We start from the raw sequence: 71,926 nt of genomic DNA, 5'->3' as shown, positions 1-71,926 counted from the left end.
GGCTAGGATGCAACAACTCATGTTGGGCCTACACATGGATGCCAGAGCAGCAACTACATTAAACAGACAGGACAGCATTCTGGCATTTTTCCCAGTGTTAGACAGAAAGCATCAAATTCTCCATCATTAAATATGGTGCTATTTTTAGGGTTTACAGATGCCCTTTATGAAGCTGGGGAAATTGTCTTCTATTTCTGGTTTACTGGGAGTTTGTGTTTGGGTTTGTGTTTGACTATTCCCAGATGTTCTTTCCACACCTGTTGACATGATTAATTTTCTCCTTTGTCCTCTAAATATGAGGAATTGATTGAAAATTGAATGCTGAAAGACAATTTCACATTGTTTGGGTTTGAGCGTGAAAATTTCTCACAGGCTCCCTTTTCCCCCAGAGGATGACACTGTTCTAGAAGGTTATGGAACCTTTAGGAGATCTTTCGGATTAGGATGTAGGGGTGGGGTCAGTCCTTGAGGTCTGACAGCCAAATATCATTTCTATTCATTCTCTGATTCCTGACTCAGGAATGCTGGCAAGCTCCTCTGTGGCTGCCATGCAGCCTCTGCCTCCATGCCTTCCCACCATGAGGTGCTGTAACCCCAAACTGTTAAGCCAAAGTACTCTTCCTTTCTTAAGTTGATTCTTGTTGAGTATTTGGTCACAACAATGAGATATTCCTTCCTTACTCAAATTGCACTATGTTTTTTGTTTTTTTTTTCATATATTGCTAGAATTTAATTACTAACTTGGGGGGATTTATATCTATGTCCATAAGGATAATTGCATAGTTATATTGCACCTTTTGAATTTCTCAAATACTGGTTTTAGGATTTGTTTAGCCTCATAAATCAGTATAAGAATAATCCCTCATCTACTTTATTGAATAAGCTATGGTAAGATTGTTATTTCTTTTTTAAATATTTGACAGAATTTTTAATCAATTCATTTGACCCTAGCATTCTATTTCAAGTTAAGATTTACTATTACGAATTACTATCAAAATTTTGATTTTTTTTTAAAAGAAACTATTCTGGTATTCTGTTTTGTCCTGTGTTTCTTTTGGCAAGTTATGGTTTTCAATTTTTTGTTCTGTTTAAATTTTTGGGTATACTTATACAGTTGTCCATAATTTTCTGCTACTTTTCATTTAATGTCTGTAAGATCATTGACTGCAAATTTGTCATTTTTACTCTGCCAGTCTTGCTAGAGTTTGGCAGTTTTATTAATTTTCTTAGAAGCCTAACGCTGGGACAAGAGCTTGCTGTGTGACAGTGGCAGCAAGACAGAACCTGTCAACCTTTCTGAGTCCCTAGACAAGTGTGACTTTTCCTTTTCCTCATATCTGTCTCTTCTCTTTTAGATTCTGGCTAAAAGCTTAAGCAAGCTTTCTCCTTGTTCTCTGAGGCTCCCCACTCCCACGTCCCCGGACATGCCACTGCTTTGCCAGCATTCTTTGCCCACCTCTATTGTTGAACATGTTGGATCCCCCAACTCAAAGTGCATGGCTGCTTGTTTTTACTTTTCTCCATCTCCCACCACTGGGCAGCTGCTGAGACTTGCAGTTGAGCTTAAACGAGAGAGAGAGAGAGAGAGAGAGAGAGAGAGAGAGAGAGAGAGAGAGAGAGAGGAGTCACCTCAAAGTCAGTTCCTACCCTTGGAATTTTTCTGGTTTCTAGGGTTACATTTTCTTGCTTCTCTATATGTCTCATAATTTTTATTACTGTAGATACCACAATTATTGAGAGACAAGACTTTGTTACTGCTCGAGTTCTTCTGTTAAGTATCCCCAAAGGCATATATACTGAGAACCTGGTCACTGACTAGAGGCAGTGGGGGAGGGGGCATAAATCTTGAAGAGATGGAGCCTGGTAGAAAAAAAAAATAAAAGCTAGTCATAGCAGGTGGGTTTGTCCTTGAAAGGATTATAGGAACTCCTGGGAACTTGGGGCCCCTCCTTTCCCTTTGCTTCCAGGATGCCACAAGGTGAGCAGCTTCCTCTCCTAGCCGCTCCCTGTCTGATATACTACAGGCCACAGGACAGGATCAAAAACAACAGGCCAGCCAGCCCTGGACCGTAGTCAAAACCAGCCTTTCTTCAGTTGAGTTGATTGTCTTGGATGAATTGATTGCAGCTGCCTGAGCATGTCAAGGTTTGCTTCACTCTGAAGTTAGAGTAATTTAGTCCTAGAGGGTTGTCCTCTGGAGCATGTTGAATGCCTAGAGAATGCCAGGGTTCCTTCTCCTCGCACCATGGTCCAGAAAACTCCCCAAAGAATATTCAACTCCCTTTGAGAGGCTACACAACATCCAAAAGCAGCTGATTCTTATACTGCATTCTGTTTTCTACCTGTTTATATGGGGGTGGGAGGCATGAACATAGTTACTTCCATGACCTGCAGTGGAATCACGTGACAGGCTTTATAAATGCCCTGTGGATCTATACTCCACTATGCCATACCAGGGAACTACCGCATTGACTTTCCTCTTGTGGATCAGTAGGTTTCCTTACGCCACGTCCCTTCCAGAAGACCCTTCTTGATTGTGCAGAGGGAAGGGGCCTTGTGCCAGTTTCCTTTTTGGATGCTTATAGGATCTGAGGCTAGCTTTAGCCCTTGAAGCATAGCTGTAACATCAGGTCAGAGTAGAAGTTGGCAGTTAAATTGGAACTGGAGGGGCACAGTGCTGACTTACCCAGGATGCAATGTTTTTATTTTACCAAACTCAAATTGAATATATATGATCCTTTTTATACCCAAATAAAAGTTTGCTGAATATAATATATAGTGGATGGATATAATATATAATTATATATAATATGTAATGAAGTTATTTGGGAAGTAAGTATGTCATGAGGTAGAGCCCCATCATGAATAGGATTAGTAACATAACGAGAAATATGAGAAAGTATAGTTTATAACCATATCTATGTCTATATTCCTCTATGAGCTCCCATCCATGCAAGATGCAATGAGAAGATGACTGCTTGAAAACCAGGAAGAGAGCCCTTCCAGGAACCAAATAGTTTGGTTCCTTGGTCCTGGGCATCTAGGTTCCAGAGCTGTGAGGAAAAAATGTTCCTTGGGCCACTTGGTTTATGATATGTCATGACAGCAGCTTGGATTGACTAAGAGAATTATTTCCTCAAATCTCTTCCCATTGCCTTGCAGAATATTTAGTGAGGAGAAAAAAACACTGCTAAACAATGCCAAAGGCTGTTGAGGAAGTGAAGCAGAGATGCTCCTGCATATTGCCTCCTTCTAGAATACTCTGTATAGGAAGACATGTCCAAGGCTACTTGGACCATGTTTCCAATAGTAAAAAAAAAAAAAAAAATCAAATCTACAAACAGTCTGCATGTCCATTTGTAGGAGACTATATCTAAAGAAAATGATGACTTGTTTACATAGTGGAACAGTGTATGAGTGAAACAAAATAATTTTTAACGTAAGAATTTTTCAATAACATTCAATGAAATGAGGGATTTTTCTGGAGGTTATATTTTATGATGTTTTATATTAATCATAACAGGATATATTATTTATGATTAAATGCACACATGCTGAAATCTGAAAAAAATTCAAGGGATGCTAAATATAAAAGTCTGGATATTTGCTATTTCTGCAAGTCTGGAGGAGAGGAAGTTGAAAAAGAGGATTAGAAATTTAAATCGAATGTAATGTTTTGCTTTTTAAAATACATAGTGGGTAGAGGAGAGATCATTATATTTTTATTATATTATTATCTAAGGTTTAAATCCCAGCAATGTTTCTTAATTTAAAAAAAAAGATTCTGCCTTTACTTTTATACCCCAATGTGTTTTGAAATGAGTAAAAATGTTTTCAAACATTGTTATCTCAGACAAAAAATTTCACCCTCTGCAAACCACCAAATGTAAGGGAAATTCCCTTTTGACACTTCCTGTCTTGAAACCAGTGAAGTCCTTTTAGGCCTTGTTCTGTATGACTAGAGGAGGCCTGTGCTCACACTGAGACTTATAACAGTTGGTTTGTTATAAACAGAGTGAACCATAGGGTTTGAGAAAATACAGAGAGGCTATACTGTGAGCCTTCTGAGATGCCCCACCCTGCCCATGGGCAAGGCCATCACCACATGCTGTACCCTGCCCTGGGCAAGGCCACCACCAAAAGAAAACCTTTACCTTCTTCCTTGACCTCCGTCAGCATCCATCCACTAAATATGTATGATCCTCCTGGCAAAAAGGGAAAGTGGGTAATAGAATCCCACTTTTTAGTTGTTGTATCTTAAGAGTGACAAAGATCCAAGTATCTTATTGACACAGATGTTCAGAAATTTGGGGGCAAAGCTTTTAAAAAATATATCTCTTTATGCTGTAATAGAAGAGCATAGAAGAGGGGAGGATGGAAGTAAAGGAATCAAAAGAAGCCTGAGAGTCAAAAAGGAGAGTTTGAACCTTCTGAGCACTGAGCTCCAACGTATGGCAGGCTGGTATTGGTGGACTTCACCCATCTCCATAGAGTCTGAGCATACATTGTAGACTATGGGAGCACAAATGGGTGAGATCCAGTCTCTGACACTGTATAGGGACCAAAACACACCTTAGGGTTCTTGTATAGGCATAATCCACTAATGGGCACAGTGATGGTACCCACAGTAGGGCAGAGAATCACAGGGGAAGGAATGGCCACCAGTGGGCAAGTTCCCAGAGGAAGATGGCATTTGGCCCAGACCTTCACTGAACCTCTATTTATCAAGCAAGAAAGTTCTACTCCTGAGGATGATAGACATCTAGAATGATACTGTTTAAACATTTGGTGGGGGGGGGGGATGACTTAAATGACCATGAATGAAGATTCACATTAAACAAAGGTATCTGTTATGGGATAGATTTTTTGCTCAGCAATATAAATTCATATATTGGAATTCTGCCCTCAGGACTCAGCATGTGACTGTATTTGGATATAAACCTCTAAGGATAGTGGACCCTAATTCATCATCTCAGACATACACAGAGAGAAGCCCATATGGAGACATGGAAGAAGACAGCCAACTGCAAACCAAAGAGATGCCTTTGAAAAATTAAGCCTCTTGACACTTTGACTTCTAGCCTCTAGATCTGTGAGCAGACAAATACTTCTAAAAGTCACCCAGCCAGTGAAACTTGTTTCTGTTAAGGTAGCCCCAGCACATGAATACAATGTGGTACCCTAAGTGATGCTACAAATGACGCATTGATCTCTAAGTGTATTCATTATGGCTTGACTATGAAATGCCCCCTCAAAATGGCAGGAGTGATGAAAACCGGTGGATCTGGTCATTGAAAGATAGCTGGATCATAAATGCTCCTTCAAAATCAATAGACTACTCTGTAGATTAGTAGCCTTGATTGTAACCCCTTAGGGAGGCCATAGGAATGTTGAGAAGTAATTCCTGAGGCCGCATCCCTGTCCCAGGCCCCTCTCCACTTCCCCACTGCCATGAGGTGAGGCAGCTCCATTCCACCACAGGTTCCTGAAAGGGTGCTTCAGCCTCTGTCAGGCCACAGCAATGGAGCCAGCCTGGCACGGGCTGAAGCCATGAGTCCAAATGAATCCTTCCTCCTGATGAGCTGTTACGCCAGGGATTTTGTCACCGCAATGAAAGGAAAATGTAAGCAATATTCAAACTACACTACTGGATTTTTTTAAAAGCAGGCTGCAGCCAGGTGTGGTGGCACATGCCTTTAATCTCAGCACTCAGGAGGCACAGGCAAGTTGATATTTCTGAGTTTGAGGCTAACCTGGTGTACCTAGGGAGCTCTAGGCCAGCAAAGGCTACATGGTGAGAACCCATCTCAAAAGAAAGAAAGAAAAAGGAAGAAAGAAAGAAAGAAAGAAAGAAAGAAAGAAAGAAAGGAGGAAGGAAGGAAGGAAGGAAGGAAGGAAGGAAGGAAGGAAGGAGGAAGGAAGGAAGGAAGAGGCTGCTACATGTGCACAGAATGATATAATCTTTATGAAATTACAAAGTTGTTCGTGTATAGATAGATGACTGACATTTAGGTTTAGAATTGTGTGTCTGCGTGTTTTACCCTTTTAAAATACAGATTTCCCGTGGTAGGCCCAATATTTTTGTTGTTGTTTTTACTTCATTTTGAAAGAACAGGCTTGCCCTGAATTTACAGAGCGCCATCTGCCTTTGAGGAATGCATCACCTCAAATGCTTGGCCTATGACTTTAACATACATGTCAATGCATGGACGCAGTAGGAGTAAATATGAAGAGCAATGTTAGAATGAGCTCATGGCAGAACCTTGGAGAATGATGATAATGAAGGGAAGGAGTCCAGCAATCCCAACAAAGGCACATTAGTCAGAGAGAAAAAGTCAGAGCAGAGTTCCAAGGAAGCAGCGGAAGGGCAAAGCTTTAAAGGGAACAGGGTGTTAAAACCTGCTCAATACTGCAGAGAAGAGCCATGTGGAAACTGACAGGAGAGTGTTGCCTGTGGCCACCAGAAAGTCACACCATCCTCTGTGAACATTGGGAGGACAGGGGTAGGTGAGGGGCAGGCAGTTGGAAAGGAAGTGTAGCAGGGAGGGCAGGCAGGAAAGCTACAGATAGTGAGCAGAATTGGAGACCTTCAGGTGCAGAAGCCAATTGTCATCACTGGGCTAGGAATAGCCTTATAGGATGTAGAGATGATGGTTGCCCTAGAAACCCTAGGAGGAGCTCCTTAGCAACGTGTGCTGATACGCAGTGCTGATGTGCTGTGCTGAAGATGTTCTTGCCCCATCCTAGTTCTATCTGTCAATTAGCCTGTGGTCTCTGCTTAATGGGAAAGATGTTTCCATAACCCATGGCCTTGACAGTGAAATCACTGAGCAGCTTCTTCGCAATAACAAAGGTGATGGCAGCTACTGATACAATTTGCTGTTGGGAGGCTGCTCTAATGAGACAAGAAAGAAACTCATTTGACCATTGCAGAACCTGCTTCCTTGTCTAGCTCTCTAACCTCTAGCTGGGCAACCTTAGGATAAGGACACAGTGAAAACTAATCAGAACAGGTGTGTGGGGGAGGAGGCTTGGAAAGTGGGCCAGACATGCTTCTTTTTTCCTTCTGTTCCTGGCTAGTTCTGAAAAAGCACGCCATACTTTCCCAAATACACCCTCATTTGTTTGTTCGTTTGTTTTTGTTTTTGTTTTGTTTTGTTTTTTTCTGAGACAGGGTTTCTCTGTGTAGCTTTGTAGACCAGGCTGCCCTCAGAGATCCTCCTGCCTCTGCCTCCCGGGTGCTGGGATTAAAGGCATAGCCACCATTGCCCAGCTGACTTGTTTTTTTTGTTGTTGTTGTTAAATCTTTACATAATTCAAAGTAGACATTATCATTCTCTTCTTTTTACACTTTTTAAAATATTTATCATGTGTATGTGTGTGTTAATGAGTGAGGTGCCTGAGGACCCCAAGGACATCAGATCACCTAAAGCTGGAGTGACAGGCCACTGTGAGCTGCCTGACATGGGTTCTGGGAATCAAATTTGGGTCCTTTGCAAGAGCTGTGCCTGCTTCCAACTGCCGAGCTGTGTCTTCCACCCCTCTCTTCTTACTCTTGATCTTACTCAAATAACTGAGAGTCAGAATCTTTTCATCCATATGGAAGCTGAGGCTGAGGCAGCCCTGCCATTCACTTGTCATCACACACACCACGTAAGGGCAATATTGGGGTGCTGAAGAGGCCGGGCCAGTGTTTACGATGGTCTCAGGCAAAGGAAAAGTTTCTCAAAGGAGGCAGATTCAAAGTTCCACGTTAATTTGTGGGAGGATGCCTTTTCCCATAAGATCAAAACATCTATAGATTTCATCCCATCTTGGTTACTCATTCCCAGCTGTTTTCAAACCTTCCCTGAAGAGCAAAGCATCACTGGTACCCCATTCTTTTATTCCTATATTCTTCTCTTTTATTTCCCTTGGGACACTGAAATTCCTTAATAATACCCAGCACTGGATATCCTCAGATGATAGAACAACCCTAAGTGCTAGCGGCTCTGGCAAGGATAACCTGGCTCTGGGAGTCACTCTCCCTTGTGAATATATTTTGCACCTGAGATAGACAAGCTGCTGGAGGGGAAGTCTCTGTCCCCCAAGCACATGCAGAGGGGCCATCTCATCTCCATTTGGTCACAAGAGAAGGGACACCACAAAAGACACTATGAATAGCTGAATAGCCAAACATTTCCTCTGCTATTTTAAATTATTTTGAAATCTGGATGACACCAAAGTGTCATTCCTTCCAGCTTAAAAATAATGCTATTTTTATTATTGTTTCCTATGGAAACCATTTCCTTAAACACAGCAACAGCCAGATCTCAAGAAGGGGTTATTTATGTGAGTTCTCTCTTTTGTTGGGCTTTCAGTGAAATGAACCTATGTTTTATCCCAGTGGGTTTGTCAAAGCTAACCTCTGACCTCTCTACAGAGCCCTCTGTGCTGCCACAGCCACACTCCCAGATGTTCAACAGCCAAGAGCAACGGTTTCCTTCCCCCTGGAGACCTTTGCTAGGAATGCATTCAGAGCCTGATGGGAAGTTACAGAATGTGTTGTCAAAAGTCTCCATGTCACATAGAGCAGAGGCGCTGAGAAGACAAGCCTTGCAGGGAACCCTTCTTACAGGAAGCAGAGAGAGAATGTCCCCTTGCCATGATGCAGCCTTCTGACAAAGTGTTATTTTTCTTTCAGGATGATGAATGGGGAGCTTCTGCTTCCACCTGTGCACAAGGAACTTGTATCACAAGGATTAGTCACTCACTTCCTGCTAGCAACAATGTACCTGACAAAAGCAACATAAGGAAGGCAGAGGTTATTTTGAATCACAGTCCATCATGATGGGGGAGCTGTGGAAGCAGGAGCTTAAAGCAGTTGGTCAACGTAACTCCACAGTCAGGAAGCAGACAGTAAAGACTGTTGGTGCTTAGCTTGCTTTCTCCTTGTTATTCGCTCCATGACACCGTCCCATGGAATGACACCAACTACTGGAGTGTGGGTCTTTCCATTCCAATTAAGCTAATGTAGATAGTCCCTCTCAGTCATGCTCAGCGACTTGTCTCCTAGATGACTGTGGGTCCCATTCATTTGACAATATTTACCACACAAATATTTTTATCACACATATTACCTCTCATCAAAACACAATGTAGGGGATTTTCTATTTTCTATTTCTATTTTTATTTGCCCCAGATTAAAAGGAGCAGCAAAAGAGATTATTCTTCCCAGGTCTGGCTGGTGTTATATCAGGCTTGCTTAAGGAGAAAGCGGTTTACCTACTGGATCCAGGACAGTTTACCTGAAGCCTCACCAAAGAAGTGTTTCCCACTCCTAAGCAATTTTTAACCCCTTATAAAACCCTAGGGAATGGCATTGTCCATGAACACCATTGCCCTCCCCATTTCCATAGTAGATCAATCTTGGTAGGGACTCATGTGGAAATCGCAGGTATTCTCATTTCAAGATGGCAACTGCCATGCCATACACGAAAGACAGAGTCCCACAACAAATACAACCATAAAGGCAGAAGGCAGAATAAACACACACACACACACACACACACACACACACACACACACACACAAACACACCACTGAGTGAAGCAATAAAATTAGTAACCAAAGAGCCATCAGTGAGGCCAAAATCCTGGAGAGAAAGAAAAAGCATTGACGTGAACCAGATAGATACCACTGCAATGTCCTCCGAGGGACATTGTGGAGCTTGAAAGCCAAGTGAGTAAGAAGATGGTACAGCATTCAGGATTCTCAGGAGGATGGGTAGGTAAACCACAGAGCTCATGGCTAACTGGTGGAAAGGATCTGAGGAATCAACAGGCAAGAAAACCGTGCACCACATTCACTGTGTAATTTCCCTCCAAGCCATTCCCTGTTCCTAAATTAGGCATGCATGGTCCACAAGGCAAGAAAACAAACAACCATCAACTCATTAGTCAGAGAATTAGTGCCTGGGATGACGGTAAATAAAAGATAAGTAGCCCTTGCTTAACCTGAAGCCCTTAGCAAGGTTAGTGAGGTCTTTCCATTCCAATTAAGCTAATGTAGATAGTCCCTCTCAGTCATGCTCAGCGACTTGTCTCCTAGATGACTGTGGGTCCCATTCATTTGACAATATTTACCACACAAATATTTTTATCACACATATTTCCTAACTAGAAAAGGGGGAATCTACACCCTGTGTAGTTTTTTTATACAAAATGTCTAGCTTTTAATCAAATTATTACAAAACATATTAAAAAAATATGACCAGTGACCAAAAAGTAAGATGAAAAGGTCAAGACAATGGAGGGAGAACACATTTGATCCCGACCTTAAGTTTACGACAGGACTTAGAATTTTAGATAAAAATATGATTGAAGTGGTCGTGAAACTATAGAGGTTTTCACCAGGAACTGGAATCTACTTAAAAACTACATGTGGCAACTTTTATAATTGAATTGAACATTGAAAACTTGGATTTAGTAATTTACAGATGAGATAATTAGTTAGGAAGTAAGTTTTAAAAAGTCCAAAGTGAGGGTTGCAGAGATAGCTCGATGGTTAAAAGCACTGTCTGCTCCTCCAGAAGACCCAGGTTCAATTCCCAGCACCCACATAGCAGTTCACGGTCATTTGTACTCCAGTCTCAGAGGGTCCAATGCCCTAATCTGGGCCCTGCAGGCATCAGACACATACAGTGCATATACTTACTTACAAGGCATATGCATAAAATTTAAAAAATAAAATGTTTAAATCTTAATTGAAACATGAAGAGAAAAAAGTTTTAAAAGTTAAAGAGTGGAAGAGATATATGAGAATTTCTAGAAAGTTCCAATATACCTGCAATTTAAATTCCATGAGAGGGCCAGAAACTATTTCCCAAAATGAACAAATGACATCAAGCCACAGATTCGAGAAGCTTGAGGTTTCTGGGCAAGACAAATACAAACCTAAGCACATGTTGGCACGGCATACCTTTGAAAGACTGCTGTAAGCCAAAGCTAAGTAGGTGAAAAGCCATAGCAAATAAGGAAAAGACACCACCCTTAAAGGGCAACCGGAAAACAACACTGATACTAGCACCGTGGGTCTCTATGTCAGGAAAAACTATCAGAAAATGAACTTTGAAGACAAAATCATGCACAATAAAAGACAAAAGTCAGCAAACCGATAGCAATAAGTAGTGTAGAATATGTAGTCTTTACATTAAACATGACAAAACATCCTGAGAGAGTTTGTGTGTGTGTGTACGTATGATGTTTGTGTATGTTAGTGTATGTAGTATGGAAACATGACACTGCACACTTGTAGAAGGTGGAAGGCAGTCTAAGGCTTCAATCCTTACCTTACCTTTGTTTGGGAAGGGTTTTTATTGTTTAACACTGCATATGCTACACTAGCTGCCCCTGTGAGCTTTTGGGGATTCTCTTATCTGTCTTTTGTCTCTCCTTGGGAGCACTTGGATTACAGATGACCACTACTGTGCCTGGCTTGTGTGGAGGCTGGTGATTTGGTCCCCATGTTTATAGAGCACTTTGATCCCCTGAACTATTTCCCTGGACTTGCACTTTATTTTTGAGGCAGTGTCTCTCACTGAACCTGGAGCTTACCAATTTGTCTGGACTGGTGAGTCAGCAAATCCTTGAGCTCTTCCTGGTTTGAATTCCTTATTGCTTGGATTAAAGGCTCATGCCACCATTCCTGACTTTTGCATGGGCCCTGGAGATCTAATCTCAGATACAAATGCTTGCACAATAGGCACCTTACCAAGGGGGTCACCTCCCACACCCCCCTGAATTTTTTAGGGACGTAAATAGATGAAACACCACGTTCTTATTCAATGACACATGAGTCATTAATTGAAGGTAGGAATATTTATGTCAATGAGTATTCAGTGTATGGTTGCATGGTGAGAGTCTCTCTCTCTCTCTCTCTCTCTCTCTCTCTCTCTCTCTCTCTCTCTGTGTGTGTGTGTGTGTGTGGTGTGTGTGTGTGTGTGTGTGTGTGTGTGTGTGTGTGTGTGTGTGTAGGCCTGAGGTTAACAACAGGAATCTTATCTTCCTCAGTTGCTCTCCCCCTTACTTACTCATTGAGACAGAGTCTTCCAATTGAAGCTAGAGTTCACCAGCATGACTTGTCTGGAAGCAGCTTGATCCAGGCATTCCCTGTGTTTACCTTCTAAGCACTGGGATTACAGGTGGGCTATAACACCCACTCAGCATTTATGTGGGTTCTTATACTCCAGTCCTTATACTTGCTTGTCAATGTGTTTAATCCCTGAGCCAGCTTCTCAGCCCTCACATTCAGCATCTCAAGGATAATTCTACTCAAATCAATCAACATTTTGAGAACTCCCCATAAAAGTGTGTATAGATCATTGGCAAACTGGACTAGACCTCTTAAAGCAAGCCTGAAATCAATGCTTTCTCTTATAATAATTGCCTGGATCATGGAGTCTCTTCAGAGCAATAGGATGGTGACTAAGACAGCTGCAAAAACATTAGGCATGAGCACTGGCCATGCAATCATGAGGATGAGAGTTTGGATTCCAGCACCCACCAAACAAGCCAGGCATCCTGCCACACAGCGTCAGCTCCAAGGGAGGTAGACATAGGAGAAGGATCACTGCAGCTTGCTGGCTTCCAGCCTAGCTGAGAAAACAGCAGCCTCATGTTCAATGAGAAATCGTGCCTCAAAGATAGGTGAAGAGTGGTAGAGGGGGACACTAATGTCCTCTTCCAGCCTCCATATATGCACAGGCAGATACGCGCATGCGCATACACACACACACACACACACACACACACACACACACACACACACACACAAACACATCTAACATAAACAAATTAATCTTACTTTAAAAGATACTTCTGTTTCTCAAAAGAGAGTATTAAAATAATAAAAAGGCATATGACAAGCTATGAAAACACATACCTATGAGAATATCTTTGTGTACACTTCATGGTTCTCTAGAGGAATAGAATCAGTACAATGATATATTAGATCAGTATAATATGTATTAAAAGGGGATTTATCAGATTGGCTTACATGAGATGGTCTGGGTGGCCCAACAATAGCTGACTCACACCAGTGAGACTGGGAGCTCAGCAGTTTATCAGTCCATGTGGCTAGCTGTCTCAGCTGTCCCGATTTGGCAATGAAGGCCGGGGGGGGGGGGGGGCTCCTAAAAAGTCCTTGGTTTTCTATCCAAATTGGAAGCCCAAACCTGGATCTTAATATCAGTGAAGAATGCAACAGTGGCAGCCATGAAGTAAGTAAACCTGTCAGCCAGAGTGAAGGCAAGCAAGCAAAAAGCACAAAACGCCCTTCTTCCATCTCCTTTTTCTGGGCTGCCATGGGAAGGTGCCACCCACATTTGGCCACTTCAGATAATGTGATCAAGAAAATTTGTCCCAGGAGAGCCCAATTATCCATCTTTTATTTGATTCCAGATCCTGTCAAGTTGGCAACCAAGACCAACCATCACATGATGTCTGAGTACCCCACAAATAATTGAGAAGGAAAACATTTCATTGAAAACAGACAAGTGGGGCTTGATTAGGCTCCTGAAGAAAGTACATCCAAAGGGACATGAGCACAAAGGGTGTTTGATAGCATTAGTCATCGGAAAAATTAAAATTAAGATCAGAAGGTGTTATCACCCAATGAATAGCCAAAATGAGAGTTGTGGCAATGGCACATGTTGACGAGGACACCAGACCTCACGCCATGGCTAGTAGGAACACAGGTTGATGCAAAATGTTGTTCCCAGGAACAACAAGGCCACAAAACCAGATCTCCACACAGTCCTTCAGTCAGGCAGGCTGCTCCTGGAAGCAATAACAAGCTGTCCAATAAAGTCTGAAACTTCACCAAGGCACTTAAAGCTCAACAAAGCTGAACATTATGGAGAAAACCCAGTCTCTCTGTGACTTTGCTTGCCAACAATAATGCCTAAGAGGGGGAAGGTGACTTTCATGTCATTTCAAACTTACAAATCTCAGGGAATCACAGAACACTGGCTGCAAGGGAGTCTAGAAACATGGCTTTTCACTTCCTAGTTTCTGTATGGGATGGGAAGAAAGTTCTTCAAGGACTGAGATAGTGGCAGAAGTAGATTCCATATCCACAGGGGACTGCTTTCATCCAACACCAGCCCATGACATCCTCACCTGGACAATTCCCTGAGCATCCAATGGTAACCATACATGCTATCTTTCTTGGGTGGCATCAGGCCTGGGGCTGGGGGTCACACAGAAAGGCACCATTCCTGCCTTCTGTGTGCACTGTGACAACAGGGATCAAGGCTCTTCCTTCTCTGTCACTTGAGAAGCAGGAGGCCTAACCAGAAGAAGCTCCAACACACTTCTGAATCTTCAATGCTATTATTTCCTTTATCTAAGACACCTTCCAATTCCCTCATAACAAAAGTCTTGTGAGAGAACTCATTGATGAGGGAAAGCAGTTGGAGGTCAATTAGAGTTGAAAAGAATGGTCTTGTTGATAGTTTTTAACTTTCAAGTACATCTTTAAAAAATTAAGTGGATGACTAGAGATCCTTAGATTGCCTTTGAAACTTAATTGGGTCTTTGCCTGTCTCGTGTCAATCATAGCAGTGTAGTCCTTATGAAAGATATGGGTGCTATGTGTGTCAAAACTCTTCATGCACATATGTCTTAGGTATTACCTCTTTCTTGTTTATACAACTGGAGTAGACTACATTGAGTCAACCTTAAGGAGAAGTACCTTATACTCAGCCACAGCCCTGTTTATTTGGAATCTATGCACCTTGATTTTTGTCAGATGAATTGAAATCACTACCCTAGACCAGAGGGCACTGGAGAGTTGAAAATTTGGGGTCCTAGACCTTGCTTTGTCACCAGTTGGCATGGAAATAGTAGGACTATCCCATGTGCATTCTTAATGCCTGCAGGTTCTCGCTGGGGGTGATTAATGGTTTGAATGTAATTGGCCCCCATAAGCTCATAGGGAGTGGCACTATTAGGATGTGTGGCCTTGTTGGAGGAAGTGTGTCACTGTGGAGGTGGGCTTTGAGGTCTCATATATGCTCAAGCCACACCCAGAGTGGCAGAACACTTCCTGTTGCCTGCAAAGTGTAGGGCTCTCAGCTACCTCTCTAGCACCACATCTGCCTGCATGCCACCATGTCTCACCATAAAGATAGTGGACTGAACCTCTGAACTGTAAGTGGACCACCCCAATTAAATGTTTTCATTTATGAGAGTTGCCATGGTCATGATGTCTCTTCCCAGAAATAGAAACCCTAACTAAGGCAATCTGTCACAGGTGGATCACTGTCACAGGTGGGCATTGCTTGTCTCCTATGTCTGGTGGATCCTTCAGACATGCTGTGTGAAATTCTTGTGTTCAGGATATGTGTAGCTGAGGAGTCCTGTGGACGACTGAGTGATATCCAGTATACCACTGTTACCATCCCTTCTTCTCTTCAGGGGATGTTGACCTCCTTGGCTTAAATATGTCTTGCCATTTCTAATTACTCCAGTTAGATAACCGTGTCTGCTCTGACATCCCATCAGGCTCTTAACTGGTACAATATTAAAAGCTGAATGATACTCAGCCCTTTAAATGACAGCCATAGCTTTTCCAGGCTTTTGTATAATGTTGACAAGAAATGGTAATGGTGTCTGTGCAGCACGGGGCAAACAGCAATGGCTATTCTCCTCTAGGACCAGGACCAAGCGTTGAAGTGAACAAAAACGTGGAGTAGAAGATGTTGAAGATGTACTTCAGGCTCTGTCAATTGTGGTCTGCTTCCCATCTACCCCTGTTGTTGAGGGCATTACCCCCACACCAGCGTGTGAGAGTGTGTGTGTGTGTGTGTGTGTGTGTGTGTGTTTCTTGTGGCAAACAGCACCCAGATGCAAAAACAACATTCCTTTTGACCTTGTAAGTGGCAGCATGCCTTCTAGGATGAGGCAGTGACTTCCCACAGCTTGTCTTCAGCCTTTCTGAGCAGAATGGCTCCCCACAGCTAATCTCAGAAAGAAAGAACAGTGCCCTCTTGGGGACAGGTTGAAGGAAAGTGTGGAGGAGGAAATGCAAGGTGATTTTGATTGACAGGGACTGGTGTACACTAGACTGGCCTTGAATTCCCCTGACTTCTTGGAGAAGACAACCCAGGTTGTTGGAGGGTGATGAAGTTGTTCCCTCCAGGGATGAATTAGAGGTGGGGCTGAGGAAGTTCTAAATGTTCATACTTTTACATAAAGCCTAGGATGACCCTGAACTTCTGATCTTCCTGTCTTAACCTCCCCAGAACTGGGATTACAGATGTGTTCCATAGTACCCTGTCTGTGCACAAATTTTTTTATTGATACTTCTGCAGTGTTGGGGACCAAACAGAAAATTTTATACATGCTAGACAAGCATTCTACCACCAACCCACAACCGAGGCCCAGAGCATGGTGTATTTAAAACCTGAAGTGACTCCTTTAGTAAGTTTGAATCATAACTCTTAGCTTAAAGGTATAGTAAAGCAAGAAAAACTAATTTCAGGTTTCTTTCATCAATGACTGGTGATATCAAGATGAACAGACTAAACGCCCTTGAACGGTCATTCCCATTTATGTTGTAGTTAATTAAAACCCCCTTGTCAATGTTAAGCTACAGTTACAAATTTAATACATTCCATCTTCCTTTGAAGTACTGCAAATGCCTATCCTAAAGGAGCAAAATCATTCCAAGCTCTTAAGCAACAGTAATAAATCCAATAAACTGAATCTATAAATATACTGACTCTCAGTTCACTTAAACATTCCAATACTGATTATAATTCCCATCAAATCTTAAACTTAATTTAAAATCATATTTAAAATCAATTACTTAACTATGCCTTTTAAGTGGAATTGAAAGGTGGGATGTCTTTGTTCTGTGTGTATGTGTATGTGTGTGTTTGTGTGTGTGTGTGTGTGTGTGTGTGTGTGTATGTGTGCGCACGCATGTGCAGTGTCTGTGGTGTGTGTTGTATATTCTCTCTCTCTCTCTCTCTCTCTCTCTCTGTGTGTGTGTGTGTGTGTGTGAGTGTGTGTGGTGGTGTGTGTGGTGTGTGGATTATATTCTCTCTCTCTCTCTCTCTCTCTCTCTCTCTCTCTCTCTCTGTGTGTGTGTGTGTGTGTGTGTGTGTGTGTGTGTGTGTTATGGTGTGTATACATGAGTGTGGATGCCAGAGGTCAATATTGAGTGCCTTCCTCATTCTCTCCACCTATTTATTGATTGATTGATTGATTGATTGATTGATTGATTGATTGATTTTTTGCTAGGGTGGCTGGTCAATGAGCCCTCGCACATGTCTTTGTATTGCCACCACCATCATATTGTCCAGTCCATGCCCTCCCAGCACTGGGATGACAGGTGCATGGCCCAGAGTCCATCTTTTTATGCAGATGCTAAGGATGTGACTCAGGTACCCACACTTGCACCGCAAACACTTTATCGGCTGAGCCATCTCCTCGACCCTGTCCTTGTTCTGTGTCCAGTTCTTCCATTACAAACACACAGAATCCAGGCACACTCCGATTGTCTCAGTGTAGTGAGACAACCACCACCACCACCACCACCACCCTCAGCACCTGCAGAATTGACCATGCCCACGTGGTCACAGGTGCGGACGTGACCGGTTAAAAGGAATAGGATTGGGGCTCAGAAGCCCCTTTAGGTTGTGGAAAGCAGCAGGGTGACAGGGTCTGTATCCTTGGAGCTAGAGTGATACAACAGTTACTTGTTTCCTGTGTAAGTCCCTTTTCTTCAAATAAACTCCAATTCATGCCTGCATCTCAGTAATTTCAAGTGTCTCCTTTTTTAAAAGGAGGTTTGACTTATATTTTTTATATGTGCATTGGTATTTTGCCATGGGTGTCAAATTCCCTGGAGCTGCAGTTATAGATGGTTGTGAGCTGTCACATGGGTGCTGGGAATTGAACCCGGGTCCTCTGGAAGAGCAGTCAGTGCTCTTAACCACTGAGCCATCTCTCCAGCCCCACAAGGGTCTTCTTGAACTTTAAATAAAAGTATGAACATTTAGGACTTCCTCTGCCCCGCCTCTAATTCTAAACTCTGACAGAGCTGGAAATACTGTCCATTCCTGGAGGGAACAACTTCACCACGCTCCAACAACCTGGGTTGTCTTTAAGAAATCAAAACATTGGCCAGACAACTGATTTTGAATGAGACTCTAGTTCTGAGCCTGCATTTGTCCCAGGTTGTCCTAACGCTAACACGGCCACTGGAAAACATCAGGAAGGTTTGTCAGAAAAAATAAAAACAGAACTACCAGATGATCCAGAAAGCCTGCTGCTAAGAATACATGTAAAGAAAATAAATAGATGTTGAAAGACATCTGCACTCTCACATTCCCTATGTGTAGTAGCTAACATACAAAATCAACCTAAGCATCCATCAAAAGATAAATGGTTTTTTAAAGTGGTATATATGCATAATAGGATACTATTTGGCTTTGAAAATGACAGAAATTCAGTTCTTCACAGCACTTGGATATCCTTGGGTGGCATATGAAACAAGTCAGACACAGGAAGATGACAAAGGCTGCCAGGCACACGCCTTAATTCCACTCTACACAGTGAGTTCCAGGCTCAGTCAAGGTTACATGAAGAGACCCTGCCTCAAAAACCCAAAACACAAAAGGGCAAATACTCAATGACCTCCTATGTGGAAGCGGAAATGTTGGAGTCAGATAGTAGAGTGGTTTCCAGTGACTAGGAGCAGGGGCAGAGTCGACTGGTGGGGGGAGGGGGCTGCTGGTCAAAGAAAAGAGAAATTTTATTTGCCCAAGAACAACAAGTGTAAGAGAGCTGGTGCGTGTGATGCCCGTAAGATCAACGTGCTGCACACCTGAAAATGCTTCGGAGAGCAAATGTTAACTGCTCTTGCCACAACAGTGGTTCTCTTCAACTCCTTCCTGCTAGGATTTTGGCCAAAGGAAGAGCAGCAGGACTGTCAGAGGGCTTGAGTAAAGTATTTTCCCCTTGTTCCTTTCATGTTCTTGCCCCTGCTTTGGGACTGATGCCATTCTTGGTGGCTCCAGCTCCAGCAGGGAACACAACGTGCTGTTCCTATTCAGTCTCACCCTTAGCTTGTTTCTTTAGCTCACAATCTCTTACATCCCCTACTGTTGACAGTTTCTGGACAGCCTCACCCCTCTCCTGGGTTCCCTGAGCCCCGTCAAGACACTGTAAAGAGTCCTTTCATGAGAGAGACTTTGCTAACCTAGCTGAGAGATTTTCCACTTTCTGTTGGGCCCCTAGGCCATAGATATAATTATAATAAATTTCACTATTTTCCCCATGCAACCTACTTCCCTGTCAGTCCTTCTCTTAGTTTAATAAAATACTTTCCTTTGTTGTTTTGTTTTTTGTTTTGTTTTTTTTGTTTTTTGTTTTTTGTTTTTTTTTAAAAAGGAGGCCTGGAGAAATTCCAGCTGGCACGTGTGAGCTCTGAAAGGTCACACTGATGATGGCCCTTAAGGGAAACAGTCGTTTTCAGTATTGTGTGGAAGCGAGACAGAGGCATCCAGTAACTGAGATGTAATCCCTGTTCCCGGCTCCATGCATTAGGAAAATCGGTAAGTTTGAAAACAGTGTGTCAGCACAGTGGTTGGCAGAGCCAGCTGTGGGAAACATCCATCTACCTCTTCTTTTCTTACGACAAAGCACTCATTACCTGTCTAGAAGAGCCGAATGCTTGCTCCTCTGCCAATAAGAAGGTATATAGTTTCATGGCCCCTAGCCCAATCTTGGAAGTAAAAGAAATAAAGTTATTCCTCGAGACTTCAATTTTAAATTACTTGCTCTAGATCATGACAGAGAAATGCAGAGTCCTTTGAAAGCAGGGACCATTAGAACAGAAGGTTGGGCCTCAGGCAGACAGCATGCAGCACTGTCCACCATCCAGGATAGAACATACTAAGCAGAAGCTGAAAGGGAAGCAGACTCTATCTGTGTATGAAGTATTAATTATACCTGGGTGGGACCTGCAGGAGCATCTTGGGATATTCTTGTATCCTTATTGTGGGCCAAACATCTCACTGTATCTCAACCAAACCCATTGAAACCATAACTCCCTGTGTTCACCAAGAACTATTTTTGGAGTGATTTTCCTAATTTAAAACTTGCACATGTTTTGTTGTTGTGAATGAGAGTCTCGCTGTGTGTGTGGAACTGGCCTGGATCTTGCTATGTAGACAAGACTGGCCTCAAAATCATATTCCTCCTGCTTTGCCTTTCCAAGTCCTGCTAGGACAGTGGTGTGCTACCTTCCCCGCTTTAAAAACTTACATGTTTTAAAGCTTCTGTCATCACACTCATTGTGTGTGGGTGTGCCACCTGTGGGAGTCGGGAGTTCTCTCCTTCCACCATGTCAAACTGTGGGGTTGAATCAGATTTGACAGGCTCAGCTCTGAGTAGTACCTTTGCCCAATGAGCCATAAGCAACATATGTTTATATACAGGTAAGAAACAGGAAATATGGATCAAGCCCAGGAATAATGTGAAAGATATTAATGTATTTTCTTCCATGCTATTTATGACACATGTAAATATGTAAACTCATTTTATAATGAAAACAAAATTACTTCATTCTTACTGATGTCTGTCAATCTGCTGTTCACTTAATAATGAATAATGAACATAGTTGGGTGTCAACAAATGTATCCTGGCTGCAGACTAATAGCTGCATGTTTGGGGTACCTGGGGAAGTCCTATAATCCATTTAAGCAAAGTTCTCTTTGCCGATAGCCCCCACTATTTTGTAGTTATCCACAGTACTTCTGTGAATATCTTCATAGCAAATTCTTGCACTTCATCAACTATTACTGCACACAGATTCCCAAAGGGTGATCACTTCTCTAAAGGTGGTGGAACCTGAGGGTGTGAGGCCTAAAAATGAGACAGAGTAAAGCCTGGTGCAACAGCCAGCTTTATTCAGAGCATCAGACAGTTTATACCCTGAGGGTTAAGAACGATCACGTGAGTGAAGTTCTCATGAGTTCAAGCCCACGTGGCAAAACATGTTTTTCTGAAGAAACTGAGGTCACAAGACTCTTGTCTTGTTTCTTTGGAGTTTTCTCACAAGTACCCAGAATTCTCCTCACACAACTCCATTCTTGGACCATGTTCCAACAAAAGGGAATGGCCATTACTGACCTTTCAATACATTTGTCCAGATTGCTTTCTGGAAGATAGTCCATTTCTCCCAGGGTTTGCAGAGTTTGTTGGTGGCAAAGCCATTAAAATGTTGCTTTAACTTGTATTTTTCTAATTACTAGTAAAGCTGAGGGTTTTACTGAACTTATTATTTGAGTTACTTATTTTTTTATGTTCCTATTCCTACTCTTTGCTCTTTCAGGGTTAGACCAACTCTATCTTATTATTTATAGAAGTTTTCATATTTACAGGAAATTAATTTTTGTGATGAACATTGCAAGCATTTTTCTGTCATTTGTGTTTTCCCTCAAATTTGGACTCAGAGGGGAATGAATCTGATGCCAAGCAACAGAAAGTCCAACTCTACTGTCTGAAATAAGGAACTTATCATCTCACATAACGAATAGCCGATGCAGAGGCTGCTGCCAGACTGAGTCACAACAGTTGACAACATGAATGCTCACAGCCCTGCCCTCTCTTGGCATCTTCTGATTGTCAGCTTAGAGGCAACACATGGCTGCTATAGCATTAGCCATCATGTCTGTGACGCAGGAAGACAGAAGGAGAGACAACACCATGTGATCCCTGCTATGTCCCATGGCCAGAACTTGCTACTCCAAACACAAAGGGGAGTAACTAAGAAGTGGAATTAAAGGCTCAAATTCTGCCACAGAAATCTTTCCAGATTTGTATATAGCCAAATTAATCTATATTTATTTATTTGTGCTCATGCTTAGAAAGTTCCCCAGTAAAGGGTGTATTCCAGTGTGTGTGTGTGTGTGTGTGTGTGTGTGTGTGTGTGTGTGTGTGTGTGTGTGTGTGTGTGTGTACTCTTTCCTTTATTAAATGGTTTCCTTGTCCCATAAGATACAAATCAAATTTTTTCCCTAGATATTAGACAACTGACCAATACACTTTTAAAATTTCCTCCACTACTTTGAAATACCCTAACTGTGTACCTTGCTATCACATACACTTGAATCCATTTAGTTACCTATTGTTCTGATCCAGGTGCCAGTTGCCTGTCAACATGTTGAAATGGCCATGACTGGGGAGAGAGACTGTGGTATGGCCTCAGGTGTCACCTTCCATGTCATGTAGCTCATCCTTTGAATCTAGGTGCTTTCTAGCTTCAAAGGCAGCCTTATTAATAATGCTAAGAAAGTTGGCCAGGAATGTCTACTACATGAAGAGCAGACTCATGCTGCACTGCACTGCAATGCACATTAGTGTTGCCAGACCCGTCTATCACATGGTCCATCCTGGATGCGATGCCTAGAGTAGAGCAGGGTGAACAGGGCCAAATAAAGACTTAGAAGATCTGACTCTGGGAATGGAATTCCCAAAGGACTGGACAGAGTGTGAAGCAGAGGCATCCAAACTAACTACAAATATGAAAAATGAGAGCCAACCATTCAATGGTCTTGTGAGGAACTTGGCTTCCACAGGATGTGTGATGAGAGAAGAAGTGGCAGTGGCTGGCATATTAGCTGCTCACTTCCCTGGTTCTGCCCTGAGTGTGGGTGTGCAAGGATACAATCACACGAAATGATTCACATGAGGAAGGGTTTGCCTCCCCCATTCTAGCAAAGATTCTAAGAGGGCCAGTGAGATTCCTGGGAAAGACAGATAGCAAGTTTAGAAGCCAAATGTCTTAGTTATGGCTTTATTGCTGTTGAAGAGACACTGTGACCACGACAAATCTTAAAAATGAGAACACTTGATTGGGGCTGGCTTACAGTTTCAGAGGTTTAGTCCATGGAGGGAAGCGTGCAGGCAGACATGGTGCTGGAGAAAGAGTTGCGAGTTCTACATCTTGATCGGTAGGCGACAAAAGGAGACTGTGAGCCACAGTGGGCATAGCTTGAGCACATGAGACCTCAAAGCCCGCCCCTGCAGTGACACACTTTCTCCAACCAGGCCACACCTCCTCATAGTGCCACTCCCTAGGGCAAGTATTGTGAGTCTATGGGGGCCATTCCTATTCAGACCACCCCTGCAGAGAAAGCAGATTTGAACAGAAGCCCACATGGAGCAACTGCCGAAGCACTCAGAGACAGATGAGCAGATAGACCTTCAGGACAGAAGGCACAGCCAAGATGCTAGATTATAGATGCCATGGATCCCCAAAGCACATAGCTGCCATGGGAATGAAGTCGCTGGGCCTGGTGGTGACTCTGATCAGTTTGGTTTGTCCAGGGCAAGTGGGTCCCAATGAGACCTGAGGACCTCTGTAACTCAGGCTGCCTCTGATCGTTTTTTTCCTCTGAAGCTAAGGGTGTGACTGCATTTCCCATGGTGCATTGCTCCCATCACAGCAGAACACCTGATGAATTCAGGAGAGGTACAAGGTAGAAGGTACGCCAAAGCATGGGCCTGAGGCTACACTTGCGATGAAAGGAACTGAAGAACAATCTTTGCCGGATTTGAGATGATCAGCTGCAGGATCCAAGGTCATTCTCATTACCATAGTCATGCAACTCTGGAAGAGGCAGCCAAACAAGGATAAACATGCAGCAGGGCTTGAAATAGGGCGTCTAATTCTACTGTGCGTCAGTCTATTTTGGCTTCTCCATGCCACTATTTAGAATGTACTTTGGGGACTGCATTTTTGTTCCTAATTGATGGGAATGGAGTAGATTTTTTGCCTGCCCATCCCCCTATAAAACTTCATCTTCTCTTAGAACCTGAATGACTCTAAACTAAAAACTCACTGACTTGATATGGGAAAGAGACAGTGTTTTTGTTTTAAGTTAGAAGGATATTTTCTATCCCTGTCATGAGATCTGGCCTTTATTGTTCCTGCTACTGTTCTGGCCCACAAAAAAAAAAATTGCAGAATGGTGACATCTCTGAATATTAGATATGACAGGAGTTACAAGAGGGAGGGGAGTGGGCTCTCTCTCTCTCTTTCTCTCTCTCTCTCTGATAAAAGCTGTCATGCAGCTTAGGGACTTCTTAGAATCCTAGCCACCAACTAGTTTTTGTTTTGTTTTTAATTTCTGGAACTACACATAGGATACATGAGCCCATGAGATGCCCCTGAACAAAGGTTTCTATGGTCTAATGAGAGAATTGTAGCTTCCTATATCCTCTTCCTGAAGGTTCTGAGAAGCCCTGGGTGAGAAATCTGTTAGATTTTGTTTGTCAAACTTATTTCATTATGAAATATTGTGAGGCGTAGAGGGAAGTGGGTGAGTGTGCATGTGTGTTTCCAGGTAATGCATGGCAGCTTCAGGAACTGGCATGACCCCAACATATACTTGGAGAGAGTTGTCAGCTATGTGATTCCCCCCAAATTACAGAGGAAGAAAATAGAGCACATACTGATAGACATGGAGACAGGCTAATCTCTGTCACCAGCAGAGCTGGGGACTTGACCTTGGATTTCCAACAACCAATCCATGTTTGTTTTTGGTGGTTTTTTTTTTGTCACCTTGAAAGGGTCATTGTTCACAGAGCTGGCTCTGTTGTAGCCCCTCACGCATCATTTTCCATGTCTGGAATTTGAGGTTACATTTTATTTATTTATAGTGCACTCGGCAATGAATCCATCAAATGCTTCAAATGTTTTTGAAAAGGGCATTGGGCCCTGCACAAGTTGACCTAAATAAAACACCAGTGTCTAGCTGGCGTGTAATTTACTGTGGACTGAAATATTCTTGGAGGCTGGCTCATCGTATTCTCACAGGGTATCACTCCACGAGCAAGAATAAATCAAAGGAGCCCAAATGCAGCAAAACATTGCCAGACCGGGAGCAGGCAGCCCCAGTGGGAAGTAACTGCAGACACCTCTCTCATGATGTGGAGAGGACTATGGGTAAGCCAGAATTATTTAAAAAAAAAAAACTGTCCAAAGGCTACATTATGTCCCCCACCCAAATAACAAAAATTCAAATAGTTTGAGAGGAGACATTGTGTACAAACCACTATGACCTAATGAGTAGGTTCTTTAACTCAATGTTTGCTTCTAAGACTCTAGCATGAACACTGTAGACTCAGAGAGAAAGTGAGAGAGAGATAAGACACAATGATATACTTCAACAGTTGACTTTATAATTGGCTTCTAGCCCTAGAGTACACATTTAGCACTTGCCCAAAGTCAATACTGGCCCAAGAGTAACTGTCTTATGAACGTGGGGAACATGTCCCTTCCCCACATGCAGCCCAGCTCCAGAACCTGTACAGGGCTTGGTGAACAGAATGCCAGCTGGATTCCAGCCCACATATTCCCCCTCATGCAGATGAGCAAGTGACCAACTGCAGGTAAGGGCCCTGTTGGTCCTCTCTATCTCCTGTACCCTCCACTCTTATCAGGTGGATCCAGCCTTCATCCTGACCTTCCTCAGCATGTGCATCCCATTGGCTTCCCTTTGGGCCTTGGGCCCAGTGTCAGTGTGTTTGACTCTGTCCCCATTCTCTCCAAGCTCTTTGTGGTTGCTTTGCTAGTTTAACTATATTTGTGTCTTGCAATTACCTTAACTTGTACAAATACCTAGAGTTACCATCTCTGGGTCATCAGTTCTGCCTAGGCTTGGAACCTGCTGCCCATGAACAGGTGTGACACTGAAGGGACCAGCTCCCCGTTTGGCAGCCATAACAGCCTAACACATGCTTGCCTGACCTTTCCTTGGTCACTAGGAGGTCAGATGTCCACCTTGTGGCAAGGAACCAATCAGAAGTTAGCTAGTGGGGCTATGCTTTATGACTCTAAGTGTGCTTTATGGACAAGTGCACAGCAGTGACATACAGAGCATAGCAACCACCCTGGGTGGTCCTATAGACCATAACAACCAGTTGACCAATCAACACAGGGCAAGTCCTACAGGCCTGCAGGCATACCAATCCCGAGCCAGTGCATAGCCCTAGATACTCCTCTTACGCTGTCCTATAAGATCTCTGTCCCGTGGTTTCTTGGGGTCTTTCCCCAGCCATGTGCTGTGATCGATGGATGAAAGGTCCAAGCTAATGGGGTTAGCTCCTTAAACAACTGCAATAAAAGACTCATTGCTTTTGCATCAAGATGGGACTCTTGGTGATTTTGGGGTTCAGAATTTGAGCACAACACCATGACAATGGCAACTCTTATAAAGGAAAACATTTAATTGAGTTGGCTGTAAGTTCGGAGGTTCAGTCCATTATTATCATGGAGGAGAGTATAGCGGCAGGCAGGCATACATGGTGCTGGCGACATCTTGAGCAAAAGGCACCAGGAAGTGCACTGTTCTCACTGGGAGTGGCTTGGGCATCTATGAACCCTCAAAGCCTGCCTCCATGGTGACACACTTCCTCCTACAAGACCACACCTACTCCAACAAAGTCACACCTGTTAATAGTGCCACTCCATTTGGGGGCTGTTCTCTTTCAAACCACCATATTACCTATTTAGAAATCCCATTTCATCTCACAACGAGAGCACTTTGATTGACAGCCTCTATTGCCTTGACCCTCTAGCAGCTTCATCCCCCAGGAGAAGCTTACTTGATTCTGGGTGTTTGACACAGATCCCAGTTGGCACACCTACTTATAGAAAGCAGCCTCTCCTCTTGCTGTGCCTTCTACATGCTGAGCACTCACAGCCCAGGTTTGGTACATATGCATACCTATCTCCTGGACTTCCATTGCCTCACATGTGCTAGTTGATAGTCAGAGGTGAAATCCCGCAGATTTTGCAAACCAGGAACAGACCACTTATGGAGGTACAGAGTACAAGACTTTCAGTTGAAACAAATATCAATGACGAAGGCATTTCTAAGGAAGTCCCACTACTTGGAAAGCTAAAGCCTGGCTCTGTAAGATCCAACAAGCAAAGTCCTGCTTCTGCACTTCACCAGAGTAAACTCAGAACCTAAGACCATATAGGATGCTTGGAAAACACATGCCATGAGTGGGAAAAGCAACTTCAATGTCAATAATGTAGTCATTTGTCACAGGTGAGACTGAAGCTTACTTTGTTTTGTTTTGACACAAGGTTTTATGCAGTCCAAGCTGACTTTGAACTCACTATGTAGCCAAAGATGACCCTGAATTCCTGATCTTCCTACCTCTACATCCTAAGTGCTAGGATTCCAGGTATCTTTTTGTTTTGTTTTGTTTTGTTTTGTTTTTGAGACAGGGTTTCTCTGTGTAGCTTTGGAGCCTGTCCTGGCACTTGCTCTGTAGACCAGGCTGGCCTCGAACTCACAGAGATCCGCCTGCCTCTGCCTCCAGAGTGCTGGGATTAAAGGCGTGTGCCATCAACGCCGGGCGGATTCCAAGTATCTTATGCAGTTAATAATCTCTAATATATCATGTTAGGACATAAACATTAATATAAATAAAATATTCCCAATAACCACTTAGTGAACACAGGTGGTCGATATCACAGATTTTAACAGCAAATATGTCTGACTGCACCAGAGTTCACCCTAGAGACCAATGAGTTTACTGGTAGTTTATTACAAAGAGATGGGTAATCAGTTACCTTAAAATAGCCACACTGGATGGTCTACATCCAGCAAGGTTGATGGCTTTCCCAGGGCTGAGTGATGGAACCCCCTCCCCTCATCCTTCCCAATCTTCATCCTCTATCTCCTCCCCCAAGACCACATGTAGCTAGGGCAAACTTACACACAGCTGGTTGAGAGGGGAACCTGGATACTCAGATGAGGGTTCTATGGCCTCCCCTTCCTCCCTCCTTCTATAAGGGGATGAAAACAGTCTACAGGCCCGATGGGCTCGAGTAGAACTCCTGTTGATGGTGGCAGCTGACTTGGAAAGTAGTCCTAAAGAACAGATCCTCACGAGAGAAAGGAACACAGTCGAAGGAAATGGTATGTATCTGATAAATTGCAAAATATAATAGTTGTGAAGAGGATTCTTAGATGACCATTAAGAGTCACAATTCAGCTGATCTCATAGAAAGAGCCAGGAAAGAAAAATGGAAAGGAAAACTCTGCAATGGCAACTTTCATTTACTGTGATGAAGACAGACATATTAGTCAACCTGGGAGAGTTACAGAATGGGATTCGGAAAGATAAGTAAGGAGATACCGGGAAAGAATAATGAGTTCCTCCCCCGCCCCATCCCCTGGCTTCAGCTCATTCCAGGGAAATTATAGCTGTACTTACTCTTGATATTGCACTGTATTGATTGTGGTAGTGCACTTCAAGGTAGATACAGCCCTGGGGAGCTGGTGCAGCTACTGGAAAGAATCCAAGAACCCTGAATGGAGGGAGGCGAGTACCATACAGGCTCACCAGGTGGCCCGGGCTTTCTCCTCATGACATAATGCTTCCAGCTCCTTGCTTTCCAAGAATGTTGTCACCAGGATCCAGTTTGATGAGCTATCCTGGAAACCTGTATTTAAATCAGAAAATTTGTCTTTTATACAAGGTAGTACATTTTAAAAACTACACATCTTCTTTATTTTTTCCACTCTCTAGGTCAATGCGCACCCCTTGATATAATAATTCCCAACATTATACAAATGTATGAACATGTTGCTTTGGTCAGTGTTTTACTTATTTATGGTAGAAAGTGGTAGAAAGCTGAGTATTACACATAGAAAGCTCACTTCCTCTTTTTCTCAAAGGAAACTCTGTGACTCAAATTTAGCAGGCCTTTCTCTATGTGTGCCCTTAATTAGGCAACAACGTTTAGAGACCTCTGCCCTAGAGTTGCGGCAACTATTTCACACCAAGCAGCATTGAAACTGACATGGCCAATACATGACCCTTACTGGATTTTAAAATAATCCTGCCTCAGACTTTAGACACAGAATGACTGAAACTCCAAATTGATGAGAGAAAGAGCAGAAGCCAATCGGAGTGTGAAATAAGAATGTGGTCAGATTCGCTGCTGGTGTGGACTTTTAGCTGACTCAGTCAGACACCAGAACGACAAGAATGTCTCTGTTGGATAAACTCGCTTTCCCAGCACCCTCCTCCCGCAGGACATCTCATTGCATGTGTCTAAAAGGGAACTGGGCATCCATTGAGGTTGACAGTTGTGATGACATTTCAGGGCACAACAAAGCCCTTTGACTCACCTCTACATCCTGCAGCTGGAGAGATGGCTCAGAGGTCAAGGGCACTGGCTGTTCTTCCAGAGGTTGTGAGTTCAATTCCCAGCAACCACATGGTGGCTCACAACAATCTATAGTGAGAGCTGGTGCCCTGCATATATGCAGGCAGAAGACTATATATACAATAAATAAGTCTCTTTTTAAAAAGCTATTAAAAAAAAAACAAAGAAGGCTCTGCCTCACCTCTGCATCCCCCTTGAAGACGTGCTGTCTTGCTATGTAGAGAGAAAGCTTCCTGTCTGACAAGAGACTGCTCTGGAGGCTTGCAAATCACCTATATGGAGCTTGTCTCTTGTTTTCCCACAGAAACAAATCCAAACGGGATGTTGCTTAAAGGGGGTGGGGGCTGGAGTGGTTCAGGGGTTAAGGGCACTTGCCACTTTTCAAAGAACCTGTTTGGTCTTAGCACCCATGCAAGGTGCACACAACCACCTGTGACTCTAGCTCCAAGAGATCCTACACCTTTTTCCAGCCTCCTGGCACACACACACACACACACACACACACACACACACACACACACACACACACACCATATACTCACATAGATACAGACATCAAATGAAAACAAAAATAAATTTTAAAAATTCCTAAAGCCAGCCCATCGACTTACACATGAAGTTCCTGATAGTGTGCACAGAAGACCTTGGACAACACTATCTTCAAGAAATGTTTCTTTTCAGTGTTCTCACTGGGATGCTTGGAATGTGGTCCCAATCACAGAGCCAGGAATTCCTGTCCTTGATCTTCAAGGGCTTCTGAGGCTCTAGAAAGCTGTCATAGAGCCAGGCACGGTGCCAACGCCATTATAAAACCAGACTGGGGTCACACAGGGTTTGAAGGCACTCACACAATGAGGCAGGCTCTTGGGCACAGGACTCTGCAAGTTCCCTAGATTTAAACATGGTCTCCTGTAGCAGGCTCTCTTGGACCGCCAACCAGATCCCAAATCAAGACACTGAGACTTATTATCAATAATTAATTTCAGCCTTATCTTATGCTTGTCCTAAAACTCTTATAACTTATTTAATCTGTTTTCCTTCATCTACATTTTGCCTTGGGGCTTTTTACCTTTCATTCTATATGTCCTATTCTCTGTCTGGCTAGCTAGCAGCTGCCTGGCTGGATAGCCCTAGGCATTTCCCTCTCTGTTATCCTTGTTCTCTCTACCCTTTCCCCCTCTCTCCCCTCAGGATCCTAGATTCCCCCTCTACTTATTCTCTCTGCCCACCAGCCCTGCCTATCCCTCTTCTGCCTAGCTATTGTCCATTAAGCTTTTTATTAGACCAATCAGGTGCCTTAGGCAGGCAAGGCAGCACATCTTTTTTACATTGTTAAACAAATGCAGCATAAACAAATGTAACACACCTTTACATAGTTAAAGTATTCCACAACAGTCTCCCCTTCAAGTCCTTATGGTAAACAGTAATATAATCCTTGAAATTAGTTTGTGTGTTGGTGGGACACACACACACACACAGAGAGAGAGAGAGAGAGAGAGAGAGAGAGAGAGAGAGGAGAGAGAGGAGAGAGAGGCAGAGAGAGAGCAGAGACAGAGAGACAGAGAGACAGACAGAGAGACAGATCTATGGGGCTCTCCATTTATAGACATGCAAGTTGTTAGGTCTTAACCAACTCAGATGCTCTGGGATGGTGCCAGCTGTCTGTGATCACCAAGCCCTTCCAGAGAAGGCCAGGGATTAAGCTCAGGTGAAGAGCACCTGTTCATCAGTAAGAACTTGCTTTGAAAACCCGACTCTGCCCCCTCAACAGCTGTGTGCACTTGAGTGAGTTATTCTTTCTGGGTTTATAGAGAAGATTAAATGAAACAGATCGTTTGAAACACTATGTCCAGTGTGGTACTTGAGGTAATTAACATATAAAGAGAAAGGGTTTATTTTTGCTCAATTTTGGAGGCTCCAGTCATGATTTGTTGGCCCAGATAAGGTGGATGTCCTATGTTCATTTATTTTGCAAGTGAACAAAAAACACAGCTGTGGGCAAGGGTCCTTTCTCATCCACCTCATGATGAGAACAGGTAACACAACAAAAACACTCATATCTTTTTCTGCTCTTTCTGTATAGCCCTGACTATCCTGCAACTTGCTATGTAGACCAGGCTGTTCTGGAACTCACCTGCATGCTGTCTTGAAGGGAGCAAGGACAGGGAGAAGGTGGGGCTATGATCCCACAGTTCCTCTTGGTTAGCCAAAGCTGGATTAATTGGGCACACCAGTAGGCCTCAGAGTTCAAAGGTTCTACCACCTCTGAATAGAGATTCACAAAGATATAAAGAGGGCATATAGGAAGCACCTGGTACACTAGCAGCGATGGTCACTATTATATGACCGGAAAGAAGAAGGGTAAGCCCGCAAATGTTTGAACAAGTTAGCACAGCATTTGCCTGCTCTTAACAAGCCACCCCAGACTCTGAAACTGGACTTCTAAGGAACCCAAAGGCCAAACCACACAGAAACAGAGTAGTGGTCCTCATCCCAACCAACCATCAGAATCTCATGGTACCCCCAGACTTTCAGAGATATAATCTCCAGTGGGAGAAATTGAGCTACTATAACTTTTCATAAGTTAACATTAAAGAAACTACTGGGATCAATGGTGACAGCAATTAGAACATTTATTATCTATGGCAGATGCTATGCTAACTCCACCACACACATCCACACCTCAAAAGAAAACAAACAAATCCATGAAGCTGGATCTTATTTTGTAACTTAGGCTAGATTTGAACTTATGATCCACTTGTACCAGCTTTCCAAGTGGTTGAGAGGAATGTACAACACACACACACACACACACACACACACACACACACACACACACACCCTTCATTTAATTTCCACAGAAACCCTTTGAGGTACTGTTTCCACATTTGACAAAACAGGGAAACGAGGTAACGAGAAACTGTGTAACACCAAGTTCTCACAGATGGGAAGTGCTTTAGGATCTGAATGCAGGTTTGAGCTAATAGATGCATTTAACTCCTGCAAAACCCAATGCACACATTTGCTCACTTTTCTGACGCGCACTTATTATACATGACTAGGTAATACGCTGAGAGCAGGGGAATATGAAATGTATATAGATCCCCACCTCCACCCTCAAGAAACCCAAGCCTGATCAGAAAAAGTGGCAAGTCGGCTGCCATCATTTAAAAAAATGATGTCATGAGTCTCCTGCCTTCCTTTGAGCGGCTGAAAACATTTGCTGCTTCCCACTGGCCTCCTTCCCTCAGTGGTCATGTACTCAATCCATCGCCGCCACTGGCACATCGCCCTCCCATACTGTAACCATCAGGCCTGCCTGCAGGGTGCTAAGGCTCACAGCAACCCCAGCGCAGCCTTGGAGCCAGCGTTAACAAGCCCTGAGAGCACACTCCTGTGCTCCGCTGTCTGGGCTGGTTCGGTTCATTTAGCTTGCTCCGCGCGCCCACTGCTGGCGGGCAAATCAGATCGTCGGGAAGGCGTGTGCTTCGCAGCTGGTAGGCTGGTTCTCTTCCAGGATTGGGCACGTCACTTAAATCTGAAGAAACAACTACTCCGGAATTTCTCAGAAAGAAAAGGGGGAAACGCTGAGGCTTGCCTTCTAGAATCGTGGCATGTGAGCGTAGGCCAAACCTTTGGATATAGTGTACGGCCGAATGGTAAACTGAGCTCCAGGATCCCAGCCAGGCGGAAACCTGGCTCCCGGCTCCATCTGCGACCCCTCACTGCCTCCTAGAGTCGGAGCTGAGTATGCTTTCAAGTACACAAAATACTCAAGTCCGGCGAATCATCACCTCGCAGAAGGCGAGTGATCCTCCCAGGGAGGCCTTCTTGTAGGACGCCGCCCTCGGCTCTGGCCTGGAGACGCAGAGCAGCTCTCTGGTGTCTTCTAGGAGAGTGTTAGAGGACCCATCTTCAGGTTGCACAGGGAACGCTGCTGCGGAACCTTTCTTCTCTCTCCCGTGCACTTTCACTCGGTCCTCTTTGGAAATGGACAAGGTAGAAGGGACTTTAAACATGGACACCGCGGATTCTGGTCCTGGGGAATCTTCCTCACTAGACGCTCCAGGGTCCCAGGACGATCGACTCTTCCTGATTAAAGGTATGGTTGCCCTGCACTGGAATGGGATGTTCTCGAACTCATTCCGCCCTTATCTTGGGCTTTACCCGGAACTCAGCCTGCGGGCCCAAACGTCACTCACCAGGTGAAGTTTCCTTGGGCAGGGGGCGGGCAGTTTCGAGTCCATGCTCTATTTACCCGCCCTCTCTATAGATTTTCTTCGTACCTGCTCTTTTCTGATTGCCACTTTTGCAACTTGACGCTGCTGTCCTAGAAGACAGGGAGAAGGGAAAACACCCATTCTCAGCCCCGGAGAGCCGTGCTTCACAGAGTGTCCCCAGGAACCCGAGGTCGTGAGGTCACTGAGGTTTTCTCAGGAGCCACTTGACCTTGATGTTTCGAATTTTGAATGCAACCATAAAAGTATCTGAGACTTACATGTGAAAATCTTTTTCGTTTAAACTTTATTTTTAATACCTTATCCCAATTCTTGGCAGGTGGAATTTTCCTCGGTTCTGCAGCAGCAGCGGGAATGCTAGCCGGATTTGTTACAACATTATCATTAGCTAAAAAGAAAAGCCCTGAATGGTTCAATAAGGTTTGTGACTCAAAAATCTATTCATAGCATTGCTATTGTTTTTTAACAAAGTACAGATTTCTTGCATAGGAAAAAATAGTGACCTTTCACACTGTTTTCAAAAATACACCCACAAAACCTCATGGATTTAAGAAGTATACGTGTTGTCAGTCTTGACTTTTTTCGTATGCTTTCTTAAAATTAACAGAACAAAACTTTGGAAACTTATCCATTGCCTTTCCCACTCTTAGTAATTTATTATTAATAACAAGAGACCCTGCTTAGAAAGAAAAACAGTGTCACTTAAACTGTTGATGCTGGTTGCAAGAAGTGTGTCTATTTCATAGATGTTAAAATGTTAAAATTCTTTAAGATGAGTGAAAAAATTTGTCTTCTTTTTATGCAAGGAGCAGATGTTGTTCAGCCTCCGTCACTATAAAGCTCCTGGCACATATGTGCTCAGAATAGTTGCTCAGAAAGCATTGGATGAATAGCTATAACCCGCTTGAGACAGAAGATCTGTATTCTGTTAGCCAGAGTGTACATTTGCTGTGTGATGTCATGTACCTACTTTCCCCGGTTGGTGCGAAATGTTCTGATATCTATATGTAGTTGCTTATCGTGTTTTCTTTTTCCCCTCCCATCCATATGACTGATTTATTCATTACTTCATCACTTCAGAAAATGTTTCCTTGGGATCTTTTATGTTTCAGGCACTTTACTACTGAGGTGGAAAGGGTATAAAGATCAATAGTATGGTTGTCCCTCAGGAACTTAAGTGTCTGCTGTGAGAGACAAAATTAGACATTCATATGAATAACTATGTAATTAGTTTGATGTGTGCTATGGAAGAATATTATGTGAAAAAATCCACAAACCAATTCTCTTCCCACTTACCTGTCATAATCATACTTATTAAGCCTTTATGGATACTGTAATGACAAGAGACTGTATCCAAAATGCCTTTCAATTCTCTTTCAATACCCTAAAGACTTATGGAGCTACTAAGATCATTTCTGTGGCTCTTGTGGGTCATTTTCTCCCTATATCATGCAATGTTTTTAGAGAAGACATTTATTTTGTGGCATTAAGACCCAACCAATATTGGTGTTTAACAGTGAGTTGTGTTTGATTTCCAAACCACAGTTATTATGCTAATCAAGAATCTGATGAGAGCTAGGGATTGTCTTGTTCCTACATGCTAACACTTGGTGCTTTGTTTTGTTCTGGGGCTGGATCATCACGAGTGCCATTTATGATCTAACACAGGGTTACACTGTGGTCCACAGAACCCTGATGGTCCTTGAGACAACTGTTTCCCTATTCATGTTTAGAGACAGGCGCTGATTGCACAGAGCAGTGGATAAAGTATTAAAGTGGGTGCTACGGACTTTGGCATGCATGGCAGCAATGGCACAAAACCGTCCTTGTGGTCACTGCGTCCTTCATTGTAATTCACCAGTACTTTAAACAAAATTAAAAGAACCAGCACTAGGTAATTATCATTGTTGAAGTAGTAAAGTTATTAACTTTATTCAATGATGAGACTTGGATATGCCCGACTTTTAAGATTCCTATGAGAGGTGGGAGATATGCTTACAAGCTGAACCAGCAGTCTTCCCATGGAGTAGCTTCTTTGTGAAGGAACAACAGACCGACTTCGGTTACTCGGAAGTGGGGTGGTTCCTTAAACACACAAGTAAGCCTGGCTCTTCAGGAGAGCAGCTGTCAGTCTTGGTTGCCACTGATAAGAAGCTTTCAAGTAAAAACAGTGAGACTTGTGATAGCTACCATCACGAACTTGACAGCTTCTCAATATTAAAAGCTTCGCTGTTGAGACGTTATGATTTCAGTGCTGATTTTAAAATACTCTTTAACATGAGATCAGCAGTTGAGAGATCTGTATGACTTAGTAAGCTAGTACCCTCCGAATAGTCACTCTGCGTAGATTAGTCAGTCTGTGTGAAATAGTCACTCTTCGTGGAATGGTGTCTGTTCAAAATGCAAAGTTGACCAGTGATTTGAACATTACAAACGGCAAATTTTCTTCACTAATAGGGCTTCCTATGACAACCAACCTTCAGAAGACTGTTTTTGTTCAGTACTCGTATATTACAAAGAAAAAAAGCTAATCAAATACTTCTCTTTCTAACCACACACCTGTGTGAGGCCAGAGTTTTATTCATATTTCAACTATCAGTGAAAAATATAAGAAAACATTTTACAAAAGATTGATTATAGCTATGAAAAGCCACTTTTTAGGCTGGACATTTAAAAGATTAACAAAAGCATAAAACATGGATCTTCTGTGCTTTTTGGGGGAGTTGGAAAGATAGTTCTTTTAATGTAAAAATGGATTTCTAGCAATATATAATGGATTTGGCATGAATAAAGTATAAATTTCTGCTTTAATTTCTAACATTAGATACTTATAAGGCCCACATACTTGAACATCTTTGGGGCCCATATATAATTAAACTTTAGAAACACTGCATAGAGTGGCTAAATCGTAATGTAAGCTTGCCCTATACGGGGAAATGTTGAAATTAGCAAATCCCCACTTTCCAGATGATTGCCTGACAGCTTGTGGTTACTAAGTTCATACTGAGCACCCATTCAAGAATGTCATGTAGGCTGTGGCGTCACAACTGGAGGTCTTCTCTCCCATTCCCAGTACTAGTCCCTAACCCTGAATGCTTACTGTGTGTTAGCTGCTCTTCCAAGGGCCTCACTCATTTAATACACAGCCCAGCCCACTGACACGCTGGATGCTATTCCCACTAAACAGCTAGACACTGAGGCACACATGGATTAAGCAATTGGTACAACATGGTACTCCCTCTTTGTCCCCCTAAGGGATAAATGTACCACTTTCAGCAATACTCTTATTTAAGTAAGCTGTGATCTCCTGGAAACAGATTCAAATTGCAACCCAAAAAGACTTTCAAATGATCAACCTTTCATTTGGGGACCGCCTACGCTTTTTCTATTCCAGGGGAATAATCATCCCCTTAGTGCTTTATTTTCTGATTGACTGGTCTTACACTAGGAAGCTGAAAGTTGAAAAAGAATAGTGTTGAGAGAACATATATTTTCCTTTGTAATTTCTTGAATAAAGAGAAAGGGGAAAATGCAAAGTGCAAACTAAAGTAAAAAAATTATTCCCCTTTTATGTGTTAATGCACACACACCACAAAGAGATACAGAGAGAAAGCATGGGGGACAGATGGACAGACAGCTACATGTGTGTCTGTGTGTTTGTAAGTGCTAGGAATGGAACCTAGGGCTGGCATGCTAGGCAGGCATGCTATCAACACACTATGTCCCCATCCCTCCAAGATTTTTTTTTTCTTTTGGTTTTTTGATACAGGGTTTCCCTGTGTAGCTTTGGAGCCTATCCTGGCACTCGCTCTGGAGACCAAGCTGGCCTCGAACTCACAGAGATCCGCCTGCCTCTGCCTCTGCCTCCCAAGTGCTGGAATTAAAGGCATGTGTCACCAACGCCTGGCTTCCAAGATTATTTTTTAAACCTGTACTTTTTACACACTGGTTTTATAGCCTGGTTGTGAGACTAAATGAAGTGCCACATATGAAAAATATTTGCATATTATGTTCCCATTTGGTTAGAATAGTTGAAAATACAGAATTGATGTGTATATCCATGGAGTTTACTTACTTAAAGTAATGACATGGCAGAACTTCATCACATAACTGAGTTATTTCAGAACCCTCTTATGAGTAGATGAGTAGGACAAAAAGCAGACTGCCAGCCATCTTTTTGATATAGCTTTAACTTCTGATAAAAAAAAACTTTAAAATTATATTGCATGCTATAAAATTTACTTTAGTGGTATAACTATATTAAAATATTCATCAGATCAGGACATAAGGAAAATATCTAGATCCAAGTATTCCTCCCTCCCTCCCTCCCTCCCTCCCCCCTCCCCCCTCTCTCTCTGTGTATGTATGTGTATGCCTGAATGCTTATGTACATGGCAGGGCTGTATGTATGGAGACCAGAGGCAGATACTAGATGTCAGTCTCCCTCTACCTTATTTTTGAGACATGTTCTTCCCTGATCCTGGACCTCACTGATTTGGATACTGGTGGCAGACAAGCCCGGGGGATCATCCTGTCCCCACCTTCCCAGTGCTGTGATTCCCACAGGCCCACACTGCTGTGCCTGGCTTTTTATGTGAGTGCCAGAGATCCACACCCAGAGCCTCACACTTATGCTGCAGGACTTTATTTATGGGGCCATCTCTACTCCATATGAATATTCCCTAAAAACCCATTTGATGTTTACATAAAATAAATCCCAGGATTACACCGAAATAAGCTAAAATGTGAGACTTACACAGTTGATCTTCGGCAAATGACAGTTTGTTCATGGTGCTTCCTACCTTTGTGAGTGGTATGTCAATTCTTATTACCCATTTTCTCAGGGAGTTCTGGTAAGTGCCAGGATCCATGGTCTCAGCTATAGAGATATTATAATCACAGATTTTTCATTTTCTATTTTCATTTAGAAAATAAGCTATTCTTTGTATTTTCGAAATACTGAGTACAGTTAACTACATTGTAATTTATTCAATTCAACTTCCAAATATGGAAGCCCTAATTTTAATTTAAAAAACAAGACAATGGAGGGGTATGTAGCTTTTAAAACATATGTATGTACACATGCATGCACTCGTGCCAGAGCATGATGTACATATATACCTGCACACAAGACACACACTGACTGTGTGCATAGCTATAGCTAATGTTCTTATAAAACATCGGTTTTTTTTTTGGTTGAGTTAAATCTTTTCTGTGGAAAGTCAGTCAACATTATCTAGGATATTTTGAACATAGAGTATGAATAGAGTTTGCTATTTTCTCCCAGAAGAAAAAACATGTGATAGACAGATCAATCTTCAACATTAAGCTTCCACTAAAATCCATTTTTGGAAGTATGGAAACAATAATTAATGTTTTCACCTCACAAGCTAGGTGACTGATAGTACACAAAAAAGACATACCTGTTCTTAGAACTCTGAAGCAAAACTGAGATTCTGTTGTGAATATTGTGTGTAATCTTGAGTTATCTTCATATGGTTATCTTTGTATTTGATTTAGTAAAATAAATGTGGATTTATGTAGACCTTGAAGAGAGTGTGTGTGTGTGTGTGTGTGTGTGTGTGTGTGTGTGTGTGTGTAAAATTTCTGTTTTTTTCAGAGAGGAAATGGCTATCTGATGCCAAAGCATAGGACCTGATCCTAACAAAATAGTATTAGCTGATGTTCTTGCCTTTGGATGGGGATTGAGACCAGTTAAAAGTCAGGGTGTCACATGGCAGCTCACAACTGTGTATAACTCTCACACAGATATACATGCAAGCAAAATGCCAGTGTACATAAAGCAAAAATAAATAAATTTTAAAAAAAAGTCAGGGTGCAGGAGGGCCTGCAGAGATGACCACAATGTGGAAATGGGGTAAAATACTAGAGAATATTGTGTTTCTAATAGAAAACAGCTAAAGAAGAATTTCAACAACCTGTTAAGTCTGAGATATCTACCAAAAGTGTCCATCAGTAAGCACGGAGAATCCACCAATCTGGTCTTAATGTTAGGCTCTGTCAAGCAGATTAGCAGACAGGCATTGCTGCTAGGAGTAGCACCTGCCATCACACAGCACACGTGCACAGGAAAGGCCTGCACTAAGAAGTCTCTAAAATTGGTAAGAGCTATAGTAAAGTGAAATAATCTTTCCAGGTGGAAGACAGTGTTGTAGATCCACTATCCCTCATTAAATTAGCTATTTACTCCAATGCAGTTTTCATGCAAAGGCCAGTGACTCTTGATGGGATGTTCCAGACTTTCCTGGAAGGATAAACGACCACAGTGCCCCACATCCAAATATCCATCAGAGAACTCACATGCTTACAGAGGTAGCAAAGCTGCCTGCCATTTGACCTTTGCTCTTGGGCTGGGCTGGCCTCCCAGGTCAGGCTGTCTATACAGGGAGAACTGTAATTTGCTCCAAACAATTCCAGAATATTTACTGAGTATTTTACCCAAGGTTTCTGTGTTCATTCCAGGGCACTATGAGCACATCTGCCTTTCCAGAGAGTGGGTCTTCCCTTGCTCTTCGAGCCCTGGGCTGGGGATCTCTTTATGCCTGGTGTGGGGTCGGCGTGATCAGCTTTGCAGTCTGGAAAGCTTTGGGAGTTCACAGTGTAAGTAACCAGCCTTGTGACTGGCTGTTGACTTTGTGTTGTCCAAACTTCCTGGTTTTCAGATTTGCATATAATTTGATCTCTGTCTTCTGTAGTCATGACACAGAATATGATTAAATTCTTACCAATATGTAGGCAACTTCCTGTTGCTAGTAACTTGAGTTTTATAAATATAATTAATGACCATAAAATGGATGCCCTGAACTAAAAATTATAATCAATGAGAAGCTCTGTGGAGCAGGCTGTACAGGCAGATGGGAGGAGACAGTGGTTTGCAGTAGATGGCATTGGTGACATCGGTGGCATGGATGAAAAGAGCTTTCTCATAATCAAAGTCAGCAGGGGGGTGTTGTGGGTCATGGGGTGTGAGGTCCAGGGATTTCTCCAAGCACTGAACTGAGCAACTGGGAAAGAGAGGGGGACTGTGTGGCTTCGACAGGTGTTAGGTAGAATCGGGCTCAGTGTGGGACTTGTGAGATTGAGCTGTCTGTTAGATAGCATGTTGTCTTAGTCATTGTTCTATTACTGTGAAGAGACACCATGATCAAGGTGACTCTTATAAAGGAAAGCATTTAATTGGGGTGGCTTGCTTACAGAGGCTTAGTCCATTACCATCATGATGGGGAGCATGGCAGCATGCAGGCAGGTTCTAGAGCAGAAGCTGAGAGTATGACTTGAGAGAGAGAGGGAGGGAGGGAGGGAGAGAGCGAGAGCGAGAGCGAGAGCGAGAGAGAGAGAGAGAGAGAGAGAGAGAGAGAGAGAGAGAGAGACTGGGCCTCACAAGGGCTTTTGAAACCTTAAAGTGACACACTTCCTCTAACAAGGCCACACCTCCTAGTCCTTCTAATCCTGTCAAAGAGTTCTACTCCCTGGTGACTAAGCATTCAAATATATGAGCCTATGGGGTCCACTCTTACTCAAACCACCACACGCATAGACAGTCAACAGGGAAGTTTGGAAGTCAAGAAGAGGTTCCAGGTAGAGATGTGAATTTGAGACTCACCATAGGTGGGTAGAATTAAAAGCCACGGTTCCAACTGCACTGGACTGGTGAGAAAGAGAAAGAGGCCTGAGGAGGGAGAGCCTGGGCATGGGGTCTGTGGTGAGACAGGGAGCAGAAAGTGCCAGCATGAACTGGGGAAGCCTGAGGGTGCCTTAGGATGAAAGACATTTCAGAGAGAGATCACTGTGTTCCCTGCTCATGAAGATGCATCTGAGGAGCACTGAATTTTCCCTGAGCTTAGCATGTGGAATGGATTCAGAAGAGAACAGAAGGGAGATCTTGGAAGTAATAACGTCTAGACAAGCCTTGAGTTTTACTATGAGGCAAATGATGAAATCATAGCTAGAAGGACAAGTGGAAGAGCAGGGAAGTTTAGTGTCTCTGTTTTATAACTGGGGGTTGATAGCGTGTATCTGGTGATGGGAACGACAAGATTGGTGGGACTTGCCAGAGCAGCCTTCTACACATGGAGTGCTTTTCACATTATCTAAAGATGAGCGTTGCACTCTGTTCACGGTATCCTGGGAAACATGGCAGGCCGCACTAGCCTCCTGCCTTACCCGTTCAGCATCTTTCAGAACAGACTGGGGACTCCTTAGAAAAGTCAGAAAACTGGGACTGGAGGATTGTCGGTGATTATTGACAGTCTCCCACTTCAGACAGACTATTTAAACATAGCCATCTGGAGATGCTGGTATTGGGAACTAAGTAAGGTTGACTCACTTGCCTAGGATCACATAGTTTTCTGCCAGCAGACTCAAGCTTGGAACTCAGATCTGAAGACTTAGGACCTAGGTTTTCCAATTTTACTTCCACTGCTAAGAGGGGAAATAAAGTAGGCGAAGGGGAAGGGAGTGATGGATTTGACTGATCCGATCCACATGGTTCTTGATAGCTCACCAAGCTTTCCTAGATGGACGTCAGTCTCTTACAGGACTGGCCTTTCTCTCAGAAGAGGAAACATCTTCAGCCATTGGCTGAAGCAGCAGAATGCTTAGGGACAAGTGAACAAAAACATTTACATCTGTATATAAAAGAGGGAAGCTATCTGAAAAACTGAAGAATGGCAAATATGTGAACAAATAATAGACTGAGTAAATAATTTTCTAATATTCTTAGAAATACTACTATAGTGTCAATATTACTTAAAAACCTGCACAGGATGTCTACATTCATACCACCCAAATGCAACCGATCTATATGTAAGATTTTATTTTTATACCAAAATACCAGAGGAGAAACAGAAATACCAACCTAGCCACAAGTTTGATCTACATTGCTGCAAGATACACTAGTGCAATGGCGACACAAAGCTTAAGGGAGTAACCAGCCAATGTCTGATTTGACATAAAGCCCACTCTGTAAGATGAAACTCATATCTGACATTGCTTGGGTGACCAAGATCCTGACACTAGATAGCCCAGGAACCTAGAATAAAACCAAATTTAAAAAATTATATATATATAATTTTTTTGGTGTTTCAAGACAGGGTTTCTCTGGCTTTGGTGCCTGTCCTGGAACTAGCTCTTGTAGACCAGACTGGTCTCGAACTCACAGAGATCCGCCTGCCTCTGCCTGCCGAGTGCTAGGATTAAAGCCGTACACCCCCACAAGGCCAAATACTATATAGTTCTAAAAATAAAACAAAACAAACAAAAACATAGCAATAAAATGACACTCTGCTATACTCACAGATCTGTGCCTTGCTCAGCCATCATTAGAGAAGCTTCCTCCTGCAGCAGATGGGAACAAATACAGAGACCCACAGTCAGATATTACAAAGAGAATAAGAGACCGTGGAACACTGCCCTAAATGGAATGTCTCCATCAAGTCCCTCCCCTCAGGGCTCAGGAAATCCTATGGAAGAGAAGGCAGAAAGAGTGTAGGAGACAGAGGGATGGAGGACACCAAGAAAACAAGGCCCTCGAAATCAACATGATTGGCACAGAAACTGAGGCCGCATGCACAGGGCCTGAATGAGGCCCGAGAACTGAAAGAAGCAGACACACGCCTCCATCCCTAACCCAGAAGCAATCTTCATGATTACCACTTGCAAATGAAAATTTAGTTTCCCCCAAGGGAGTCTCACTGGGGAAACAAACTACTCTTAAGGGCAGTCTGCATGCCCAGCAGTAAATGGCCAACAGAAAATAAACTCCATGGCATCATTGGAGGATTCTTGTCTTCTTGTCTTACAATGTCAGGGTGCGTGTGTGTGATTTTTGACTTTTATTTATGTGTATTTTTATCTCTTTTTACCGTGCTAGTTTAGTGTTTTTATGGGATTCCTGAGTGTGCAAATGAGTGTGCTTCTGATTCTTGTGCCTTCTGGTAGGCTCTATCCTTCTGTGTGTTTTGTCCAACTTCAGTGTGATAGTTTTTGCTTTATCGTTTTATTTTATTGCTATCCTATCACTTAGCCTGTTTGTTTTCTAAAAGGAGACAGGAAGGGAGTGGATCTGAATGGGAGGGGAGGGAGAAAGGATCTAGGAGGAGTAGAGGGAGAGGAAACCATAATCAGGATATATTATGTAAGGAAAAATGTCTGTTTTCAATAAAAGGGAAAAAAGAAGAGTCGTCATAAGAAATCAATCTAAGTTTTCATAGACCACCAAAAGTAGGTTATTATACTCCAGAGGATTTGGCTTTATGGACTAGACTGTGCTATTTTAGTTTCTAGAACATGAGCAACTTTGTTTTATGATACCAATAAGAGGATTATTACCTAAGTAAAACATCTGAGGGGGAAAATGTTTTCTAGTTAGCATTACTTAATGTGCACATATGTGAACTCTTTGACACTGCCTCTTAATGTCCTTATGGAAGGAGAGGGCAATACCCTGCCTCCCACTTCAGAGGTCACTGGGCTTATCTGTCCGTCTGCTCTTCAGAGACACCTCTCAGGACATTAAATCCTCTATCTGTACAAGGACATTTCAAAAGGCCAGGGTGTTTGTTATTCCGTCCAGTTATTCCCCCAGAACTCATGTGTGGGGCTACTCTGAGCTGGCTGTGTAGGACCACCCTAGCAAAGGCCACAACCCTGTGCCAGGCTCCTAGAAACCAGTAAGAAGATCCCTGCATGACAGTGTGGAGTGAAGGCAGGAGACTGGCCCGAGACTGGTAGTTAACTGGTAGTTAAAAATGGGGAAATGCCATTTTCTACAATTTAAGATGACAGTGTCTGTAGATGATGAGCAGAGTCAGCCACACCTCTGCACCAGGATGTAGGTTAGGTGGCCATTCCTAGATAATAGCAGGTAAATCAAAACCAACTGCACTGCCACTTAATTGCCACCGGCTACCTTGAACTGCGCCAAAGTCTGCTGTAGACCCAGTTCCTCTTGCCTGCCATCTAGTGGCCGATTGTGAGCAGCTTGCCCGAAGCGCTTGCATTTTGTTTTAATTCATAGCTACCTCTGCTGGCCTGAGAGGCAACATGTTTAAATTGCTCAAATCAAAACTACTGTCTTAAAAATATTTCTGCTTTCCTTTATTTACACAGTTATGAAATTTCATTGTATGGAGAACTCATACAATACCTCAGTGTAAAAATACATTTATATCTCATTCAGTAGTGTACAATTTAATCAGAGATTCCCAAAACAACAGCTTCTGAAAGCTTTTGCATTAGCTGGCCAAAGCACTGACCTTGCTCAAGGTTAAAGGTGAGGCTGTAGGAACCACCCATCCACCTCAGTGCCCTGACCGGTACTGAGCCAGCCCAGTACAGCTTGATTGTTCTATGTGAATTCATTGATCATTTTGAATTATGCTATTTTATCATTAGAGTATTATTGGGCAATATTTCATCTCAGTAGTTCTACTATGGGGGGAGGAGGAAACACAAAAAAAACTTCATTGTAGGTTCCTGGTCACCTGGCTAAACCAGCTGTGCACATGATTCCAGGAGACTGGCCATCCAGCCTAGTAAGTACACTGGGGACAGTGTGATTAGATTGTCACCAGGGCACAGGTGGCTTAGCAAATAGTTGAGAGAAATGCAATACTTATCGATGATTTCCTGTTTGTGTAAGAAAATACACTTCTGTTTGGTTACTGGCATGTTGCTCATACAGTGACTTGTCAACTTTGTCATTAGTGTCCTTTTTATGATTTACTAGGTATTACTTGGTGGTCAAAGGATTTCTGAAGAGTTTAGCTTCTTTGAGCTAGACTACACTGCCCTTTGTCCCTTCTCTCTTAGAAGGTGAAATGTTAACTATCCCACTATTTCTTGGTTATAACTTTGTAGAAGGGTGTGTGTATGTGTGCTCTGCCTGTGGCCCAGTGCTGTGCACTGTCATCTCAGAGGCCTGGCATCACCACTACTAGGCATTACTGAATGTGAGATTATATGGAAGCTTTTATATTATATCTTATGTCATAATGAAAGATGGATACAGGTGCTCCCCCCGGGCCAGAGGTCTTAGGCTCCATGTTTCTGCTCTTCCAAGAAACTGAGTGCTCTCATGGCTTCTATGGAATGTGTTCATGTTGCCTGGTGGGTAAGAATTTATAGTTTATAGCTGTTGCCTCTTCAGGAGCTAAAACATCCATTGTAATAAAAACCAAGGATGAAAATGTTCTCTGCTGTGGAAAATTAAATTATCTAGAGATTTTTTAAATTAATAAATAAATGGAGATTTGACTTTATTACTTTTTTTTAACTATTGAGTAAGGAGGGATTTGTCTTTACATATTGAATCAGTCAGCTACCTGTTACTGTAACAAAGAACCTGAGGGCATTCATTTCCTTTGGGAAAGATTTATTCAGCCCATGGATTTGGAAGTCCCAGCCTGTGACTGAGTGGCCGCATTGCTCTCTGCTCCTGGTAGAGCTGATGGAGAGCAGGGGCAGGCGTGCAAGGTGGAACAGAACTGCTCACACCACCAGTCAAGGATCAGAGGAAGACTAGACAGTCCATGTCCCAAGTGCCCCTTTCCAGCGTACCTCCTGGGCCTCTCCCACAAGGCCCTCTGGGGAATATTCAGAATCCAAATTATGGATGGATATGTGTGTGTTTAAAATATGTAGAACCTATATTTTAAAGATAATTCATGTTTTTTTTAAAAAAAAACTACTCATTTTTAAAAACATCCATGTGAAAAGTACAACAGACCCCCCACCCCGATTTGTAATCACTGTAGAGTGGGGCTTCCTTTCAGACCTGTTCTCTCTCTCTGAGGGCACATACATAGCATCAGATCAAAGTGCTCCAACTCAAATGTGCTAGTCTGGGATCATTTTTCACTGAGCAGTCATGGGGCCATCTTCATGTAGCAGAGTACATAAATTTTCATCACTTTTAATGACTGCGGGTACTCTATGACATACTGTAGTCTACTTAGTCAGCTCCTGCACAGGGACAAACATCTCACTACTAAGTATTATAATGAACCTGTTAAGCATACATCTTAGTGCACTTTTCCTGATTAAGAAAATTGTTGTAAAGACCGAAGATGTTAATGCTGAAGCAAAGGATGTTTTTTAAATGTTTTTGATGAGTGCTGTTAAGGGGCTGTGTAGAAAGGTTGAGAAGGTGAGGATGCATGTGTTTCCTAGCTCCCTGGCCGTTGGTGGCTTCTCTTTCTCTGTAACATTTGCCAATCTGATAGATGTTAAATTGGGTGTCTCTAGCAGTGAAGGTTCACCTGGAGATAGCTGAGTCTGGAAGCTTGCACAGTTCCTGGGTCCTGTCCTGCTTCTCTCTGATGGTGTTGCTTCTCTCCCAAGGACCCGGCCTCCTCTTTAAAACCAAAAAGTTCTGTGTGGATGAAGCACCTTTGAGTAGTATCTTTCTGCCAGGATGGAGAGCATGCACTCTGATGTGTTTATTTGCTCAGCCTGGCAGCTGGCACATACCTGTAACTGCAGTACCTGAGAAGCAGGGCAGAACGATAGAGAGTTTGAGGTTAGCCTGGGCTAATAAGTTCAGCCAGCATGGGCTAAAGAGAAGACTGTTTAAAAAAAATATTTTCTCCAGGTCTTTATTGTAATTGCACACACACACACACACACACACACACACACACACACACACACACACACATTTGATTTATCTTTATTTACTTATTTTTGAGACATAATTTTTATATTAGCCTGTTAAACTTCTAAACCTTATGCCACTATGATGGCTTTTATTAACTAGAGTGAAGTTCCTTCTTTGTCCTTTTTGCTAATTTTAATTTTTACCAGTATTCATCAGTGTCTCTTATTAGATCACGCATGTGTCTGACCAGTGATTAGAACATGCATGTGTCTCCCCAGTGACAGAAATGCGTGTGTCTCTCTCACAGGTGTGTCTCTCTCACAGGTGTGTCTTATTAGAGCATGTGTGTGTCTCTCTCACAGGTGTGTCTTATTAGAGCATGCGTGTGTCTCTCCAGTGCCTCTTACTAGTATATTTATCCCTATTCTTATTTCATTTACTCATCTCAAATGAAACAGCTGACCCATATTTAAATAAAGCTGATGAAAGACTCACAAGCTTTAGCTTTGAAGGTATCTAAGAAGGGAAATGGACTTTTAAGTGCTGGATATTTTTCACTGGTTCAGTTAAAGGTTAAAAGCAAGTCTGAATTTCCTGGCAAATTGCCTAATGGCAGCCATTTTGAAGTGGCCTGATCTAATGCTCTACCCCGAGGAAGAGCAGCCATGTCTTGTTCTTATTGCCACTCTGCCTCACTTCCGCCTCTTGATGGTATTTGCTGGAACTGCAGAACAGGGTCATCATGACCTGACAGCCATTTCTCCTGTCAGCCTTGCAGATTGAGGAATAATTTCCTGGAATCATTTAAAAAATGAATGGGAAATAGCACTGTGCATGAGTTAGTCAGTTCAAGTCTGAGGTGACAAGAACATCTCTGTCACCCTATTTCCTATTCCACTGCTGCAGCTCTAATGGCCTAGCTCCAACTGGGGAGAGGCATTTGATGTAAATGCGGAAGAGCAATTTGGTGGCAGAGGGTCTGAATCCCATGGTCTTGCTCAGTTTAAAGTGGGAGATAATGACTTGCATTTTTTTTCTTTTGCTTTTTTTCTTTTTTCTTTTCTCTTTTTTTTTTTTTTTTTTTTTTGCGTAGGGAGGAGGGAATCTGCTCTTTGGGCACATTTCCAAAATACTTCTTAAAAAGAAAAGAAAAAAAAGAGCCATTTTCTTTTTGTAAGTAAAATTGGGCCTCAGAGCATTTTACAAAGTAGGAATGTGCACCAATTAATGGGAGAGATAAGTAGTGTTGTGAGAGCCGAGCTGTTCAGAGGCCTGACACACACCAGCCTGGGCACCTCAGTGTTCCCATGTGTGTCACACAGGAAAGGCGGATCCTTGATGTCACTTGGTTTGAGTTCTGTGTTTCCTTTGTTCTGATCCTGATCTCACGAGCAGCCCTCTCTACACACAGCATTGTGAGTGAAGAGGTGGCACTGCTGCCTTGCCTTCTGCTTCGTTTTAAAAGCCACCTCCTATCGGTCTCTTACAGATAGGTGGAATTCTGAAACATTACATATGTTGATAGATTTGCATATAATTATTAACTTGTCAGTTGTATGCAGAAAATGAAGTATTCTCTCAAACTGAATTTTCCTAACCAAAAGATTTCCAGAATACTTAAAAAAGTGTGTGTGTGTGTGTGTGTCCATCCAAAGGTCAATGATAGACATCTTCAATTTCTCTCCATCTTTTTTTTTCAATCAGGGTCTCTCATTCAGCCTAAAGTTTACTAATTTGGCTAGGCTGGCCAGGAAGGCCCAGCTGTCTTCCCCAGTCCTGGGACTTCAGGTGCACCCTGCCACACCACACCAGCTTTTACATGGGAGCTGGGACCAAACTTAGGTCCTCACACTTATCCAGGTCCTCACACACAGCACAGACTTCCCTGACTGGGCCATTTCCTCAGCTCTTTTTTCACTCATTCATTTGTATGCGAAGCTTGGTGACATTACACATGCCTATAATCACAGAACTGGAGAGAATCTCTAGTTTTAAGGCCAGCCTGAGCTATGCAAAGAGACCCTCTTTCAAAAATAATTTTTAATGTGCTACATACTTTTTCATTCTGTGAATTGTGCCGAATATGACCACCTTTTTTCTTGGTGGCTGATGGCAGTTATTGTTTGCACTTGTTAAAAGGTTCTGGCCTGTTTGTTTCTGTATTCTTCTTCTCTTGACTCTAGTTTGGCTCTTTCTGGCAGTTCTGTTCATTGCATTGGTGCAGCTCTACTGAATACACAGTGATGCTTCCAGCCCTGTCCTTGGCCCTCATCTTTTTTTTTTTTTTTTTTTTTTTTTTTCTCCTTCTGGTTCTAGCACTGGGTGACTTCATCCCTGTCTTGTGCTTCAGGTTTAGGGGCCACTGGACTGGGCACTGGTACTTGGGTACACTGTAGGTTTCATGTGTGATTCCTCCCCACTGAATAGTCATTTATTCCCTGAGTGGCAGCAACCACAAAGCTGCCTGGAAGGAAGGCCAGACTGCTGCTCATAATTATCTCAGCACGTTTTATCCCTCCCCAGGTCTTACCTGTCCATCTTACCTGCCCTCCACTCCACAGCCATTCCCTTTGGGAACCACTTCCTCCCACAGGGTCGTCACAGTAGCTTCCTTGTTCTCCTCACCTCACTGCAGCCCTTTATACTACAGGATGCCTGGGCCTTCTGCCTGTGTCTGAACCACACTACTGGGGCTGAATATCCTTCTCGCTGCCAAAGGCCTCATCCAGCCATTTGGGCAATAGGTGTCTGCTTCCTCCCCACCACCACTGCCACCAGGTCATCTGCCCAAAGACTCTGCTGCTGTCGTCATAGTCGGGCCTTTGCTGGTCGTCCTTTCTGCTGCAGCATGTACAGAAATGCTGTGGTTTATTCCAACTCTGAATTCCCTCTTCTGATAGTCCTTCCTCTCCTTGGGTTTGTCTACATCTCCAGCAGAAATGTTTCTCAAGTAAGTTGCCTGTGATTGCTGTCTCCGTGTCTTCCAGCCCTGCCCTCCATCCAGCCTCTTTCCCTAGCCACGCACTGAAGTTGTCCGGGTCACCAGTCGCCCCCCCCCCCATTGCCAGATCTAGGTCTTTGTCCTGTTCCTGCCCCTCCATAGCCTTTGACACAGTTGAGCCTCCTTCCTGAGGAAACAGTTCTCTGCTGACCCTGCTGGTTTGTCTCTAGTGTCAAAGTGACCGATGGCTTTACACCCATCTTCTGATCTGTCTCTCCCTACTCACTTAGCTCCCTCATCTAGACTGTGGCATTTAAAGCAATCTGTCCATGTAGTGATTTCCAAATACATAGCTCCAGCCCTTCAGACTTGCCTCCTAGATACATATAGACCGTCTTTACCAAATTATCTCATGATGTGTCTGGTGACAACACACTCCAGCCAGGATTCTTGATTCTCTTGTGTTCTTCCCTTCATCTTCCCCATTGAGGAGATGCCTTAATCATCTTAGCCCCCATTTCAAGTCAAAAGCCTGGGATTGTCTCATTTCCTGTTGTTTCTTCTAAGCCACGAGCGTGTCCTGCACATGACCAAGTGTGGCCTCTCTACTCCTGGCCTGTGCTCATCTTTTGCTGGCTGGCACATAGACAGTTTCCTGTTTGGTCTCCCAGCCTCACCTTCGTCTCCCCCCTACTTTTTCCCACATGGCAGCCAGAGATATTTTTAAAATGTAAGTCAGATGGATGATGCTTCATTTAAAAGCCTTCTATGGCTTCCTGTTAAAAGGTTTACTTGGTGGAGCCCCACCCACTCACTCCCTGACCACATCCGGTCCACCCTCGGTCTCCCGCCCCCACCCACTGCTCTTCAGTGCCGCCAGTTTCGTTGGTGCCTCAGCACGGGCTTCTTAACTTTTCCCACTCTGCCGTTTTCCCTAAGGGATGTTTTCATGACCCTGGGTACACAGGGATATAAATACAAATCAAACACTTACTAATAATACATCCCTTTCCTTTCAGTGGTTGTTAATCTGAGTTGTTCTTTCACATTGAATGAGCAATTATGATGATCCAAAAATGTGATTTGGTGAATTTATCAGAAGAGTGGCCAGTTCATTTTTTTAGTGTTTAATTCTTAAACAGAGTCCTTCTGAGTGCTTTTTAGGTGGATCCTCTACCTATACCAGTGTTCTACTTGGAACTGGCTCTCCAGGGAAAAATACTTTTGGGCTCTAAGATTTGTAAATACCCTCACACAAGAATCACTTTAATCTGTGAGCAACACACCAATTTTTAATTTAATTTTTTAAAAAACTAGTTTTATGTTACCATTTTCAAATCACAACAGAAACTTCTACTTGTTCTCCACAGGGAGCACCCTTCTTTCTTGTGTTCCACGGGGAGCACCCTCCTTGATTGTGTTCCACAGGGAGCACCCTCCTTGCAGCCACCTCCAAGGACAGCAATAGTGCTGGCTGGCCCTGCCCTCTTAGCATCCCTTTGTTCCTCATCAAGGATTTCCTCTGGTGGTAACTGTCAAAGTTCTCAAATTTTAAATAGTTTTAAAGGTTTAAAATACTCTTTGCCACCACACTTTGTTCTGTTGTGCTTCTAGCACTGCAGGTGTGGCTTTTGCCTCAAGTTTAATGTGGCAAAGGTTTGAGAAAGGTCTGTGGTGATATGTTGTTTATGATCTAATAAAGCTTGCCTGAAAATCAGAACACAAAGCTAGCCACAGCCATAGAAGCTAGGCAGTGGTGGCACACACCTTTAATCCCAGGACTCAGGAGATAGAGGCAAATGGGTCTCTGTGAATTCAAGGCAACCCAGGGCTACTTGAGGGTGAATCACTCTAAAAAAGAAACAGAGCTCACACCTTTAATTCCCACAGTATATAAAGAAGAAGCAAAGCCAGATATCCTGCCTATCAGATATTTACATTACAATTCACAACAGTAACAAAATTACAGTTATGAAGTAGCAATGTTAATTTTATGGTTGGAGGTCACCACAACATGAGGAACTGTATTAAAGGGTCACAGAATTAGGAAGATTGAGGACCACTGCTGTAGATACATGCTGGTAGTTCTGATTTCCAGCTTCCTGTCTCCTAAGAGATGTAACCAAAAGCATTAAGGTAGCATTCTGCCTCAACTGTAATATTACATTATTTTTTTTGTTTTGTTTTTGTTTTTGTAGACCTGGTTTCTGTGTGTAGACCTGGGCTTTCCTGGAACTTGCTCTGTAGACCAGACTGGCCTCAAACTCACAGAGATTTGCCTGCCTCTGCCTCCCGAGTGCTAGAATTAAAAGCGTGCACCATCACTTCCCAGCTTCATTTTTAATAGATATTTTGAATTGGGTCTTTAATTGAAAAAAATAATGAGTCACTTAACATAGAAAGCCATTAGGAGCTATTTGGCTGTATTTGGCTCTGCGCATCTTTAAGTAGTCCTGCATCTTCTCAGGAGGTCACGAGCATTTTGCTTGTCTTCTTGAGACTTACTGTAAATAAAAAGCTGCTTTCTTTGAGGTATTCTTTATTTTGGAATGTTGTCATTTTCCCTCTTAAAATTGATTTAGTTGTGGCTGAGGGAAAGACTGAAGAGCCAGCTGTCATCAAGATGGTATTTCTGAAGAGTCTCAATCTCTGTAAAGAAAATGACTGTGGATAGGAGCTGTCCAGCTAAGAGTCGTCATGTCCTTGAATCTCAAACTCAAGAGCACTCGTCCTGGAAAACAACTTGACTGGTCAAAGGAATCATTACAGAAAGAAGGTGGGAACAGTTGTCAGGCTAAATATTTCAGGTGAAAAGTGGAATAAAAGAAATTACAGGCATCAGTGATAGTTTGTAGACCATTTTAACAGCTTCTTCCAACCATTTAATGAAGATGACCATTTTTTTAATTCCAGTTTTTAATTTGACAGCTTGCTGCCATAAATCTGATTGCCAGTGTGCAGAGATTTCACCTGTCTGTTTAGACTGTTGTATCACAGTGGCTCTGTTTCCTCCAGGAAGCCCTTCTGGCTTGGAAACATGTAAACACCATCAGCCACTAACTCCACACTTCCAGCTCCCCTGCTGGGTCCCTGCTTTCCTGAACTGCATTCCAGCAGAGGGAGGAGAGGCACTCTTGGAGTCTGGCTACAAAATACTAATTTTGCTAGATGATGACAGGGCTACATGTACCTAGGACCCTCATTCTGGGGGAGAAGATCTCTGTGTTTTCAAGAGGACACACTCTGAGCATTCATCACGTGGTCTGAATTGATTGGTGGAGGAGAAAATGCCATTGCATTTCCTGGGCATTTGTAGTTTATTAGGTTTGTCATAAAATGTAATGTTTGCATCTCCTCAGAGATTTGAAATTAGTTTACAAGACTGTCCAGAAAAACACAGGAGAGATGAGATATACCAGTGTCAGGTTTGCAAAGTAATTGTATTTCACCACTTTAGTCAATAATCTCATTTATATATACATTGGCTCAAAGTTAGTCTGTCATTCTAAGGTCATTTCAAAGACACCTTCATTTTAGTAGACGGCTATAGGCCATCTTTCTCAAGAAATTGCAGGGCTTGAGGAAAGATTTCTGGTTTTGTTTTTTATCTGTTATTTATGTGAATGTGTGTGTCTGAGGGAGTTTATATTCGCCACGTGGACCAGGTGCCACACAGAAGCTAGAGCGTGTCAAGTGTTCTTGCAAATGGAGCTAAGGGCAGTTAAGCCGCCTGGTGTGGGTGCAGAGACCCCAACCTAGGTCCTTGTGGGAGCATTATGTGCCCTTAACCTTTGGCAGGAGAAAGAAGGGGTATGATAGTGCAGTCATCTTGTACTGACACTCCTCCCCCCTCTCCTGCTGTCCTTGTCCAGGTGTGTGCCATGGTTAGGATACAGGCAAAAATGAGGAACACGCTCAATATCTAGGTAGTATGTAATATCAGGGCAGATGAAACAGACACCAGCAAAGGAAGAAAAAAGCTCTAGAATTTACACATGAAAGACAAAAAAAAATGTATCTTAGACTTTTCAAAGATTTACCTCCAAAAAGCAAAATATTTCTACATGAACTAAAGAATCCTCATTGTTTTTGAGTATTTTTTATAATGAAGATTTATATATTATACATCTGTCTGCAACTTTGGAATTGGAATTGCTGCACACAGTATTCTTGATTTGTTGTTGTTAAAGCATATTAAATGTAAACTCAATGTGGATGGGGGTTTCTAGGGGGGAAAAAAAGATCCTCCAGCTGGATACACCGAATGAAGAGCCCCGTTTCTCCTGCCATTCTGTCTCTTGGTAGACCACACAGCCACCTTTGTTGCGGTACAAAGTTTTAGCCTTATTTTCATCTGTTGTTGCCAGAACCATTCTTGATATACACATTGAGAACAAGACAATTAATTCCAGGGGTCTCGGTTGGACGTTATATATCAGCATTAAAGAGTATGAGTTTGTAAAACTAATTCCAATATTTCCTTGCTGGGAGTGAAAGACCTTTATAAAGCCTTGGTGCAGGCCTGCAGTTGCTGGAGCAGGCAGACCCAGCCTGCACTGAGCCCTTTGCGCAGCACTAGTGGATGGGGGCTGCGCAGCCGCAGTGGGAGTAGAGGCTGTGCCTGTACTTCAGGGCGACGACCGTTCTGCCGTTCTGGCGTCAACCGTCTTCCTCATCCGGTTCACTTCCTCCACCTGAATGAGTAGCCATGGCCTGGGCTGCAGGCATCCTGCGAGCCAGCAAAAGAGTAGGTGCAGCCCGAGTGAGTATCGGAGACCTGAGCGTAGCTCTGCGGCCCAATCGAGTGCTGCGTGTCCCCCTCAACCGGGCCTGGTGGAGAGTCACTCCCACTTCCACCATGGGGACTGTGAAGGGTGAGCTAATGCAGCACATGAGCGCCGAAAAGCCAGTTCTCCACAACAAGGTCTCCATTATAGGAACCGGATCGGTCGGCATGGCCTGTGCCATCAGCATCATAGCAAAAGGCTTGGCTGATGAGGTTGCCCTTGTTGACTGTAATGAAGATAAAATGAAGGGTGAGACGATGGATCTCCAGCACGGCAGTGTCTTCATGAAAATGCCAAATATTGTTTGCAGCAAAGATTTCCTTGTCACTGCCAACTCACAGATAGTGATTGTCACAGCAGGTGCACGCCAGGCAAAAGACGAAACGCGCCTAAATTTAGTCCAGCGAAACGTAACCATCTTTAAGCTGATGGTTGCCGATATTATCAAGCACAGCCCTCGTTGCAAAATAATTATTGTATCCAATCCAGTGGACATCTTAACTTATGTAACCTGGAAACTGAGTGGGTTTCCCAAAAACCGTATTATTGGAAGTGGCTGTAACCTTGACACTGCTCGTTTCCGTTACATGCTTGGGGAGAGGCTTGGGATCCACTCGGAAAGCTGCCACGGGTGGGTCCTTGGAGAGCACGGAGACTCAAGTGTCCCTGTGTGGAGTGGAGTGAACATCGCCGGGGTGCCTCTGAAAGAGCTGAATTCCGCAATAGGAACTAGCAAAGACCCCGAGCAGTGGGGAAATGTCCACAAGGAAGTGATTGCCAGTGCCTATAACATTATCAAGATGAAGGGCTACACGTCCTGGGCCATTGGCCTGTCTGTGGCTGATATTGCAGAGAGCATTCTGAAGAACCTCAGGAAAACGCATCCGGTTTCAACCAAAATCAAAGGTCTCTATGGAATAAAAGAAGAGGTGTTTCTCAGTGTGCCCTGTGTCCTGGGAGAGAATGGCATCTCAGATATCATAAAGGTAAAGCTGAGCCCTGCAGAGGAAGCCCAGATGGTCAAGAGTGCAGAAACGATTTGGAAAATACAGAAAGACATCAAGTTTTAAGCCTTTCTTCTAAAGATACCGAAGACAACAGACGCAGTGCCTGCCCATGTGGGGTGGACTGGGGGCTCTGAAGGTTGGACATCTGGTTCGTTGTGTGGCATCCAGCTGCCGGGTGATTTACCCTTTCAGTTTCTGAGTGACTGCATTAAAGGGATTTTTGGTGTTTGAATTACCGGTTCTTGCCTGTTGCTGTGGTATTCAAGAAATTGATGACTTTCATTAGAATGTAAGCATGTACTAGTCCATTCTGGTTGGCTTCTATCTATATCCACTCCTAGGCCATTATAAAAAGTAACTCCTGTGGGCTGGAGAGATGCCTTAGTGGTCCTGGGTTCAATTCCCAGCCCTCACATGGTGGCTCAAACCATCTATACTGGGATCTGATGCTTTCTTCTGGCCTAAGGCGTGCATGCAGATAGAACACCCATACACATAAAATAAATAAATCTTAGAAAAAAATAACTCCTATATACAAAAAGATGCCACGTATTTTTTGTTCTGAGACTGCCTTTGTTGTTTTGGAATGAGCTACTTGAGCCATTAAGACATTATGCATGGGGCAGGAAGGGTGTGGCACTTGCTGCTCTTGCAAGGACCTAGGTTCAGTTCCCAGCACCCACATAGTCCTATACATACATGCAAGCATCACACTTGTACATACAAATATTTTTTAGAGACATCATGTAATGGGGACTGCAGCTGCTTCAAGAGTAGAGGGAGAGAGAAGAGAGGAGAAGGGAAGGGAGGGAGAGAATTGATGCATTATGCTTGTGAAGCAGACTTAACATGAAAGCCATAGTAGTCAGGCTGTGGGAAGGGCTGGCTAGCAGAGGCGATAGAGGAACTGCATTGGTTGGTAAAGGGTAAGAAGTGTCACTAAGATTGCAGTTACCAAAAATGAAGGCTGGTTTGGTGAAAGCCTTTTAGAACTGTCTTTGAACCTGTTATCACGTTAAATCAAGATACAGGTTGTAAATTGTTTTCGCTGGGCTGTGTCTTAGCCATACTATGGTCTTGGCCTGCTGCTCAGTTTATCTTACATGAGGAGAAAGTGGAAGCTTTTGAATTGTCCTATTGTCAAATTGCAGCATAAGACCTGGCTGTTTTAATAGGCACTTAGGGATTGCATTTCTCAGAAAGTCATGGGTTCACTTGTTATTTCTAAATAGGCTGGCTTGACTGTACACTATGGACTGTACAGATGGGAGGCAAAATGGTTTGGGAGAAAGCAAAGATACTTTCTTTGCTTTGCTCCACCCTTTACATAAATAATAGTAACAACAGGAATGTGGGCAGCTCCAAGTTAGCCTTCCTAATGCCATAGAGCATTGCAGTAACACTGTTTGGATACCTCAACTCTGGATCCTTGCATCAACAGACTTTCAGTGCCTGCCCACTGAACCAGGCCAATGCTGATCAATCAATATTACCAAGTAGATACCAGGCAGCAATCTTGCCATTTAAAAAAGTATGTATGTATGTATGTATGTATGTATGTATGTATGTATGCATGCATATGGGCCTTATATTTATTCATTGAGAAGATGGAGAAATGTTCTGATTCCCCAGGAATTGGTGACATAAAACTGGACCAAGCAATGGGCTGAGTTCCTTGACCATGGGAAGGCTGTGATTTGGTGGTGGAGACTTCACAGGCTTGGGGAGCTTATTTGCAGGGTATCTGTTTACTCTCATAGAGCCTCAAGCTTTTTATTCAGCCTTCCTTCAGGCCCCAGAGAGGCCTTGCATCAGTCATTCTTCCTGACTCAGTCAGCACCGACTGAGTTGTGCTATAATCCCATGCTGTGGTGATACCAGGAAGTGCTTTGCCATACAAGCGTAAGGACTTGAGTTCAATCCCCGGCGCTGCTAGCTAGCACTGGGAATGCAGAGACAGGCACACCTCTGGGACTCCCTGGCCATTCACCTGTCCTACCCATCAAGCCTTGAGTCCTGGTAAGAGACCCTGCCTCAAAAAGCAAGGTGGCTAGCACTTGAGGAACCACCCCTGAGGTTGGCCCCTGGCCTCCATCCACATGCCTGCATACACCTGTGCACATACATATACAAAAAACATCCTCTAACTCTGCCTTGACAGAAGTTTAGTTTTCACTCAAGGAGGATTCCTTTAGGTTCAAGCTGATGTCTTGGAAAGCTCCCCTAACTAACTGCACTTCAGCTTGCTTTGTCCCTGAGGCACCATCATGGCCACACAGGGTTCCAAGATTTCAATAAAATGAGAGGTCTAGAGAGTTGTGCTTCTGCAACTAAATGCCTAGATGTGATCTGTTCCCTTTTTCCACACTCCCTAGTTACATGGCTGCCTAACTTCAAGGACGTGAAGAAGTATAATCTGCATCTTCAGAAGCGGGTGGTACTGACCATAAGTGAACCCCATCTTCAGAAGTGGGTGGTACTGACCACTGGTGAACCCCATCTTCAGAAGCAGGTGGTACTAACCACTGGTGAACCCCATTTTCAGGAGCAGGTGGTACTTACCAATGGTGACCACTAGTAATGTGCCCCTCAAACCATCCAAGCTAAAATGTTCAGGAGTGTGTTCATGGTTTTAAATCATTTTCAGTGAAAGCCAGCATGGGGTAAAAGGCTTAGGGGCACTTTTTTTTTTTTTCTAGTTCACAGAACCAGAGTGGCCACAGGGTCATACCTTCAAGCCATGTCACTTAGAAGCAAAGCAAATTAACCTCTGACCTCTGCTTTCTTGTATGTTGGGCTGGAGTCATCATTTCTCTGTACTACAGAATTGTGAAGATTAACTAACATCTCAAAGCTTTGGTACCTGACACGTCACCAACCCCAAAGGGAAGACACTGTTCCCATTCAGATATTACGTCACAGCCTTGCTGCACTTTTTAACTCCCATGATTAGCAACCAGTGGTCTTCTTCTATTTATGCAGAAGCCCTACCACCAGCTTCTTAAATCAACTCTGCTCCCCCTCACCCCCCCCCCGACATCCAGGGGCTTCTCTCTTAGTAGAGCCTCTAATGAGACCAGCTGCGCCTGAACCCACATGTGGAAACAAGCTGAAGAAGACAGGAAAAATAAAAAATTTCAAACTCAGCTTTTAGTGCCAACAACTGCCTGCCTGTTAGAATTGATTCTGTAAGGATTTGTGAGATTAGAGATAAGCTGGTTATTCTAAGCAATTTTTCAATATGTAATATATTAGAATGGTTTTCAGTTTGGGGCAGCACCCTTGTGTACATGCATGCGGTACAGAGTGCAAACACAGTCATGCGGTCACATGTGCCTCCCCAGCTGGATGACACGCTTGTCTGGTTGCTGGAAGCTTCCATTGCTGTCTTTAGAAGGGGGATAGCACTTGCCCTGCTTGTTGTTGAGGGGTAAATGATAAGTATGTCAGCACCTAGTATATAGACTCTAAGCCACACTGCCGGCTGTTCTCGCTCCTGGCATACTGATTCAAAAGCCCCAAGGAAGCTATAGGAACATGAGGGAGAGCAGTATTAGAGGCATAATCTTGGTTCTATTGTAACATCTAAAATATCAGTCAGACCAAGTTCCCTGAATGTCCATATTTCCAATAAATTACTTGCGATAACGTTCCAGTTGACATGAGGACAGTGGGATTTCAGGACAAGGTTCTGGGGGCTGTAGGCTCATTACTCCAGGGAATACAATGATGCCTTAATCCCTTGCATAGAATACCTCCTCAAGTTTGCAGGAAACAGCCTGTGGCTGCCCACAGAGGCCCTGCTTATAAGGGTGACCCTGCAACCCATAGCATGAAAAACTTCTCCCCGGTCAAAGCAACAAGGGAGGAGCAAACTATACAGAGGAGATCCCAGAGTTCTGCTGTGGAGTGATGTGACTAGAATTCTCACACTCATCAAATTCTGGGGCAGAGGGAAAGTTCCATGGCAGTAGCTGTGACTTATCCTTAGTATGTTTAGGCCCAGATTAAACTTAATTATACTTGATCTTCAAATCTTTTTTTCAAGGGCATCTTTAAATAGGGGAATAACCCATTGACCTTTGTGTGACCTTTACTGATAGATATTTGATATAGATACTGTCCATATAAATATAAATGATACAAACTTGAAACCCCATGGAGCCCCGTTGTTTGAAGCAATTTGAGAGCCTGTTTATTGCATATATGTGAACTCTGGGTTTCCATCCCCCACAGCTTGAAGGCACAGGGCTCAGCCATGTCCTGTATCCCATGTCCTCAGTGTCCACATGTGAGATGTCCCACATCTCAGTCTGAAGCCTGACTACTCCTGGATGGATGATTTTCAGATATGATTCCTTCTAGTAACTCACTTTTGACCCCAGGAACAAATAATAAATAATACAATACTTGAGGACTGAAAGACAGATGGTGAGGTCAGGGATGAGGGGACAGAGCAGCGACCGACACCCTACCTCCCAGCCTCATCCGTGTATCCTGCCTCTCCATTCCTAGCAGCGGATGACAAGTACCACTGATGAGGGATAGTGGGAAACAACTGTGCTTGTACTGTAATGCTACACAGTCCAACACAACATAAATTGTAAAAGACATCAGCCAACAGGGCAAGGGACAGCATACTGCAAACAGTGGCCAGAGAGGCATTGGGTTTTCAATTCCAAACATCTAGGCAAAGTTCCTTAATAGGTTGTGTGACTGGCGTTTTTGACAAGCACTTCTTTATGTGAATCTTGGATACTCAGCATCTGTGTTAACCCTGCCACGAAATGCATATGGTAGTCACAGCCACTGTGACCACAAGAGAGAGCCCTCACCTGTTCTAGTCCGGTGCAGCACTGCCATTGGTGCTTGTGGAGAACCTCTCATGAAGTAAGGCTCATCATCTTACAGCCCAGTGAAAACAGTAGGGAGAGGCAATGCCCATGGGTGTACCCAAGATTAGCATCTGGCTGGCAAAGATTCTAGACATGAGCAGTGGTTATCACATTTGCCTAACACAAGACAGGCACTGGGAAATATGGTGCTTTGGGGGCTCAGTGGTAGAGTGTTTGCTAGGTATGCAAAGATTAGCAAATGGGTTAGAGTATCCATATGGTTGGCCTCCTACAGATGCCATAAAATGGTGAGAATAGTCACATCAAATGGTCCATAACTATGCAGCCATGCTTTTAGTAAACCGGTCATGATATTTTCATACATGTGAGCTTTGGTTTTGGGATACAGCACACACATCTGGATAATGCTACAGTGGCCATGGCCTTCACAGATTGAGGACTTACTGTGAGCTGGGGGCTACACTTTGCACCCACTGCCTCACCTTGTCCTTACAACTCTTCAGGTAGGTAATTACTACTACACCCTTTCTGCAGATGTGGGTGCTGGTGAGGAAATGGGGGCTGGGGCTGGGATATGAGCAGTGGTCTCTCCACCACCAGTGTCACCAAGTATGGAGGCTGGGTACTAGCTTAGAGTTTACAAATACTGAAAACAATGTAACCCCTGAATTTGGCAAAAGAGTAAAGATTTAGCTTCCATTTGAAATAAACACATATCATCAACAGCAAAAAGAAAACAAGAAAGAAAAAAAGGATGGAAATGTTACCTGTATCTCCAATAGCCTCCCCCAGAAGTGATTGGTTGTTGCAGAGTCCTGGAGCTTTGTCCTGCTCAGCACCTGTGTCCAAAGGAAAATGTGAATGAGGTGTGGCTGCTTGGGTCAGCCTGGACCATGTATTGTTCCTGAGACAGCTCTGCCGTGGCAGGGTCATATACATAGAAAAGGATGGGTTGGAGTGTGCACTAGGGAGACTGTCCTCCTACAAATCACTGGTGCCCTGCCTACAGGTCTGCACTTGATGGTGTGACTTTCCAGACCCCTCCTTGGCTCTGGCTTCAGTTACCTTTCACTGGTGAAATTTCAATGTGAGCTTTTTCACACTGGCACATGAGAATATTCTAGTATGTCTGTCATTAGTTTTTTCTTTTCCTTCTCTAAACGTCTGACTTTGAATGGCCTGAGTATAATCGTGTATTTAGATGGACAGAAATTCTATTGCCCGCTGCCGTCTCTGTAAATGAAAGCTGCCACGCATCCTGTTGTAGATGCACATTGTCAAGTGAAGATGCGCACCCTGGGGAAGCTGTATGTTGTAGACGTGTTGCCTTCCAGAGCAGGAGTGCAGTTGTATGTTGTTTAGTCAGTGGATTCACTCCTGGAAGAACAGCTATTCTGTCACGGTGCGGAGTACAGTCCTCAGCTTCACTGCTCTGTCGTTTGCTCGGCAGCCCTGTGGCATGGGGTGTTCTCCACTCAGCAAGATGCTAAGCACTTCATCTGTTCCTCCCTTCTTCTGACATTTGATATTTTTTCCTTCTAGATGCAGGACTTTCGAAGTAAGATGCAATCCATATTTCCAACAATTCCCAAGAACTCCGAGTCAGCTGTTAAGTGGGAAGAGGCACTGGAATCCAAGTGAGATGGATTCAGAGATGGACTCCAGACAAACAGGAGCTTCAGAAACACCATGTCAGAAAGGGCTTCGGTTGACTCCTTTAGGAACACGTGCAGATGGCCGTGTACCCACGGGCCACAGCCACAGCCATCTGCCTGCGTCTATGGTACAGAAAGGGAATGTTTGCCTCAAGCTAATACAACGATTTGATTGCTGAGAAGTTCCCCTTGAGGAGGGTCCCAGAGGAACTATTTTTGTTTAGAACAATAAACCATGTTTCATAACCACAAACACAGTGAGACAGAAAATCTTTGTGAGGGCTGGAGAGATCTCCCTGGTTAAGCGTGCACAGTGTCCTGCAAAGGAGCCCAGGTTATTTCCCAGCACCCACTTGGGATGACTCAAAAACCACCTGCAGTTGCAGCTCCAGGCCATTGTATGTCCTCTCCTGAATCCTGTGGGCACATGGACTCACATACACACAATTAAAAACTAAAGTCTTTAAAAAAAAAAAAAAAAAACAACTCAGTAGGTTGTGTGTGTGAACAGCTATGTGTCTATGTAACAATAATAAAGAAAAGGTCAAGAATTAGAAAGTGAGCAGGGGTGGACACTGAAGGCATTGGAGTGGGGAGGGGGAGGGGTGTAAATGATGTAAATACAGTACCCATGCATGAAATTCTCAAAAAAACATTTTTAATAAGAAAAAAAAATCTTTATAAGCAGACTCCCAACAGCAGTCCAGACCTCAGTGTATCTAATCAAATGGATTTAAAAAGCCTATCTAATCGAATATGACTAAGAACATAGAAGGTATGTTCCTATTGGCCAGTCTCAAGATGGTGAACCCAGTAGGGAAACGGGCGCGGCTTGTCCTGAACCCTGATTTGAAGGTAGCGTGCAAGGGCTGGGGGCCTCCCTTGAAGGGTTTGTACACTCTTACACACAGGACAGAACACCAGCCACATTTGATGATGACTCAGAAAGAAACACTTGTGCTGAAGTGGTAATGATGATGTCACGGCTATAAAACACTCTTCATTGAGAAGTTTGTTCCAAGTCCCTGTCCCCCAACTGACAATTTGTAGTTTTGTCTCAGTGGCGGCAGTAAACACAGTGGAATTGCCACCCGCCTGAGCACTGGGTCTCAGTATTAAGCATTTGGTGCCATTTCTTCATGGAGTTAATTTGTGTGAACCCATCCTCTTGTGTGCTCCATGATCCCTTGCAGAAAGCTGATGGCAAGTGACTGTGCACATAGTTAAAGAAGAGAAAGCTTCAGTGTGCCAGTATGTCTAGAGAAAAACCCTCTGGTTGAATGTCAGATGTGTAGTGCCTTTAGAATTACGTAGGCCCTAATTAGTCAGCAATCGTGTTTCATAAAGTGCATTCAAAATCTGTTACAGTGAAACCTTTTAGTTCTAAAGGAACTCTTTAAATGAAATGTCAAGTGCATAATGTAACATTTTCCTCTAGACCACATTGCCCTGTTAAAATTGCTGTATTGTTAATTAAACAGGTGTAATCGGTGTCTGAGATTCGCATGTAACCTGCTAAAAATCCAAGAAAAGATTGTGAGCTTGATCAGCAAGTGGAGTGTGTGGGGCGGGGGGGGGGGGTGTCTTTACCCATCTTTTATTTTTTACCAGTCCTCTGGGGAGAAAAGACTCCTGGTCTTTGAATGCAGAGAAGGAAGGTAGGAGCCAGGTTGGATGGGTGTGCAGAGTGGGCACTGCCTAAAACCCTTCTCGAATCTTCTGCCTAATGATTCTTGAAAGACCTCCACTGGGTGGGAGAAAATGAAATTCCTGTATTTGCTAAAGGGATAAAAAGAGAGACCATAATTAACTGTGGGTCTCTCTGCAAGAGTCCTGACTTATAGCTCCCTGAGGGTTGGGCCTTGTAAATGTGACACCACCTGTCACAGGGGCTATAGATGGCAACCATGCCCTAGGAAGGAACTAGGGGCCACACTGGATGTGCTGTTTCCACTGGCCCTGAAGGAACCTGTGTCAAAGGGATGATGGAATACTTGCTTCTGTGGCATGCCAATGTTAAAGCCCTGTCCCTACACTTTGTATCCCCATAGGAATGACCTGAGTCACCCTTTGACAGGGACAGCTTTTCTAGAAGGCAGCATAGGCCCCAGTTGCCTTGTAAAAGCAAAAAATGAAGTAACAGATGAAAACTCAAAGAACAAGCAAGCGATACCACTGAAGTGTTTTGCACAGAATTCAGATGCCAGAGGATTTAGTCGTTTGTCTATTTCTTTCGTACCAGAGGCATGTTGTTCAATTGGTTAATGGGAAGGAAAAAATATGTTTAAGAGATAGTTATTCTTTATGTGGGGAACCATCTGTGTAAGGGTCCTGAATGTCCCCAGATACGGAAGAGAGGAAGTGTTGTGGAATTTCATGTCTGCCTTCTTTGCTGTCTTTATCTTGGGTAGAGTATGACAAACATAATCACATTTATCTCCCTGGAGCATAAAGGGTTTTAATCACCCTATTAGCCAGGATGACATTTTTCACAGACTTAAAAAGGAATAGAATAGACATTATCTCCCCATAAGCAATGCATTTCATGGAGACTGAGCACTAGAAATGCTGGAGAGGAGGGCTAACTCTGCCATTTCCATTTCCTGTCCAAACCAGCATTAAGGAGGCTTTCTGTTAGATGTGGCTTCCGTTCCATGCGTGTTAAGCTTTATTCTTAGAACTGGAGGCTGCTGGAGAAAGCCACATTGAGAAAGCATGGTGGGCAGAGAGGAGCAGACCTCAGGATTTTTACGAGAAAATAACCCATACCTGAGAAGTTACCGCTGCCCTGTTATATGGCTCACTCACCCAGAGCGCTTCAGAATAGAGGCACACCCTACCCTGGGGAGGGAGAGTATGTCTCAGGGCTCACTACTCAAGGTATTGAGCCTTGACCAGAAGAAACATGGACTCCCATAGAATGGAGAGTGAGCATCTGCCGGAAGCTCAGCAGAGTTAAGGTGGGTCATGGTGATTTCTGTCACCATCCTCATCCCAGCCCCAAGGCACAGGATGACACTGAGGAAGGAGCTGAACCTGCCCAGCCAAAAGGAGGAGCCAAGCCTGTCACACCAAGTCTGTCTGATGAGTGCTGAATCTCATACTTAGTGTGGACTGAAGTCGAAAATTAATCATTGCAACCTAAAAGGGAAACAAGAAATTAAGGGGGAGATGGGGACAAAAATAATTTAAATCCACTGAATGTAGCTATTTCTCTTGGGGCAAAATTTGATCTCTCCTAGGTTTAATTTGGAAAGGACATTGTCTATTTTCTTATTTTCATGTATTTCTTTGAAACAGTGAGTGGGGTACCAGTAAAAAAGAAAATTCTTCAAATACTTTGAGAGACGGTATAATTCATATTTCAACAGTATTTTATCACACTCAGTTGAGGTGTTTTTCCTTCCAGCCAACAGTCTATGAGTGATACAGCTACCACTGGGGTCTCTTGTTGTCCTTAGCATTGTCAAAGGCTGTGGCTTTGTGAACACCCAAGAGGGAAGCAAGCACCCCGTACCACACTGAGGTGAGAGAAAATTCCATCTGATAGCAGGTAACTCAGTTTTGGACAAAATCAGACTACCTTACCAAGAAACATAAAGATAGTTTCAGCATTAGCAATGATTTGGAAGCTTACATTTTCTTATGTAAGCAGGATCAAGTCCTTTGCCTCATTGTCATTTGATGAGCCATGGTCACATTCAAAAAAGAACCAATATAAGAAAACAAAAAACAAAACAAAAACCAGGCAAGGGAGGGCTGGCAGGATGGTTCAGCAAGTGAAGTCACTTGTTGCCAAGCCTGATGACCTGAGTTTTATCCTGCAGACCCACATATTGGAAGGAGAGAACAGGTTCCCACAAGTTGTTCTCTGACCTCCATGTGTGTTGTGTGGCATATGTAAGAAAAGAGATGAATAAATGTGCTTTTTAAAATAGGCAAGTGACTGTCTAAACATGCTTACCTTGATATAAGGGTAAAAGCCATGCTTGACGGATTCTCCTGAGGAGCCGAGCCAGGCAAGCTGAGCAAATTCATCTACCTGCTCATCTGAAAAGCTACAAATGAGACCCCCTTTGTGCCGACGTTGACGCCTGAGGCTGAGATCATTTGTCTAGGCTTGCAGCCTACCAGGTGACCCTGCACAAGCCACCTTTGTGGCATCTGCATCACAACTAAGAACCTTCACTTGGCATCCACGCCACAACTAAGTCCAAGTATCGGGCGAAAGCCTGGAGATTTAATTGAAAGCAGAGCCGTCTGGCCACTTGTGCTATGTGCATCCATCCTTTTTGCAGGGAGGGAGCAGCCTTATATACAGACTTACAGCACGGTAAAAAAACCCAGGTGTAAGAGCTCGTGTTTTTTATGCCAGTGGGGCAAGGCCTGGGCTGTAATCCAAGACTAGAAAACAGGATGCATCTGTGGTTATCCTCTCCCAATAGCCTCTAAGAGGATGTATGAACTTCAGGGCTGTCTGTCTCAGTCTTCAGCTCAAAGAACAAGTTGATGAGGCAGCTTGTAAAGAAAGGCTTGGATTCTCCACAGTGGTTACAGACTTGTGCCCAACGCTGTAGCTTGCCCCTGTGCTCTGCCAGTGATGACGGGGACAGATTTGTTTTATTGCTATAAGAACTTTCCATCTCTACTCTGAGCAGCTATACTAACAGCACCCACCTCCTCTGGAAAACATGGGTGTGGGGGGGTCACCACATTCCTTGGCCTCGGTGACCAGAGCCCTTCAGAGATCCTCAGGAAGCTGAGACAGGTGACAGAGCTGAGAAAAGTTTAGGGTTGTGGGTTTCACTGTAGCTAAAAGAAGAACTCCCATCAGAAGAGAAGACCTCTTAGAGAAACCCTCGAGCTCAGCTTCCTGTGGGCGGCGCTGCTTCCCTTCTAGACTTTTCATTTCAAATGACTGTGGTCTGTTATCTGTGTAACCCACATTGTCCCATCTCCCAGCCCCATAGTAAGAAGCTTTTCTCTTTTGGGGGGCCCCTCCACCCAGCTCCCAAATAAATCACACACAGTCTTACTATTACTTACAAATGCCCAGTCTTAGCCTGGCTTGTCGCTAAACATACTCATGAGGACCCACCCACTTTGCTCTACTCCCTACCCCTAGGTCCCACCTCCTGTCTTTCATCATGAGTATAGTAGCCGTGGCACTTGCTATCTTCCTGCTTACTGGTTGTCACAATGTGAACCACTCTGCCATCCCAACGTATACTACCATGATGGACGGAACCCTCTCAAACCATGAACCAAAATGAATCCTTCCTCCCGTAAGATGTTTCTGTCTGGTTTGCGTTACCACAATAATAAAATTGACTAACACCAAAAATAATAGTATGAATATTCTGTGCAGGAGCAGGGTAGCCAAACTTCTCGGTATTCTGAATATTGTCACAGGGATGGGAAGTAAGGGCTGGGTTTTAAAAGCCCAGGGTCAGGGAGACAGCAGAGAAACACCACACTTCCAGCAGGCAGGAGCATCCTCCTCCAGTTTGTTTCTTCAGGGTCAGGCCTAAGTCTGCTCTAAGCACCGACAAATTAGGGAAGAAAAGGAAGTGGAAAAAGGAGAAGGAAGAGAGGACAGAGGGAGGGAAGAGGGGGGGCAGTCTTCACTGGAAAGAGCATCTTTATGTCTGTACCAGGGTACAGCTGGGTCCAAGTAAACACAAAATTTGCTTTCTCACCTGTACAGGCCACAACTCAGCCCAGAAAAGCTCAAGAAAATGAATTGCATCAAAATGTCGAAGCACTGGTCCCTGGGTCCCAGGGATGGGATTTCTAACTCCAGCTTCTAACTGTCAAGCTGCCAAGGCGTTCACCAGCTTAGAACAGGAAGGGACACATTAGATGAAGGTCTGACCAGCCTTCTTCCAAGTGACCTGGAGTCCCACCCAGGTGAGAGGCAGCCTTGCCCAGAGCCGTATCCCTTAGCAAAGGGACTGCCTTTCCTTTCTGAAGCCTCGCCCTGCCCATTTGTAGTATTGGCAGAACACTCAACCTCCGGTTCTTTCAATCTCCAGGGTGGAGGGGTCTGTTTTGTATCCAGACAGCCTTAGTTCAACTAAGCTTCAAGCTTCACTCTGGGAGGACTGAGGATCAAGAAGGGCACCTAGCAAGGCCCTGGTCACAGAGCTGTTCTTGGAATAAATTACGCAAACCAGTCAGCCACTCATTTCTCTTGAACCCATTGTGCCCTAGAAAGACCACAAATTCCATCTAGACTCTCCACTTTGCACCCCCATGGAAGCCTCTGCCTCATATCTTACTTTTTCTCCAGTCACTAAATCATTCCGAGCTGAGCACCATCACACATTAATTACGTGGCATGACAAACCCCCAGGTCAGCTGCTTTCTGGAACTGTGTCTGCCAGGAGACGGTGGGAATTATCAGGAAGGTTCAACTGCCAGGTTAATGTCCCTTCAGTTTCAGTGTGTGAAGCCCTCTCCGTGCTTGGGCAGTAAGCACTCAAATTAAAACTAGTTTATCTTCTCATTCCCAAACACAGGACAAGTGTCTTGTAGGTCCTTGGCCACCAATGTGACCTGTGCAATGACTTTATTCCAGTTGGCTCCAAACTTCTAAATCACCCTCTCCAAGTTAAATCTCAGCAGCTTAATAGCTGTACCACTCCGGGGACTGGGCCTGAGATCCCAGCAACTTGCTACTGTGTGATAAAATCCAGCCCCAGGACTGCCCAGGGAGGCCCAGGGAGAACCAGGGAGGCCCAGGGGGTTCAGGGAGTTCCAGGGAGGCCCAGGGAGGTCAATGCACTCCCAACAGCTCAGCTGCACTTCTTAGAAATCCTCTGTGCCTACCCCAGAAAATGTATCTGAAAACTTCACAGACCACATAGCTCATTTCCAAACCTCGTCCATTTCCTAACAGCAATCACTAGATTGGTCTATGCCATGATACACCAAGAACATTCTCTGTGGTTAAGACTCCTTCATCACAAATGAAGGCAAGTCCTCATACTCATGCAGCCCCTGGGGGACCAGGCAGTCCATCCTGAAGGGTTGTCCAAGGGCTGTGGGGTGAGGAGGTACACTGGAATTCCCTCATCACCAGCACCTCCATGTATGGCTACAGCCTCCTAATCTCAGCCTTCTGAAGGCACAGCCAAGCTGACCTGGAACTGACCGAAGGCCTTAATCTATAAAACAAGTTGACCCGGAATTGATAGTATTAATATATAGTAAAGGAGAACTTATTAGATTGGCTTACAAGATACTGCCAGAGCAGTCCAATAACAGCTGTTTCTCCTAGGGGAAGCTGAAAACTCGGTAGTTGGTCTGTCCACAAGGCTGGGTACCTCTCGAGTCCCGCTGCAAGGCAGAAGGCCTGAGTGGTCTCAGAGAACTGCCAGTCTTCAGTTTACATTGGAAACCCAAAAAGCTGATTCTGCTGGCAGTGAACAAATCTACAGCTGCTGTAACCGTGACAGCAGCAGCATCGGCAACAGCAGGGTGAACGAATTTCCTAGCTCTCCTCTCCCAAGTCCTTTCATTTGGGCTACTACCAGAAGGTATGTTCCCACACCTGTTAAAGCCATCAAGATCATCCACCCCAGGCTAGCCTAGTATAGACAATGCCGTTCGGAAGCTCTAGGGTGGCTCCTGGTTGTGTCAAGTTGACAATTGGAATTAACCATCAAAGGCCCACTGTCTTCATCCCTGAAATAGGTATAAGAAATCCTGCATCACCATGTTAGTGGGACAGTGTGTGCAGAAGTGCTTAATGGAACCCACACCTCACGGCTCTCTCAACCCCTGCTGCACTCTTGGCATACTGAGGCTTAGGCGGGTTAGTTAGCGCCAACACTCGGCAGTGCCCTGTCCTGTATGTGTGGCTATCACCCCATCACTTCCACTCCCCCAAAGATCATTCCATAAAAAAAAAAAATAAAAAAATAAAAAGATCATTCCAGCCTCCAGTACTCCAATCTCCATTTCTTCCATTTCTTCACTATCACCAATCTCCTGGTATGCAGGGCCCCTTTGAGCCAGGCTTTTAGAGTCACACCTGCTGGCCAGCTGGACATCATTGGTGGCATTCTTTTTCTTTTCTTTTTTTTTTTTTTTTTTTTTTTGGTTTTTCTAGATAGGGTTTCTCTGTGTAGTTTGGAGCCTATCCTGGCACTCACTCTGGAGACCAGGCTGGCCTCAAACTCACAGAGATCCGCCTGCCTCTGCCTCCCGAGTGCTGATCTTTGAGCTTTGAGACACCATGGAGCATTTAAGGAAAACACAAGGTAAGGCTGGCATTCCTACATGTTGGTGTGAATAGGGCCACCCAGCAGTTTACTCCAGTGAGGAAAGGGACAGTGTAGACAGTGACGTTGTCCTGGCTGGATCTGTGGTTTTGAGGAAACTAATTTACACAGAGTTACAGCCCACTTGGGATGGGGTCTGAGCGAGTGAATGTGTATCTCACAAGTTCCCTAAGCTTGCTTTTGTTACCTCTAGGTATGATGTTACAGCAACCTGTCAATCACGTGACAGCAGCGGCTGGTCGTGCTCTACAGTCTTTCCTTTGGACCCTTGCGCTCCTTGGCTGGCCCACATGATCTGCCCAAAACCCCAGGAGGCTGGAACTTCGGGGACAGTGGCCTCAGCCTGAGAACTACTCCCTTGTCTGCTATGTGCCCCAGAAATGCACCCTTGATGCAAGTTCTCTTATTACCGACAATTACCCTTCTGGACTGAAAACTCACTGCAGCCTCATCCCTTGTGAATCCTGCCCCTCCAAAGCACCCGTGTTTACCAGCCTGAAAATAACCAATCTAGTGTCTCTGAACCCTCTCCGCAATTCTTCATCGCCCTTGGTCACCTCCAGAGTTACTTTCATCCCAGCTACTAGGTCTTAGGGAGCCTGCCCTGCAGAGTGCCAGCAGAGGGCGCAGAACCCTGCCACAGTGACAGGAGAGACCAGGGCTGACTGGCTGGAACAGGAGGGCTGAGGGTGTAGGCTGTGAACTGCACCTCCATGGAGTTCCCGGGTGCCACTCTCCTTCTGTTAAAGAGAGTGGAGCGGAGCAAAGGGATCTGGCAGCATGACACCCCCACTCCCACTCCCGCGCGCGCGCGCGTGCGCGCGGACACACACACACACAGACACACAGACACACACACACACACACACACACACACACACACACACACACACACACACACACACACACACACACACACACACACCACAACAAGGGGGGGGGGAGTGTGCTAAAATACGAGACAGCACCAATAGGTAAGGCACCAGGCACAGGTATTCTTAGCTGATCAAGGTGTGGGTCCGGCAGAGAGGAACGAATGCAAAAAGACCAGTTTACAAAAGGCTTGGGTTGGTGACTTATAAACAATGTAAATAGAAACGCATCAAATTTTCTGAGTTTGTGACCAATACATTGGTATTTTCCTTTCTTTCTTCCTCCCTCCCTCCCTCCCTCCCTTCCTCCCTCCCTCCCTCCCTCTCTCCCTCCCTTCCCTCCCTTCCGTCCTTCTGTCCTTCAGCAAAGGGACAATTATTATGGTTGGCACTAGGTGGGGACATGGCACA

At 43.8% G+C, this 71,926-nt stretch overlaps 2 protein-coding genes and 1 long non-coding RNA gene across 4 annotated transcripts; 2 read left to right on the top strand and 1 right to left on the bottom strand.

Moving 5' to 3' along the window:
- Positions 1-22,837: 22,837 nt before the first annotated feature.
- Positions 22,838-30,434, bottom strand: LOC107978466. Its single transcript, XR_003482372.2, has 3 exons — positions 29,865-30,434; positions 28,296-28,524; positions 22,838-23,667 (listed from the first exon to the last, which is right to left on the bottom strand). It is a non-coding gene; the product is annotated as an uncharacterized LOC107978466 (long non-coding RNA).
- Positions 30,435-32,785: 2,351 nt separating this feature from the next.
- Tmem242 (transmembrane protein 242) lies at positions 32,786-62,608 on the top strand. 2 transcript variants are annotated; one of them, XM_027401060.2, is made up of 4 exons: positions 32,786-33,355; positions 33,811-33,911; positions 39,975-40,112; positions 42,810-43,268. In XM_027401060.2, exons 1-4 carry the CDS (start codon positions 33,244-33,246, stop codon positions 42,834-42,836), a joined length of 378 nt encoding a protein of 125 aa, XP_027256861.1. In that variant the 5' UTR covers positions 32,786-33,243; the 3' UTR covers positions 42,837-43,268. The 2 variants fall into 2 exon arrangements, with proteins under 2 accessions (XP_027256861.1, XP_027256860.1); XM_027401059.2 differs by lacking the exon at positions 42,810-43,268 and adding an exon at positions 62,243-62,608 and having other exon boundaries at positions 32,798-33,355.
- Positions 49,442-62,234, top strand: LOC100770821 (L-lactate dehydrogenase A-like 6A). Its single transcript, XM_035440424.1, has one exon. It carries the CDS (start codon positions 54,759-54,761, stop codon positions 55,905-55,907), a length of 1,149 nt encoding a protein of 382 aa, XP_035296315.1. The 5' UTR covers positions 49,442-54,758; the 3' UTR covers positions 55,908-62,234.
- Positions 62,609-71,926: the final 9,318 nt, after the last annotated feature.

Source organism: Cricetulus griseus, chromosome 2 (assembly GCF_003668045.3).
Source record: "Cricetulus griseus strain 17A/GY chromosome 2, alternate assembly CriGri-PICRH-1.0, whole genome shotgun sequence".
Classification (NCBI taxonomy): Eukaryota; Metazoa; Chordata; class Mammalia; order Rodentia; family Cricetidae; genus Cricetulus; species Cricetulus griseus.
Note: the sequence above shows the minus strand (reverse complement) of the source record. Positions and strands in the feature narration are given on the sequence as shown.

Excerpts from the sequence above, each read along its gene's own strand:
- Tmem242 (XM_027401059.2), top strand. The coding sequence starts at position 33,244 with ATGGACAAGGTAGAAGGGACTTTAAACATGGACACCGCGGATTCTGGT. Across the intron at positions 33,356-33,810 it reads TCGACTCTTCCTGATTAAAG|GTGGAATTTTCCTCGGTTCT; the intron begins GTATGGTTGCCC and ends AATTCTTGGCAG. Across the intron at positions 40,113-62,242 it reads AAGCTTTGGGAGTTCACAGT|ATGCAGGACTTTCGAAGTAA; the intron begins GTAAGTAACCAG and ends TTTTCCTTCTAG.
- LOC100770821 (XM_035440424.1), top strand. The coding sequence starts at position 54,759 with ATGGCCTGGGCTGCAGGCATCCTGCGAGCCAGCAAAAGAGTAGGTGCA.